The sequence below is a fragment of the Nicotiana sylvestris genome, chromosome 5 (genome assembly GCF_000393655.2).
Source record: "Nicotiana sylvestris chromosome 5, ASM39365v2, whole genome shotgun sequence".
Taxonomy (NCBI): Eukaryota; Viridiplantae; Streptophyta; class Magnoliopsida; order Solanales; family Solanaceae; genus Nicotiana; species Nicotiana sylvestris.
This window is the reverse complement of record NC_091061.1, coordinates 133,367,951-133,440,039: the sequence shown is the minus strand read 5'-3', so window position 1 is coordinate 133,440,039 and position 72,089 is coordinate 133,367,951. Positions and strand designations below refer to the sequence as shown.

General features: G+C 39.6%; 1 protein-coding gene across 1 annotated transcript; it reads right to left on the bottom strand.

Annotated features, from left to right (window-relative positions):
* Nucleotides 1-36,976: 36,976 nt before the first annotated feature.
* On the bottom strand, nt 36,977-41,759 carry LOC138869331 (uncharacterized). The gene is made up of 4 exons (XM_070146942.1): nt 41,144-41,759; nt 40,629-40,716; nt 38,012-38,120; nt 36,977-37,501 (listed from the first exon to the last, which is right to left on the bottom strand). The coding sequence occupies exons 1-4, from the start codon at nt 41,757-41,759 to the stop codon at nt 36,977-36,979; spliced, it is 1,338 nt and encodes a 445-aa protein (XP_070003043.1).
* Nucleotides 41,760-72,089: the final 30,330 nt, after the last annotated feature.

The window sequence follows — 72,089 nt, the reverse complement described above, 5'->3', positions numbered from 1 at the left end:
AATTATTAAGCTTTGTTTCTGGCCCAACGAATTGAACTTCCGCGTTGCTACACCCTTCTCCGCTTTCCAACATATTTACATCATCAAACAATTTCTCGAATCTTTCAATCAACTCCTCCTCAGGATTGACCCGGGATTTAGGAATTGTTGTTATCGGGCGATTTTTAGCACCGGCCTTGACAAAAGACTTTGACAGATATGGGACTGGTTTTGGAAGATCCCATGCCTTATGTTTCAACTTTCTGGCCTTTTTCACATCGGTGATAGTGGGTATAAATCCCAAACCAAATGTTCCCTAGTTCTCGGGGAGAGATACTGGTTGTATAATTCCTTGCAAAGATAAGCCCAGACCTTTGCCGGGTATAAAACCATTCTTTAACATTTCATAAGCTACCATGACTGAAGCAGAGGTTATCTTTGGATTTGGAAGGTACTTCCCTTCTGGAATTTTCTCTACCGACACTGTATCAGACACTTGGTATACCCATGGTCCATGGTCATTTTCTATTTCCTCGACCGGTACAATGGCACTGCTGCGAGCATTTAAACTTTCTTCCCCATGTACAACTATTTCTTGATGATCCCATTCAAACTTGATAGCCTGATGTAGTGTTGACGGGACTGCTTTAGCAGCATGGATCCATGGTCGACCCAACAACAAGTTGTAAGAAACAGTTATGTCCAATACTTGAAATTCCATTGTGAATTCAACTGGCCCTATTGTTAGTTCCAACACTATGTCGCCAAATGAATCTCTACTTCCACCGTCAAACCCCCGTACGCAGATACTATTCTTCTGGATCCTTTCCTCTTTAATTTTTAATTTGCTTAAAGTGGAGAGAGGGCAGATGTTTGCACTTGACCCATTGTCAACCAATACCCGGGTTACTACAGAGTTTTCACATTTCACGGTGAGGTAAAGAGCTCTATTGTGCTCGGTACCTTCCACAGGCAATTCATCATCAGCAAATGTAATTCTGTTTGTCTCAAAGATTCTGTTGGCTATTCTTCCCAAATGATTTACAGAGATTTTTTCAGGAACATGAGCCTCATTCAGGATTTTCATCAAAGCCAGACGGTGCTCCTCTGAATGGATCAGTAATGACAACAATGAAATTTGAGCGGGCGTCTTCTTCAATTGATCCACAACAGAATAATCATGGAGTTTCATTTTTCTTAAAAACTCTTCCGCCTCTTCTTCCGTCACAGCTCTCTTTATTGGTGTTGGATTATTTTTAGTTTTTCTTAACTCTTCGGGTGTAAAACATCTTCCCGAACGAGTCAAGCCTTGCACCTCACACACTTCTTCCTTGACTTCTTTTCCCTTGTACATTACAGTCACCCGTTCATAGTTCCATGGGATGGCTTTGTTGTTGATAACTGGCAGCTGGGTTACAGGTGTGATAATGACCCGATCTGTACGAGCTCCTTCCACGAATACAATGGGTTTGTTAGCAACCCCTGGTACTATCACTTTCTGCCTTTCTTGTTTTGCGGCAACTTTGCTTGATGATCCCTCCTCGACCATCATAGATGGTTCATCACCATTTCTGTTCTGCTTAAGTACCGGCTTCTCCTCTATTGACTGCTTATCTGGCTTGGCTTCATGAGACTTGATCATCATGATAATTTGTGACGACTTCTTTGTCTCCCCATCAGCTTGTATGATTTCTATCATATTGGCCTCTTGATGGGCTGGCATTGGATTTCTATTGATATTGGGAGCTTCGGAGGTTTGAACCTCGATTTTATTAGTATCAATCAGCTATTGTATTGCATTTTTCAAATGCCAGCATTTCTCCGTATCATGACCTGGTGTACCGGAGCAATACTCACAACTAATGGTGTAATCCAGATTCTTTGGAGGAGGATTGGGTAACTTGGATTGTATTGGTCTTAGCATGTCCAGCTGTCTCAGCCTGTGGAACAGACTGGTGTATGTTTCTCCCAATGGAGTGTATGTTTTCTTTTTCTGTTCCCTTTCCCCCCTGAATGCTGGCCTAGGCCTCAAACCTGGTCCGGGATAGGCTCGTGGGTAAGTACTTGGTACGGCAGGAGCACGCCAATTGGTGTGAACAGGTGGCTGATTGTATGCTTGAGCATGGTTAATGGAAAAATGAGGCTCTGAAGGGTGATAGTAGTGTTGGGATGAATCGTGGTGGTAAGTTGATTGGCGAGGTCGTTGTTGATTATAGTAAAGCGGTGAACTTCTGGGTCCTGACCAAATTCCTGAATCAACTACCGCTGCTTCCTCCCTCTTCTTTCTTCCAATTCCTCCTACCCCGCCTTGAATAGCTTGAGTAGTCGCCTTAATCGCTGAATAAGCTCATGATTTTATTTGTCTTGAGGCCTTCTTCCACCATACCTCCCATCTTCACCACTTCGTTGAATGATTTCCCCACCGCTGAAACCAAATGGGCATAGTAAGTCGGTTCCAAGGCTTGGAGGAAGTAGTCTACCATTTCACTCTCCTTCATAGGAGGATCCACTCTTGCTGCCTGTTCTCTCCACCGGAAGCCATACTCTCTGAAATTTTCATTGTGTTTCTTCTCAAATTTTGTCAATGATAGTCGATCTGGGATAATTTCCATATTGTATTGGAAATGGTATGTGAATGCCTGTGCCAGGTCATCCCAGGTGTACCATCTCCCATGGTCCTGGCGTGTATACCACTCCAAAGCTGGTCCGCTTAAACTTTGACTGAAGTAAGCCATCAATAATTCATCCTTTCCCCCAGCTCCTCGCATCTTGCTGCAGAAACCCCTTAAGTGGGCTACTGGGTCGCCGTGCCCGTTGTATAGGTCAAATTTGGGCATCTTGAAGCCGACTGGTAATTGTACATTGGGGAATAAGCACAAATCTTTGTATGCTACACTGACTTGCCCACCTAATCCTCGCATGTCTCTGAATGATTGTTCTAGACTCTTGACCTTCCTGAACATCTCTTCTTGTTCAGCATTTTTGGCTGGTTTGTCAATTTCGGTTGGGAGATCAAAACGAGGAGTAGTTGAATGAATTTCGGAGGCTTTGAGGGTGGGCTCCGGGGGGTAATATTGGTTGTCCTGGGCCTGGAATGTAGGCTCACTAGGAGATTTGTGGAATGTAGCAGGGGGAGGTGCTACGAAAACAGGAGTCATAGGTGGAGGAAAATATGGAACTGGTTTCGGAGGTGGAGACTGCGGTGTCTGAGAGGTGGTGCCTCGGTAGTGCTGGTAAATGGGGAAATTTGGGGATAATTCAGTGGTAATATTATCCTGAGTTTGGGTCATTGATGGAGCAGGGTTATTTGGGTAAGATGGGGGTAACTGTCCTGTAGACCAGGCTTGGTACATCTCAGCCATTTGCTGCTTGAGTTTAAACATCTCTTCTTTCATTTTCCCGACATCCATCTCCTCTAGCTCCATATCTGTGTCAACATCTGGGATAGACATACTTTCGGGTAGTGGTCCTTTTTATCTCGTGTGATAATGATAATATGCCAGTATACTCTTTATAGAAACTAACTGCTTGAATTCTGGCAATGAACAAACTTGTTAGTTTTGAGAGTTTAACACATATATAATCACACGTTGAGATGCAATGCTCCTAGACAGGTAATCCCTTTCTATTATGCATTTGCACGACTGCTTGTGTCGTCCCAGATTTCTTGAAATTTTTATTGTTATTCACTTTTATTTATTATATATATCTTTTATTGTGGTGGTCGAATCTTATAGAGATTGCCTACGTATCATGCCCCCGCATGAATCAGACCTTGCGTAGTTCGGACTAAAGGCAATCATTTTTATTAATTATACAAAGATAAACTTACATTTGAAAACTTTGTAAGAAAATTGCTCGAAACACACACTTAAATCAAAATAAAAGATACAATTCTTAACATCTCACAACGTTCCCCACTTTCCACTTGTGTTGTAAATTAATAGATTATTTGCTCAACGTGGGGCTTGACCCGGATGACCTCCCAGCGTACGATACATCCTTTCCAACTCCATTTCTAGATGACGGGCAAAAGTGGGTGCATGTTCTGTAAATCTTTCATAATCCATTCCTTGACAGTTTACGTAACTTTGAGAAGTGTAGACCGCCAGGTCGTGGATTTTCCACTGAAAATACTTCGACTAAGGTCGATTAAACCTCAATCTTTTTTTAATTTGGGCAGAATCCAAAAGTCTGGTATTTCTAGGGTTCTTGAAGGTTTGATTTGGGACTTAACCATTTCTGGTCAGATTCGAAGGGGACCAAATACGACACAAGGGTGAGGGTAGCCTAGGAGTCATTTGGTGTCAGTTTAGAACAGATCTGAGTTTGTTTTTGTTTGGTCTGAATCTTCAAAAGAAGATTCGAGAAGCTCGGAAATGATTTGAGCCAAACAAACATCAGATCCATAACGAGGCATGCTAGGGGGTACTATGGTGTTAACTAGGGGTTGTTTGGTTTAGATCTAAGCTCGGCTCGAATCTTCAAATGAAGATTCGAGAACCTTCAGGAAGATTCGAGCCAAGTGGCTAGCATATCTGGATAGAGGATGTTCAGGGGGTTCTAGGGTGTTAGTTTGGTCCTTATATAGGGGTGGGGTGGATTGATCTCATCCGTTGGATCAATTAAGATGCACGGTTGAGATCAATCCACTTAACCAAACGTTGTCGTTTGGTCTAAGTTCAGGGTCAACCTGGATCGGGTCAAAGGGTCGGGTTACGGGTTATGGGTAAGGGGGTGAGATCTTAACCGTTGGTTGGATTTGATCCAACGGTCCCTGAGAAGCTACGACCAAACGCTGTCATTTTGGCTCGTCTGGATTGGACCGGACTTGGGGCTGCCTGGATTGGGCTAGGGGGGGGGGTAATTTGGTTTTGGGTCTGGATTTTAATCCAGGTCCGATTTTCACATTCTATTTTATTTTATTTTATTTTATTATTTTTTATTTCAATTTTCTAATTTAAATTCCTAAATTTAATTATAAAACAATTTTAACTTCTAGAAAATATTAATCACTTTATAACAACTGTTCAACATACAGACAAAACATTAATCACACAGTGAAATATTTAAAATAGAACAAAAATGCATATTTTTGTGTTTTTATTTTGAATTAATGCATAATTAAATCCTAGATATGCATGCAACATGTATTTTTTTATTTTTCATTTTATTATGACAACGTAAATATTTACGGACATAAAACAAATATTTAACAAACACCACGCAAATTCACAAATTGCATACTAACAGAAATTTATTTTATTTTTGATTTATTTTTGGAGTAGTTTTCGTAAGGCAAAAATCACGTGCTCACACCTACTTCTATCATTTTAGATAGAGGCCCTCAGTTCAGTTCGCATTTCTGGAGAGCAGTACAGAGTGAGTTGGGCATCCGTGTAGAGATCAGCAGAGTCTTTCATTCTCAAACCGACAGACTGTCGGAGCGGACAGTTCAGATCTTGGAGGATATGCTCAGAGCATGTGTGATTGACTTGGGAGGTCAGTGGGATCGATTCTTTCCATTGGACGAGTTTGCTTATAACAACAACTATTAGTTCAACATCGAGATGGCTCCATTTAAGGCTTTATATGGTCGGCGATGTTGTTCGCCCATCGGATGGTCTGAGCCTGGAGAGGCTAGATTATATGGCACTAATTTAGTGAAGGATGTCTCGGAGAAGGTAAAGTCGATTCAGGTGCGACTTAGCACAGCACAGTCCAGACAGAAGAGTTACGCAGATCAAAAGGCACGTGATTTATCATTTATGGTGGGCGATAGGTTATCATGAAAGTCTCACCGATGAAGGGTATCATGAGGTTCGGGAAGAATGCCAAGTTTATCCCAAGGTTTATTGGCCCATTTGAGGTGTTTAGATGAGTTGGGGAGGTTGCTTATAAGCTTGCTTTGCCTCCCAGTCTATCGGGAGTTCATCCGGTCTTCCATGTGTCTATGCTCCGGAGGTACCATGCCGACAGGTCGCATGTGTTAGATTACAACACGGTTCAGCTAGATGAGAGCTTGGGTTACAAGGAGGAGCCAATTGCCATTGTTGACATGCAGGTTTGCCAGTTGAGGTCTAAGAAGATTTATACGGTAAAGGTCCAGTGGAGGGATCGACCAATTGAGGAAGGAACTTGGAATACCGAGGAGGACATGCGGAGCATATATCCACATTTATTCAGCACTTTAGGTATGATCTAGACCCGTTCGATGACGAATATTTATTTAAGAGGTGGAGAATGTAATGACCCGATTGGTCATTTTGCCTTCTAGATCCCCGCTCTCCTAATTAAGACTTCACATTGTACTTTTACTGTTTTATGAATTTTGGGGATGGTTGGTTTAGGTTTGAAGGGTTCAGGTTGAAATCGGTACACTTAGTTCCTTAATAGTGGCTTATGATGGCCAAGTTTGACTTGAGTCAATATTTTGAGTAAACAATCTCGGAACCAGGATTTGATAGTACTAATAGGTTCGTATGATGATTTTGGATTTGAGCGTGTGTTTGCATCGGGTTTCGGGTGATCCAGGAGCATTTCGGCGCTTAATGTTGAAAGTTGGTTCATTGAAGGTTTTTTAGTTCTTTAAATTTGGCTTGGAGTAGACTTTGGTACTATTGAGGTTTGTTTGGGATTCTAATCCTAGAAATAATTTTGTATGGTAATTTACCACTTTTATGCAAAATTTGGTGTCATTCCGAGTAGTCTAAGTATGATTCGGCGCATTAGGAGCTACGTAAGAAGTTGAACTTCATAATTCGATTCAATTTGATTTTGGGATGCGATTCCTAGTTTTGATTTTATTTTACGTGTACCGAGAGTTTGAGAAGGTCCGTATTATGTTTATGGACTTGTTGGTACATTTGGACAAGGTCCCAGGTGGTTCAGATGATTTTTAGACCGCTCGGAGCTAAGTCCAAAAATCTGATGGTGTGATGTTCTGGTTTCCTTCTTTGTGAACGCGGAAGGATTCTCACGATCGCGAAGAAGGATTTAGGGACTGGTTGATATTTCCCTTCGTGTTCGCGAAGCAGGGGTCACGTTCGCGGAGGCATGGGACCAGTGGCCTTCGCGTTCACTGTTGACTAGTCGCGTTCACGTAGAAAACCTGGGCCTGGGATTGGGCTATTCAGTGCCTTTTGCGTTCGCAGTTGGAGGCACGCATTCGCGAAGAGAAGACAGCCCAAGGCATCGCGTTCGCGAGTGCCTTCTCGCGATCGCGTAGAAGGTTTTTTCTGGGTTCTTGAGTTTTGCCTTCGCGCTCGTGAGGGCTTGTCCGCGATATCGAAGAAGGCAAACCTGGGCAGTGTGCATTTAATTCGGGACTTAGCCTATTTTCCACACACTTTCACTTGGCCTTGGGCGATTTTGAGAGCACTTTTGTGGGGGATTCTCATCATCATCACAAAGTAAGTAAACTCTACCCATTTTTAAGTTAAATAAGCAATTATAGGTAGATTAAGCGTGGGAAATTAGTGAAACTTGTGGGATTTTGTGAAGAACCTAGGGTTTAAATAAAATTAAGATTTGATCATGGATTTGATTATGTAATTGGGTAAAAATCATATATTTGTATTTGTGATGTTATGGGCAATATTTATCTTAAAAAAATTTCAAAATCCGGGCACGTGGGCCTGAGGGTAAATTTTAGGAATTTTCCAAATTAGGCTGGGTAATCACTTTAATGGTTAAATTATGAACTTTTAAACAAATATTAATTAGTTTGTACAACCTTTGACTAGTTTAGGATTGTTCAGCAATGATGTGAGGCTTTTTAGAGTGATTTGTAAACCGAAAAGTGGACTTGGGAATGAGGTAAATCTCTTGCCTAACCTTGTAAGAGGAAATAAACCTCATATGTGTTTAAATTATTATTTTCTACTAATTGTGGGTCTATTGTCACGAACCAATTTCCCCTCTGTTGGGTTTCGTGACGACACCTAGTCTTAAGGACTAGGTAAGCCTAATATTTACAGAACAACAACAATAATAAATAACATCTTAAATTTTTTTTGGAATGGATCCTTTATACAATGAGCATATTCCCAAAACCCGGTAGTACAAGTCATAAGTTCTACAAAATTAGCTACTACTTCTATATAAATTGTTTGGAAAAGAGTGAAAACAGTTGAATACAAGTAAGAAGGTGACTCTGAAGCCTACGAACGCAGCAACAGGTTTACCTTGAGTCTCCTCAGCAATGATCCGCACAACTACTAACGATCGACACCTGGATCTGCACAACAAAAATGTGCAGAAGAGTAGCATGAGTACACCACAGCGATGCCCAGTAAGTATCAAGACTAACCTCGGTGGAGTAGTGACGAAAAACAGTCAAGACACCTACCGGTCTAATAAATTGTACAAATATAAGCATAGAAACAACGGAACATGATGTATACATATAAAGACTACACACTATGGCTAACAATACAACAATCACAGTAAAGGAAGACAAACAACAAGTAACAGCGGAAATACCATAATAATGACATAGAAGAACGAGCGAAATCACAAACCCAAAACCTAAATCACAAATACAGTAAAGGTAAGCAATAACTTAGAACCTACAACATGTTCACATCAAGTCTTAGCCAACAGACTCCATGAAATACCAAACCTCGGACAACTTACAGCTCACGGGTCCCAATACCTGAACCCTAATACTTGGCATCCTGTGCACCCATCACAACTCATGGGCACGCTAATAACTCACTTACTAACTAGAGCTACTCTCACATATATGATAAGTAGATGAGGGTGTACATCTATACTCAGAAATATTAGGAGAACTTCATATCTAATGGGAGTGTTCAACTACGTGTATGCTTGTGCAAATGCTTTAACATAGTTCCTACCAGCTAATAAGCATAAGGAAAAGAACGGACGACACTTGAGATATTTTCTCACAACTTCCACGAGATAAAACTCATACAGGTAAGCGTACCACAACACAATATCAAATAGCAAGAATGCCCTAGGCCATTACAAATCATCACAATCAATCCCTCACACAACCCACCTTGTCTTGCCACGTGTGCAAATAATAACATAATAAGTGCTCGCCTTGTTTCGCTACACGCGCATCATAATGTTCCTACCTTGTCTCGCCACATGCACAACCCACATATAAGCATATAATATATATATATATATATATATATATATATATATACATACATACATACATATCCTTCCTTGTCACGCCGCATGTGCAATATGTCAATAGTAGCAATAGCACGTCAGAAACCTCGTGCACCACCACAACAAGTACCACAACAACAATGACAATATATACAAGAACACGACAAGTAAATCAACTTGAGAACTTTCGATCATAAGGAGATGGTAAAACTTGCTCACAAGGAATAACCACAATAGAGATAAGAACAGCTCAACAAGGGAGAAAATAATGTGAAGCAAAGATCCAACAATATGTAGTTCAACAACAAGGAAGCTAACACGAATCAAATAATTCCAAATAAGGAAATGTCAACTAAATATAGGATACCTAAACTTATTTTAAGGTTGGGAAAATTATGAAGAATATACAAAAATTTCAATTAAGGATGAGCAACAGGAAGATAATCATAACCTCAATTAAGACTAAACAATTACAAGAGAGATAATAATGATTTCCAATAAAGACAAGCAGTTATGAAATATAGCATGACAATATAAGAGGTAAACATATTCAATTAAGCAAAATAAGAGTCAAATAGGCAATAAGAATGAATCATAAAGCAATTAATTCCAATTAAAGCATGTAAAGGTAAAACTTGTAAATGGAAGCTCAATCATATCAAGAACAACTTCATACTCAGTGAATACAAGGACCTAAGAACTCTAAAAGTCCAACTTTCCACAAATAAGTCCGAACACGCACTCGTCACCTCGCGTACACGAACTACAATCAATATAGAAGACTCAAATCCTAAGGGGAAGTCCCCCACACGAGGTTAGGCAAGATACTTACCTTAATCCGGCCAATTCAATACTCAATTTAGCTTTTCCTTTACCAATTCATCAACGCTCGGCTCAATCTAGCCAAAAACTACTTGAATACACCAAACAATGCAAGAGAAAATAATTTCAATTAACAAAACTATGATTCTTATACAATTTGCAAAAAGTCAACAAAAGTCAGTTCTCTGAGCCCGCACCTCGGAACCCGACAAAATTTACAAAAACTAAATACCCATTCTGATACGAGTTCACCCATATGAAAATTATCTAATTCCGACACCATTTGGTCCTTCAAATCACCATTTTACATTTTTGAAAGATTTCACAAATTTTCCCCAAACTTTCCTTTAGATTCTCATGAATTTAATGTTAAATCTAAGATATAATCACAATATATAGTTGAAAATTGATTAGAGACACTTACCCAATGATTTGGTATGAAAATCTTCTCTCAAAATCACCCACTCTCGGAGTTAGGGTTCAAAGAATATGAAAAATGAGCAAAAACTCGAGTTACACAGCTGAAAACAAGCTGCAGATGTTGCATTTATGAATTGCGAACCCTCGCAAAAGCAAAGAAAGCCTTCGCAATTGCGAACAAAGAAGGGCTGGAAAAGGTCGCATTTGCAACAAAAAGTTCGTAATTGCGAACTGGGCATCGCAATTGCGATGGATATGTTCACAATTGCAACCATACCAGAAGTAGTAGTTTTTCCCGACACAAAAATGAGCATAACTTTCTCATACGATGTCCAAATTTGATGATTTTTTTGCTATGACTCCGTAATTATGATACGGATCTAATGGTTCAATAAAACTGAATTTGGAGCTCATTCTCTTAATGTGGTACCCTTTATTCCCAAAGAAACGACGTGGAAACATCAAATAAGAGCGCAATACAATCCGAAACACACCCGAGGCCCCCTGTACCCCGTCTAAACACACAAAAAAGTCACATAACCTAACACAAACTCACTCGAGTCTCAAATCACATTAAACAATGCTGAAACGATGAATTACACCATGAATTGAACTATGAATTTCCAAATCTTCCAACTTCGAAAACTTGTGCCGAAACTGATCAAATCAACCCAGAATGATACCAAATTGTGCAGACAAGTCCAAAATGACATAACAGAGCTGCTCTAACTCTCGGAATCGCATTCCAAGCCCGATATCACAAAAGTCAACTATGGGTCAAACTTCTCCATTTTCTAAATTTCAACTTTTCCAACTTTCACTGAAACACCTCAATTTACCTTACGGACCTCCAAATCCGGACGCATGCCTAAGACCCAAATCAAAATACGGAGCTGTTGAAATCACCCAAAATCCATTCCAGAGCCGTTTACTCAAAATTCCAATTCCAGTCAAATCCTCACCGCTTAAGCTTCCAAAACTAGATTCCTTCTCCTATTTCGACTATGAATCATCCGTTAACTTAATTCAACCATGTACGCAAGTCGATACACATATTATGAAGTTGTTCAAGACCTTACGCTACCGAACGGAGCTTAAATTCTCAGAATGATTGGTCGGGTCGTTACATCTATGTACGCATGAAGTGACGAGAGTCCATGCGTAGCTAAAATTCATGTTATGTCCGGGTAGACACACGCCTTTATTATGCTATTACTTGCACTATTTGGACTCAACATGCTAGTTTAATTGCTTGTATTAATAAGTAAAGACTTGGTTGAAGATCATGTTAATTCGAGCTTCATTACTTAGAGAGTTGGCGAAATATTTAATTATTGATGGAAAGTATATCCTTTCATGGGCTTACTTCGGAGTTGTAAATATGAAATTCGAAATCTAAAAAGTTTTCCTATTCTTGTGGATTGGGCCGAACGCCTCGACAATATATATATATATATATATATATATATATATATATATATATATATATATATATATATATATATATATATATATATATATATATATATATATTTGCAACAAATAATAAAACCACTTTCAACGCGACTCTTTTTATGTGTATATATATATATATATATATATATATATATTATAGATCGAGTCGTAGAACCTCGGCATACCTCGTGCGTGTTATCACTTGGAGTCCGAGACTTGAGGATTTATAATACATGTTAAGCCCTTACTTGTTGAGATTATTATATGATATTTGGGGACATTTAATTGTTATTTGATAAATGATCATTTAATTATTGTCTCTTATTCCATTATTGATGTTGTTTTTCATGCCTATTAATTAATATTGTATATTATGTATATTGCCCACTAATAAGTGTCGAAGTCGACCCCCGGTCACTACTTCTTCGAGTTTAGACTAAATACTTACTGGGTACATGTTGTTTATATACTCACGCTATACTTCTGCACATATTGTGTAGGTTCTGAGGTAGGTGCATTTCGAGTTCATTCGGGCGCGTATTCACAATACTGGAAGGCTTAGTGGTGAGCTGCTTTCCCATGCTCTGTTCTACAGCATCCAGATCCTTCTCTTGTTATATTTTTATCATTCATGTCTATTTTGTTTCAAATAGTAGCTCTTAGGGAGTTTTGTATATTCTACTAGATGCTCGTGCACTTATGACACCGGGGTTTGGTAATTCTAGTAGACATTCATGGGTTTTGATTATTTAATTCACTACCTTACTTCCCCATTTAGTTTATGCTTTACATTACCACTCTCATTTACTATTTGTTTCCGCATTTAAATAAAAATCAAAGACTTTAAAAATATTAAATGAGAAATAAAATGGGTAGTTCACTGTTGGCTTGCCAAGTGGCAACGTGGGGGTCCCATCACAGTCTATAGTGAAAATTGGATCATGACATCAGCTATCTGGTCCTCTTAGGTTGTAGCACTGCTATTCGCATCAGCTATTTGGGCTATCTGGCCATTTTCAACCATAGTAGACATAACACCATCAATTGGCTCCTCATTTGAGAATTTTCTTTCATCCAATGGCACTCTATTTTCAGCTGCATCGACCTTGCTTATTTTCTCATTTGATTTCTTATCTGTGATACTGCCATCATCAAAATCATTCTTAGGATTCTCTTTATCAATGGGTTCAGCCATTTTTTCCTCTGGCCCAGGCGAGGAATCACCACCATTCAGCCTTAGAATGAGCAGCATTCTATGCTTCATCTAATCACCTTATCAACTCTTCTTTCAACCCCTTTGTGGGTAGCTTATGTCTTTTAAGCTCTTCTTTTAGCTCTACGACCTTCAGCTGATCAATTGGTCGATCATCAAGACTGGGATTTGGTGATGACATTCTGTTTCTTTCAGATATTACTTTTATCCAAAAATGCTACTTGATCGAATTTATCCAAAAATGCTACTTGATCGAACCATCAAGAAGTTAATGAGAAGACAAACATGTCCAGATATAAAAGCACCCAAAAAATAAAAATCAAACATAATATTGTAAAAACTGAAACTAACATATAATAAACAACTAGGCTCATTAGACTTCAGCAAGTATGTTACACTGTAACAAGTTAAGCCTAAGGCTCATAGCTGAGAGAAAACAACAGTAGATAATAATGCAAACCTTTACTCTAAAAGGATATAAATAGGTCAACAAGTTTTCGTCCCCCCAGTTCATTGCCCCATAGGACAAATGCAAATGCAGAAAGCAATGAAGCTTATATGTAGATGTGGAACCTAGTTAAAGGAAGCAAGAGTATACTAACAAAAGGACAAAATACAACCATTCTCCACTATGAAACGAAATGCCCTTACGACAAGGATAGCAACCGTAAAGCCTCCTACCTACTTAGAGACATAGATCCACTAAGGATCCTAAATAATACTAGTTGACTGAAAATTCTTTTTAAAACCATTATGGTTTAATAGCTACTAGGATCCAATTTCTAGATCAATTCGACAATGAAATTCCTTAAGAAATGATCCTATCTATGTTGTCTTGACGCGATATAAAAGACCATTATCGAGAGTCACTTTGCCCCTTTACCTCTTCTCTAAAAAGATATGCTAGTTTAAAGTAATTTTTGAAAGCCTCTGCCACTACACTAGAATTTCACTTATGTTAGGAGATTCAACAGTTCATATATAACTAAAAACAAGTCAAGATTACCCTTTTGTGGGGCACAATTTTCTAGTGGAGGGAATTCAATTGAACTCCCTTGCCTTCTTTTAGATCCTCCCCTGCATCTAAGCATCAATCCTAAATTCACTGAGGTTGGCTATTATAAATCCTCCATATTAATTCAGAAGGTCTTATCTAAGTTGTACTGTTTTTTAATAGGCGTCAAGCTACTACAACTCTCCTATCCAAACAATATTATTTCTGCTTATAATAAAAGATGAATGACATAAAAAGTTTTCATAAATATAATATGGTGATAATTACAGGTAAATGCATCAATTACTTATACTAATCCAACATTAACCTTACAAAGAAACATATGTTAAGTCATATACAGGTGCAAGTTTTATAAGTAAGGAAAGCTACAGAAAATTAAATAAACTAACCTTTTAAATTAGGGCTCAAAGACTTGAAACACTTTTTTGAGTATCAAAACCCTAGTTTCACCATAAACACATCAATAGATTAAGAAACAAACCATACTACGAGTAATTGAGAAATAACAAAAGAAGAAATTCTAAAAGCAGAAAATAAAAGAAATACAAAATCAAAACAACTATTAAAAGGAATTTGAAGAAGAAACAAAAAGAAAGAGAAAAGGTGATGTTATTCAATTTTGTGGTCAAAACCGTAAGAATTTAGACTAACAAGAGCAAAAGAAATAGGTTTTGTTGAGAAAAGAAGTGATTTGTTTAGGGATTTTGCTTAAAATGTGCCGCGAAGAAGAACCGAAAGAAAGAATAACATCACGTTGACCCTTTTTCTCTCGATTCGATTGGTATGATGGGGTGGGTACAATTGAGGTTTTGGGGTTTGCTGTTGGGTGGGTGGGCTTTTTCATTAATGGACTTGCAAATCTTGGACAATTAGAGCACTTTCAAATGGGATTGTTACCCAAAATAACCTGCATGATTTATTTATTGTATATACATAATTATATTATACATATATTTACACACACACACACACACACACACACATATATATATATATATATATATATATATATTATACTATCTGCCAAATATTTTTAATTTAATAGATTAGATGAACATCTATTTGGGTTAATTCTTCAAATCCTTTTCTCTTTCCATTGTTGGTTAGAACACTAAGTTGAGAATACTTATGTCACGACCCCAATTTCCCTCCGTAGGATGTAACATACATGCAGAATTTAACTGAGGTAGTGATATAAACTTTCAAATTACTCAACAACTATCATAAAAGAACTCTGCAACTCAACAAAACAAAACTCCCAAAATCCGGTGATACTAAGTCACAAGCTCTACAAGAGTTTATTGAACATCCCTATACAATATTATCTATAAAAAGGGAAAATGAAATAGAACTAGATAGAGGGTGACTCCGAGGCTTGCGGACACCGGCATGTATACCTTGAAGTCTCCAAATCCAAGCTCGACTCGCTGGTGCCTAGACTGGTAAGAGGTACCTAGATCTGCGTAAAAAGATGTGTAGAAGCATAGCATGAGTACACCACAATGGTACCTAGTAAGTGCCAAGCCTAAGCTCGATAAAGTAGTAACGAGGTTAGGTCAAGACCCTACTGAAATAAATAGGAAAAAAATCGAACAAGTATGTGACAGTGTGATAATGATAAATAATGAAAATGAAACAATGAAGAAATATACTAAGAATAACTATATTGAACTAAGGCAATTAAGGCATCACAGAAGGAAACTGTGCCGACCCGGTTAGTTGTCTCATGAGTTACCGCTCCGTTTTCCCTATTTCCACTTCTTTATGCTTTGTTTATCCGTGTTATGTGGTATCGGGTTGGTCGGATCGAATTCGGAATGATTTTGATAAGGTTTGAGACACTTAGTATCTTTTGAGGAAGGTTAAGTTGGAAAAGTCAACCGGATGTCGACTTATATGTTAGAGGGCACGAATGTGAGTTCTGATGGTTCTTTTAGCTTCAGGAGGGGATTTGGGACTTAGGAGTGTGATCAGAATGAGTTTTGGAGGTTCAGAGTAGATTTAGGCTTGAATTGGCGAAATTGAATTTCTGGCGATTTCCGGTTGGTAGGTGAGATTTTGATATAAGAGTCAGAATGGAATTCCGAGAGTTGCAGTAGTTCCGTTGTATCATTTGGGATGTGTGTGCAAAATTTCAGGTCATTCAGACGTAGTTTGGTCGGGTTTTTGATCAAAAGTGGAATTTAGAAGTTTTTGGAAAATTAGGCTTGAATCCGATGTGTTTTGGTCGATTTGATGTGATTTGAGGTGTTTTGAAGATTGGTACAAGTATGAATAAGGTTTTGGGATATCTTTGTGTCTTTGGTTGATGTCCTGGGGGCCTAGGGAGAGTTTCGAAGGGTTGAACAGACCATTTTGAGTTAAAGAAAAGTTGTAGATTTCTGTTCAGCTGTTGCAGGTATTTTACTCTTCGCGTTCGTGAGTGGACCCTCGCGTTCGCGAAGAGTCAATTGAGGAAGGTGAAATTTAAGCCTTCGCATTCGCGAGGAAGTCTACGCATTCGCTAAGGGCTACAAAATTGTGCATCGCGTTCGCATAGAGCAAAGAGGGCAGCTGAGCTTCAGGGAGAATTTGTTCATCGCGTTCGCGATAGGGGAACGCGATCGCGAAGGTCTATCTGATTAAAGCATCGCGTTAGCGATGTGGTTATTGCGATCACGAAATAGGAATTTGGTCAAGGTTATTTTGTGCTTCGCGAACGCGAGGTTTTGACCGCGTTCGCGAAGAAGGATTTTTAGGCCTGGGCAGAAGGTTTAAAAGGTCGTCTTGTCCGCGAATATGGGGTTTATTTCTTCCATTGTTGGTCGTTTTTGGAGCTTTTTGAAGGGGATTGAAGAGGGATTCAAGGGGAATCACTTGGAGGTAAGATTCTTGGACTTAAAACTTGATTCTAATGTGAATTCCACCTAAATAATCATGGAAATTAAGCTTAAAATTGAGGAATTAGGGCTTCAGATTAAGAGACTTTAAATGTGAATTTGAGGGGTCATTTGGACTCCGATTTCAGTGTTCTTGGTATGTATGGACTCGTGGGAGGATAAGAATTTCATTGATGTGATTTTTATCGAGTTTTGAGATGTGGGATCGGGTGTCGGGTTTGGTCAATTTCGGGACTTTTGGTATAATTTGATTATTTTTGTTTGGACTTCGTTCCCTTAGCATATTTTGACGCCGTGATTCTGATTTTGGATAGATTCAACGCGAGTGGAGGCCGATTCGAGGGGAAAAGGCATCGCGAAGTAGTATTTTCACCGGTTGAGGTAAGTAACCTTTATAAATCTGGAACTGAGGGTACAAACCCCAGTATTTGACTTGTTTTGATAAATGCGGTGATGCACATGCTAGGTGATGAGCGTGTGGGCATGCACCGATAGGGATTGTGACTTGGTCCATCCCATAGCAACTATTGAGCTGCGTATTCGATTTGAAACCTTATGATATTCCGTACTTTAGTTAGTTATACTATATTATGGGTTGTATGCCTTGTTTGGGGCCTTGTGCTGACCTGTTGAGATCTTAAGGGCATTTTTACTGTTTTTCCTTACTTTACTTGTTGAAAGCATATCCTCAATCATGTTTAACCTTTTTAAATGTTTAAAACTGGTTTTATCACCCTACTTCTAATTGTGAGGACTGTTTGGGTTAAGTTCCCTAATTTCTATTGTTGTGCCCGAGAGGATGTGAGGTTAATGACTGAGAGAGGTTGAGAACCTAATAGTGAGGATATTATATGTGTATATACTATGGATCGGGCTACACGCCGCAGCGATACTTATATGGATCAGGCTGCACACCGCAGCGATATATATATTGAATCAGGGTGCACGCCACAGGGATATATGTATTGGATCGGGCTGCGCGCTGCAGCAATATGACGCTTAGGCTGTAGGAGGCCCTCCGGAGTCTGTACACGCCCAGTGAGCGTAGTCGACTATAAATTACGGATTGGGCTGCACGCTGCAGCATGTACTATGATTTCTATTATTATGAGATAGTAATGAGCCTGAGTGCTGAGAGTGAGAATTGAGTGACGAGAGTGAGTTACGAGTGGCTGAGAGGCTGCCCGAGAGGCCATGTTCTGAGTGATACCTTGCTCGAGGGGCCCAATTATGATATTTTCACTGATTTCACCCTTCTTTTATAAATAGCCTCTATCGGAAAAATTGCTAAGTATATGATTTCAAGTGTTTAAACTAAAGTTGATAATTTTACGACGAAACTGGTGTTAAACTGTGAAATGGATTTGTTATCCTATTGTTTATTCAGTTATATGACTTTTTAACTGCTCGTCACTTCTTTCAGACCTTATTTACTCTAGTTACTTACTGAGTTGGCGTACTCACGTTACTCCCGGCACCTTGTGTGCAGATCCAGGTGCCTGAGCGGCAGAGTGAGGGTCCTCAGCTGATCCAGAGGTTGCCGGAGATTTCAAGGTAGCTGCATGGCGTCCACAACCCTGTTTTCTCCTTCTTATCTTATTCTTTTCCACATTTTTTCTAGACTTTTGTTGTATCAGACAGTCAGTTATGTAGTAGAGGCTCTAGACTCGTGACACCAGATGTTTGGTGCTATGTAGTTTTCATGTTTATTTGACTTCCGCATATGCAATTGTGTTTTAAATGCTTATTTTGGAAATTTGGTATTTAAACCTGTTTTAGAAAATGGTTTTATAAAAAGGAAATTGTTGTAGTTAATGATTTGGGTTGGCCTGCCTAGTAATGTGATAGGCGCCATTACGACCGGGTATTTGGGGTCGTGACAGAAACAAGAAATAATATGTTAAGGAAATAAAGCAACCAAACACAAGTAGTGTAATAGAAAAGCATCAACAAGAATCACTACCGAAGTACCGCCTTGTAGTCTCATATCACAAAAGCAAATCACAATCTTTTCTTATATCACCGTGGGTGACTTGCATTTAGTTTTGAAAATATGTTTTCCGAAATAGCTACCTACATTTTAGCCAACCTTATCACACCACATAGCAGCAAGTAGTTCCCCTACTAGAAACACGCATATCAAACCCACTTTACCTCACCGCATGCATTTCAACCCCAATCCTTATACCACCACATGCGTATCAATATCACAATGTATCACAAATCGCACCTCAAGTGCCCAATATCACAACTTACCAAAGAAGTTAACAATAATAGTATTTCCACAATAAATAGCCCATGGCTCAACCATATTATGCACAAAGGTCTCAATAATAGAAACCGAAAGTGAATAACTCAACAAGAGCGGTATTTCAATAATTTTACAACTTTGCCTCAATATGAATCACGACCTTTATATCTTAAATACCAAATTCAACATCAAGAATCTTCCACGAAATAACAACTTCAAGTAAAGGAACTCAACGGTTAAACAATGAATAAGAAATGGAGAGAGAGAAATAACTTCAACTAAACATGTAAAGGCAATTAACAAGTAAGAGATAAGGCAGGTATTAACGATGTCAAGTAAAGCATGTGAAGATAGACTAATGATGATGAATACAACTTATTGTGGCAAATCAATTAAAGGCATGAAAGGAATCTACATAGCTAAAATCAGTTAATTTCTACATTTAGACCGTGTACACACTCATCACCTCAAGTACACGACTCCCACATATCACATTAACACAAAACAACATAAATGATAGGGTTAATTCCCCCACACAAAGTTAGGCAAAACACTTACCTCAAAACACACTACTCAATCCACTAGTAAGCCTTTCTCTCGATTATCCAACTCTGAACGGCTAGAATCTAGCCAAAAAAACTTCATACCATAAAAATAAACTATAGAAAACTATTCTGAACAATAAAGTTACAATCTTCAAAGAGAAACAAAAATTAACATAAAAAGTCAACCCAGGCTCGCGTCTTGGAACCCAACCAAAATTAAAAAAATCCTTACACTCATTCGATAACGAGTCCAACCATACACGAATTACTCAAATCCGACTTCAAATTGCCTTTCAAATCCCTAAGATTTAGTCTAAGAAGTTTCATAATTTTTTCCCAAATTTGCCAACTCAAATCACTAATTAAAAGTGACGAAAATAACAATGGGTTCATGTATAATTGCCAAATCTGAGTTAGAATCACTTACCCCAATGATTTTCTTGATGATCCCTTGAAAAACCGCCACAAATCGAGCTCTCTAGGTCCAAAAATAAAAAATGAAATCAAACCCTCAAAGGCCCCTATTTCTGCCTAGCGATTTTGCACCTGCAGGCATAGGGTTGATGTCACCCAAACTCACACCACAAATATAGGTTTTGAGGCGTTAGAAGCAATAATAAAAACCTAACGCAAGTCGGGTCGAATCTACAGGGAGTTAGATTTTGGATTAGGTATACACCTAGTGTGACTGTATGATGTGCCTCAAATTACACTTCCACAGTTTCAATTGTTGTTTCTACTTCTACTTCTAAGCTATTGATTGTAATTGGAGAGTTAATAGACAATATTTTTGGTTTTGGTTGTTTTTCAATTTATGAAAGATGTAGGATTGTAACTTTTGCCTAGATGGATACCTACCGGGTTGAGAGCTTTAGGGCATGTTTGGTTGATCAGGATACAATATAGCAATCACACGCGATTACTCACTCTATACCTCTTGGTAGTTTGAGTGATTTTGCCCAATTTAGATTTCTTAAGTCCAAATGGGTATTTCACAAAATAAGTGATATATGCTCAAATCGGGTCTTACTTTCTCTAGATTTGACCCTTTTATTGGGGCTATCAATTTCTTTAGTTCACCCCAATTTCTTGTTAGCCAAGTTTTCCTGGACTTGGTCTCTCTTTCTCAAGTAGAGACTAAGTCAATTAGGTATGAATCAATATTTGCAACCATCAATTCTCAAATTCAAGCAAGAACTAGTCTAAATATCATATACCCAATCATAAATAAACCCTAAATCAATCACACATTAAGTACCCATACTAGGGTTGGATCACAACCCTAGCTATAGGTTTAACTACTCATGAAAAATGCAGAAATTAAAGAAGAAACTAAGATGGAATTCATAATACTTGATTAAGCTAAGAAAATCTAATGTTTAAAAGCTAATCTAGTACAATGTTACCCAATACAGTAAATAAAAATGGATTAGGTTCTCCCAACTTACAAAACTTCACCTAAAAATGATAAAAAGTTCTATTTATACTAAGCTGAAAATATTTTACAAAATCGCCCATGCGGAGATTGTGCGGCTGCACAATTCTATGTGCAGTCCGTATGTTGAGATTGACCGGTCAATTGAGCTTTTCGCGATCGCATAAAATTGGATTGCGGCCGCACTTCATTTAATTATGCGGACCGCGCACATTTTTGAGTGTGGCTGCACACTTGAATTTGGACTGGAGCTGGCCTTCATTATGCGGACCACACATTTATGAGTGCGGACGTATTTCTTCAATCTTCCAAAAACTTGGCTCTCTGATTCTCCTTTTCTGCGGGCCGCATAATTATGAGTGCGGCTGCACTTGACATCCTGCGGCCACAATAATGGTGCAGTCCGTACTTCTTCATGGCCTAAAAATACAACTCTATGAACTTCATCTTCTGCGGCCACACTAGAATTATGTGGTCCGCATTTTCCATGGGAATTCTGTCAGAGGCTTCCTTATGTTCTGCAACCGCACTCAATATTGTGCGGTCTGTGTTGTTCCTTTTTAGCCTTGTTTTGGTCCTTGTCCAAAATTACTCCTTCTTGAGTTGATTTTTATTTCTTTGGCTCATATTCCAACACTCCTGCAAGAAAGCACATTTCATTAGTTTTAGGAAATACCTTTAAGCAATTTTGAGCTAAAACAAAAGTAAAAGAGTGCAAATAAGTAGTTAAAATCCATACTTATCAACTCCTCCAAACTTAAGCTTTTGATTGTCCTCAAACAATTAAGGCAATTCCCCCCTCCACTAGAAAAATGGCTATTTCAGCAGGCCTATTGTCACGACCCAAACCGATGGGCCGCGACGGGTGCCTAAGTCCTACCTGTCAAACACCCCTAAGCATTTGTCTAAGATATGAACCTAAAAAATATCTGCTAAATTACGAAAATAATATACATGAAGAAAACCTACCAACAATGCATATGTATGTATACATGCAGAATAGAGTGGGCGAGCCGGCAAAGCTGTTATAGATAACTATACATCCAAAATTGAAAGTCGACAAGGTCACATACAACCCAACTAGTCATACTGTCTACAAACCTCTAATAGAAACATAACTGTACAAATACGGGACTGAGCCACGTCAAACCCTATATATACAAACATATCATACCAAAATCAAAAGCAGCTCCGGATCAAGTGGAGCACGCCAACTCTTGCTGATCTAGGATCCTTAGAAGAGGGGCCTTCAGCTTACCTACCTGCACCTGCGGGCATGAAACGTAGGCCCGGTGAAATAGGGCGTCAGTACAAAAAATGTACTGAGTATGTAAGACATGAAAATTAGTACGTAAAAGTCATAGATGAAACATGGAATAAAGAAACACATCTTTAAATCTGAATAACCTTCTAAATTTTGAAACATTTATAATGTCATACACATGCGTATAAATGTCGTGCCATGCATAGGTATGGGTGTACATAATATCATCAAGCCACTGAGGGCATACCATCATATCGTCTTGGCTACTGTGGGCAACATCATCAACATATACCAACTGATTAGGTGGTGGTATGTATATAATGCCGTAACCTTTTCCCATATCCCATATACATATATTGACATATATACGCGTATATAGCACTATCTGGTCATGAGTCAATGCACATGTATAAATGGGTGAAATGCATGAAAAATACGTAATAATCTCAATATTCCTTCCGGATAACCTTTTTGTACTGCGTATTATTCTGAGACCCATGAACAGAAGATAATAATAATTCTCATGGGGAATCAAGAATATAGACACCTATAGTATTTCTATGAATAGAGTAATTTATGGAAATTGTGTGTTTGCTCGTTTCTTCTGTATAACTTGAATTATGCCAAAAGAAAGAAGGGATGACCTTAACATACTTGGAGTAGGGAAAACTCCGTATAATATTCCGTTGGAAACCTTCGTGGATTGAACTTAGAACCCCAAAAATCGGATTAAGCTTCTGCTTTTTGAAATTTTTGATGAAATTTAGCTTTTGATTCTATGAAGCCTTTTGTTTTGGAACGACAATTTGCTTCTGCTTCTAACATTTCTTTGGATCTAAGATTGATATATCAATAATGGTTCATGGGGTGTTCTGATCCAAAATGAGATAAGACTTGTAATAAAGTCTTATCTTGGTTAAGTTTTCTTTTAATCCTTATGTAGACACTTACTCATAAATTGCTATGAGTCATCTTCTTGATTGGTGGCCTTGTGCCACATTTTTGGAAGTGATAAAGGGGTTAATCTTATCCACTTATTTTATTAATTAACTAGGTAATGTCCTGTTACCTGGTAATTTACCAATTACCTGTATAATTAAGAATTATCTCAAATTACTTAAAATTCTATTTATTTTTAATATACTTTATACATTGTACTACCGTGGTCATATGGTACCTTTCATGGTACTAGTCCATAATTATCGGATATTATCGCTCGACCCGTATTTTATCCCAAATTGGTCACCTTCAACGAAACTCGTTTTCTTTAATTCGTGTATCCTTTATCCGTCATGACACTTATTTATCTCTTGTTATAAATAGCATAAATACGTTAACCTCAAGATAATCTCATCCCCGATTCCACATCAGTTAACTGAAAACGAAACTTTAACGCATGAAAACGCGAGATGTAACATCTTTCCCCCCTTTGAAACATTCGTCCTCGAATGTTCAACCCCCCATGATCTATATAACTTTGGCAGGGTCGCCTCTGTAATAACACCACTACCAACTCTCCCCATAAAAGCTTAATAACTCAACGCCACACATGACCATAATTATGAATAACGACAATGGCCTCACATGACCAACGACAATAACCAACACAAGAATTTATACAAGTACCTTATGGTTATGACGTCTCAGTCGGACCCTTCTCTATAGGAGGAAATAAGTAGGGATATCCAGACTTCATGTCTTCCTCGACCTCCCAATTCATTTCTTCCACATTGTTGTTCCTCCAAAGTACTTTCACGAAGGCTACCTCCTTATTTCGTAGCTTGCAGATTTGTCGACCTAGGATGGCAACCGAAATTTCCTCGTATGACAAATCCTCTGTAATCTGTACATCATCCATGGGCACCACTCGGGTAGGATCGCCAATGTACTTTCGTAACATAGATACGTACAGACTCTAATTTCGAAGGCAATTCTAACTTATAAGCTACTTGGCCCACTCTCTGAATGATCATATAAGGCCTAATATACCGTGGGCTAAGTTTGCCTTTCTAGCCCAATCTTATCATACCCTTCATAGGTGACACCTTTAAGAATACCCAGTCATCATCCCGAACTCTAAATCTCGACGTCGCACGTCAGAATATGACATCTGATGACTTTGAGCTGTCAATAGTCGATCCCGGATAAGCTTTACTTTTTCTATGGCTTGCTAAACCAGGTCTAGACCATGTAATCTAGATTCTCCAACATCGAACCACCCTATAGGCGACCGACACTTCCGTCCGTAAAGAGCTTCGTATGTAGCTATCTGAATACTGGAATGGTAACTATTATTATATGCGAACTTAATAAGCGGCAGATCATCCCAGCTACCTTTGAAGTCTATTACACAAGCTCGTAACATATCCTCCAGTGTCTGAATAGTACGCTCAGCCTTTCCGTCTGTCTGGGGATGAAATGCCGTACTAAGACTTACTTGAGTCCCCAATCTTTTTTGGAAGGACCTCCAGAAGTTAGCTGTAAATTGAGCTCCTCTATCCGAGATAATAGATACAGGGACACCATGCAGTCGTACTATCTCCTTAATATAAAACCTTGAGTAATCCTCTAAGGAATATGTAGTTCTATCGGGTAGAAAATGGGCTTACTTTGTAAGCCTATCAAAAATTACCTATATCAATCGAACTTATGCTGGGTATGAGGTAAGCCTACAATGAAATCCATATTGATTACTTCCTATTTCTAAGTCGAAATCTCCATAGCCTGCAATAACCCACCGGGTTTCTGATGCTCAATCTTAACCTGCTGATAGTTAGGACACTGAGCAACAAACTCCGCTACATCTTTTTTCATTCCATCCCACCAATATACTTCCCTGATATCATGATACATCTTTGTTGCTCTTGGATGGATAGAATAACGAGAATAGTGACAGTTAGGACACTAAGCAACAAACTCCGCTACATCCTTTTTCATTCCGTCCCACCAATATATTTCCCTGATATCATGATACATCTTTGTTGCTCCTGGATGGATAGAATAACGAGAATAGTAAGTTTCTGCCATAACCTGCCGACATAGCCCTACAACATTAGGGACACATAATCGTCCTCGATATCTGAGGACCCCATCTTCTATAATTTCCAACGGCATCTTCTTCTTCTGAAGGGTGGTATCCCAATGTGAAATAACAAAGGATCCTCGTACTGGCGTTCTTTTACTTCAGTTACTATAGAGGATGTTGCCGTATCCTGAATAGTAATTCCAATATCACATGAGTCTAGTAACCGAACTCCAAGACTAGCTAGCTGATGAACCTAATGGGCTATTCTCCTCTTTTCTGGCTGTAAATACGACAGGCTACCTATAGATCTACGGCTGAGGGCATCGGCTACTACGTTCGTCTTCCCCAGATGGTATAAAATATCAATGTCATAGTCTTTAAGTAGCTCCAACCATCTTCTTTGACGTAGATTCAATTCCTTTTGCTTGAAGATGTACTGGAGGCTCTTATGATCCGTATAGATATTAACATGAATGCCATACAAGTAGTGCCTCCACATCTTTAGTGCATGAATCACCGCATCTAACTCTAAATTGTGGGTCGAGTAGTTCTTCTCGTGCTTTCTTAGTTGTCTAGAAGCATAAGCCACAACCTTACCATGCTGCAACAGCACACAACCAATCCAACTCCTGAAGCATCACAATAGATCACATAACCATTATTCCCTTCTGGGAGTGTTAGAACCGGTGCTGAAGTTAATCTGTCCTTTAAGGCTTGGAAACTCCATTCGCAAGCGTTAGTCCATTGAAACTTTGCTCCCTTCTGAGTCAACTTTGTTAAAGGTGCCGAAAGGGAATAAAATCCTTCCACAAATCTCCCGTAATAACTTACCAAACTGAGAAAGCTACGAACCTCCGTCGGTGTTATGGGTCTAGGCCCAGTCTTTACTACTTCAATCGTCTGTGTATCCACCCGAATTCCTTCACCCAACATGATATACACAAGGAAAGCTACAGAGTTTAACGAGAATTCACATTTAGAGAATTTTGCATACAACTTCCCTTTTTGTAGAGTTATGAGCATAGTATGCAAATTATCTGCATGTTCAGCCTCTGAATGAGAATATACCAATATATCATCGATAAATACAATTATGAACAGATCTAAAAAGGGCCTAAACACACGATTCATCAAGTCCATGAATACTGCTAGGGCATTGGTCAAACCGAACGACACAACCTGAAACTCAAAGTGCCTATATCTTGTCCTGAATGCTATCTTCGGAATATCTTCATCCTTAACCCTTACCTGATGGTACCCGGACCTCAAGTCTATCTTTGAAAAATACTTGGCACCTTGCAACTAATCAAATAAATCATCAATGCTCGGGAGCAGGTACTTATTCTTGATCGTCACCTTATTCAGCTGCCTATAATCAATACACATTCGTAAGGAACCATTTTTCTTTCTTACAAATAACACAGGTGCTCCGCATGGTGATATGCTAGGTCTGATAAAGCCCTTTTCAAGCAAGTGCTTTAGTTGTTCTTTCAACTCTTTCAACTGTGTGAGGGCCATTATATAGGGAGGAATAGATATTGGGTGAGTATCTAGTAATAGGTCAATAGCAAACTCAATTTCTCGCTCTGGCAGGAGACCCGAAAGCTCATCGGGAAAAACATCGGGAAACTCATTAACCACAGGGATGGACTGAATGGTTGGTGACTCTACTTCCACATCCTGAACCCAAACTAAGTGATAAATACAGCCCTTTCTGATCATCTTCCTTGCCTTAAGACAAGAAATGAATCTTCCTCTCGGCGATGCCGTATTACCTTTCCACTCCAAAACAGGCTCCCCTGGAAATTGAAATCGGACTATCTTTGATCTACAATCAACGTTGGCATGACAAGAAGCCAACCAATCCATACCCATTATAACATCAAATTCTACCATATCTAACTCGATTAAGTCTGCTACGGTAGGTCGACCATGAACTATTATTATACAACCCCTATATACTTGCTTAGCTATTATCGAGTCCCCAACAGGTGTCGACACCTCAAAAGGTTTAACCAATTCAGGTTTTATTTCAAACTTACTAGCAACCAACGAAGTAACATATGATAAGGTGGAACCTGGGTCAATCATTACATATATATCATATAAGGAGACTGATAAAATACCTATAACAACATTAGGCGATGACTCCTGGTCCTGTCGTCCTGCCAATGCATAAATGCATTTCTAAGGACTGCTAGAGCTAGATACTCCGCCTCTACCACGACCCATTGGTGCTTGTGGACCTTGCCCAGGGGAGCGTAATGATGATGATGAACTAGCTACAGTTCCTGCTGGCTGAGCTATGCTTGCATCACCTCTCATCGGACAATACCTCATAACGTGGCCCAGATAACCACAAGTATAACAAACACCTAATCCTATATGGCACTACGCGGTATGCTTCTTACCATATTGAGCATATCATGGCAAGGCCGGCCTCATCTGATTTGCCTCACCCCTATATTGAGAACCTAAGGCCTTAAAATTCTAACCAGAACCTGAACATGAGGAACAATCAAATCTCTTACCGCCAAACTGAGGGGGCACGCTAGCCGATGGCTGGGCTGGATACCTCAGGTACTGCTGCCTCTAACCACCTCGAAACTCACCAGAAGGACCCGAAAAACTCGCTCTCTTATTCTGGGCCCTATTATGCTCACGATCGGCTCTCTATTTCTATTTTTGCTCCTCTACACCCTGAGCGTATGAATGAATACGAGAAATATCCATGTCTGGATGAAGTGAGACCGACATACAATCATTAAGCAAGTGCGGCTCTAATCCCATTACGAACCGGTGAACCCGATCTTCCATCTTAGATACAATAGTGGGAGCATACCTGGCCAACGAATCAAACTGAAGACTGTATTCCCGAACACTCATGTTACCCTGTCGAAGGGTCAAGAACTATAAAATCTGGCCCGTCTAAGCTCCGGTGGCAGATAAATGACAAAAAAGCCTCTGTAAACTCATGCCATATTTCTTGAGGGGCATCCTCACCTCTGGACAATTTCCAAGACTCGTACCAATTAATTGCAACTTCTTGGAGTTTATAGGAAGCTAGCTAAACTGACTCAGTGGTAGTGGCCTTCATTACCCGTAATGTCCTTTGCACTCTATCAATAAATACCTGTGGGTCTAAATTAATGAAGTCACGAACCCTCGCACTAACGGACATATCTACATGACTAATACCTATTTCCTGATGCCGAGCCTGCACGGCTACTAATCGGGTTAATAGCTGAATAACATCTCTCATCTCCTGACCCGGTATATCTAGCTAAGGTGCTGAATGTATAGGGGTGGGCACTGGGGCTGGTGCCCTTCAGAGCTCTTCTGGAAAGGGCGGGGTATGTGAAGTCTAAGATAGAACTTCACCATGAGACTCTCCCCGAGCCCTGGTAACTCGTGGCACTCAACTAGTAGTCTCACCAGCCACGAACTTTCCCTTCTGGGTGGCCGTACTCTTTGGAGGTATCGCTGAAAATATAAAATATTGTTAGGAACATGAATTCTTGTATCGTACGATTTGAGATAAAAAGAGAGAATAACATCCTATATGTCCTATAGCCTCCTGTCTATAAGTGTGGTGCACAACACACCCATAAACAAGACTCTACTAGACATAGTCTGTAGACAACCCTAGGACAGAACTGCTCTGATACCACTTTTGTCACGACCCAAACTGATGGGCTACGACGGGTGCCTGAGTCCTACCTGTCAAACACCCCTAAGCATGCGTCTAAGATATGAACCTGAAAACATTTGCTGAATTACGAAAATAACATACATGAAGGAAACCTGCCAACAAGGCATATGTACGTATACATGCAGAATACAGTGGGCGAGCTAGCAAGGCTGCTATAGACAACTATACATCCAAAATTAAAAGCCGACAAGGCCACATACAACCCAACTAGACATACTATCTACAGGCCTCTAATAGAAATATAACTGTACAAAGACGGGACTGAGCCACGTCATACCCATGTATATATACAAACGTATCGTACCAAAATCAAAAGCAGCTTCGGATGAAGTGGAGCATGCCAACTCTCGCTGATCAGGGATCCTAAGAAAGGGGACCGCCAGTTTGCCTACCTGCACCTGCGAGCATGAAATGCAGGCGCCGTGAAATAGGGCATCCGTACAAAAATGTGCTGAGTATGTAAGGCATGAAAATTAGTACGTAAAAGTCATACATGAAACATGGAATAAAGAAACACATCTTTAAATCTGAATAACATTCTAAATTCTGAAACATTTATAATGTCATGTACATGCGTATAAATGTTGTGCCATGCATAGGTATGGGTGTACATAATATCATCAAGCCACTGAAGGTATATGATCATATCGTCTCGGCTACTGTGGGCAACATCATCAATATATACCAACTGATCAGGTGGTGGTGCGTATATAACGCCGTAACCTTTTCCCATATCCCATATATATATATATTTACATATATACACGTATATAACGCTATCTGGTCATGGGTCAATGCACATGTATAAATGGGTGAAATGCCTGAAAAATATGTAATAATCTCAATATTCCTTCCGGATAACCTTTTTCAACTGCATATTATTCTGAGACCCATGAACAGAAGATAATAATAATTCTCATGGGGAATCAAGAGTATAGACACCCCTAGTATTTCTATGAATAGAGTAATTTATTGAAACTGTGCGTTTGCTCGTTTCTTCTGTATAACTTGAATTATGCCAAAAGAAAGAAGGGATGACCTTAACATACTTGGAGTAGGAAAAAATCCGTATAATATTCCGTTGGAAACCTTCGTGGATTGAACTTAGAACCCCAAAAATCGGATTAAGCTTCTGCTTTTTGAAATTTTGACGAAATTGAGCTTTTAATTCTATGAAGCTTTTTTTTGGAACAACAATTTGCTTCTGCTTCTAACGTTTCTTTGGATCTAAGATTGATATATCAATAATGGTTCATGGGGTATTCTAATCCAAAATGAGATAAGACTTGTAATAAAGTCTTATGTTGGGTAAATTTTCTTTTAATCCTTAGGTAGACACTTACTCATAAATTGTTATGAGTCATCTTCTTGATTGGTGGCCTTGTGCCACATTTTTGGAAGGGAAGAATGGGTTAATCTTATCCACTTATTTTATTAACTAACTAGGTAATGTCTCGTTACTCGGTAATTAACCAATTACCCGTATAATTAAGAATTATCTCAAATTACTTAAAATTTTATTTATTTTCAATATACTTTATACATAGTATTACCGTGGTCATATGGTACCTTGCATGATACTAGTCCATAATTATCAGGTATTATCTCTCGACCCGTCTTTTATCCCAAATCGGCCACCTTCAACGAAACTCATTTTCTTTAATTTATGTATCTTTTATCCTTCATGACACTTATTTATCGCTTGTTATAAATAGCGTAAATACGTTAACCTCAAGATAATCTCATTCCCGAGTCCATGCCGGTTAACTGAAAATGAAACTTTAACGTACGAAAATGCGAGATGTAACACCTATGGTGAATCAATCACACATCAATTGGGACCAACAATCACCCACAACACGTATGAATTTTAAACAATTGAATGATTTAACTTTTTTTAGTAGAATAGTTCTAATGTGACATTAGAGAATCAAGAGTTGACTTATTCATCAAGGAAGCTCGCTCTTTTATGCAGGTCACTTTGGATCCCAAACTCCTTCTCTTCTACTCTCCGTTAGCAATAACTCAGTTAGGAATGTAACACTCAATTCAAGGATTGTGAAAAGTTCGCTCATCTCTCTCAAAGTATGGCTCTAAGTACCATATGCTTGCCCCTCATGTAAATCACCACTAATGTAAGATCACTCAACTTGAAATCATATAGGGCTTTTTCGGGATGTACTAAAAGCTTTTGGATCAAGGTAGGACTTGTTGGAATAGAATGAGTTCATCTTTCCTTAAGCACTCCATTTTCTCTTTTTGGCTCATACTTTGTCGACTCTTTGAGTCAATTTCTTTTTTCTTGGGGGAACTACAGAGACTTAGAGTCACTCTTTCTTGGTAATGATACTCATTTTCTCCTTCTTTGTTTACTCCATGCCTTTCATCTTTGTTTTTCTTTGAATCCCTTTAACTCTTTACTTTATTCACTTTTTTTGGCATTTTTTGTTATTTCTTTCTTTTCTTTGCCTTCCATTTTCTTCATTTCTTTCTCTTCTTTGTACCTTTATATCACTTTCAAACTCTTCGTCTCTCCTTATGTTTTTGCCAATTGTTTCTCAAGAATGCTAAGGAAAGATCGAGTGCCAAAGAAGGTCATTACAAAATGGGCTTAGGCTCAAATGGGTTGGCTAGGATATAGAAGATTTCAAATTTCAAATTGGATCAAGGAGAGCCTACAATCATTTCTCAATCCAATCTACACTTAGAATATTGCCTAGAAAAATATTCGGGGCAAGTTCTAGACTATTAGCACAGGTACTTCGACTTGCAATTCAATACCTCACCTCTCACGCTACTGGATTGTTAAAGAGAACGGATTCGAGGGCCCATAACAATCCTAGTTAAGATTGAGAATTACAAATGGCTCGACTGAACCACTCGATGGCTGCTTAAGCCAACACAAGAGTCAAAAGGTCACAACTAGAGCTATTTTCTGCCAACAACTTGTTTTTAGCCATAAGGTCGTAGGTAAATGTGTTGGTACCAAGTGAAGCATGGTTGAGACCCTTTTATTCATTACTACTATTTTTGCCTAAACATAAAAGAAAATAGACTCAATCCCTTAAGAAGGTTGTCAGTCCATCCATCACAGGGAAGAGCCAACTGGTTCACACAAAATCCACCTTTGGAAAGAACCGTGACATTAAGAAAATCAAAGGCTTATTGTTCACTGAAAAGTAAAAAGAAGTTAACAAATCAAAAAAGAAGTTATTAAAGTAAATAAGAAGTTATACTACTAAGAAAAACAAACTAAAGAAGCCATGAAGTAAACTACGGAAAGTAAGACAAATGAATATACAAACCGATGGAAAATGAATATATACATCAAGTGAAAGGGAGGAATATATACATAACCAATGAGAAAATAAAGATAAAAGAAAAATAGTATTTGAGTTATTACGGGCCAATGTCAATGTCAAATCAATCAAAATAGGCCACCCCTGCGAATAAAAATAAGCATTGTCCCCAATGCTTAACAAAAATAAGAACAAGGAAGGGTAGCGAGTTAAGAGAAATCCCTATGTGGTCTCAGTATGCAAGGCATCTGCAGCACCCTCGGTATCTTCTAATTGTATCTCATCATCACCTGGCTGAGAGACAACATGGTTGGTGAGCATCTGTATCATCTCCTCAACGATGTGGGTAGCAAGGTCCGGCTCCTCAGACTGGCCGGCTACTGTATGTGGTGCCTCGGGTACTACTGATGTTGCTGGTGCTACTGGGGCTGAAGGCGCTGTCTCCATAAGTAAGTGGTAGATCACCGGCATATGCAATCTTGGCAACTTCTTTTCGTAACCTATCCAGTGACTTCTTCGAAGCCTGAGACTTCCGTATTTTCTTTACTTGTTTGCCCAACTCCTCATGACTTCCCCATATAGCACCAGAGTCTCCATAATGGTCTTCTGATTTTCTAGGATATTGGACAGTGTTTCCTCCACTAACAGAGGTACTTGAGGTGCTGCTGGGGCAGAAGACTGTGCTACAATAGCACTAGATATGTCATATAACTTTAAGGTAGCTTCCTGCATACAGTTGTTGAGACTCGCTAATGTTTGGGAGACTCGCGGCGCAGTCTGTGGATAAGTGGATGAGGCTGGCACTAATAATGAAGCTAATGGTCTAGAAGAAGAAGGTGGTAGTATGTTTGTTGTCCCGGTGGAAGGACCGACTGCTGTGGAAGGCATGGCATCTGTGGAAGGCTCAGCAGCTGACTCAGTAACTACTATTGTTGGCTCCTCAGACTGGCTAGAGGAGGTAGTTGCCTTACCCTTGAACTTTGGGTTGTCAGCACCATGCAGGTGGTACTGTGAGAGAGGATTCTTGGCCTTTACCTTTGTATCATATTGCCTTGGATCCAGCTTTGCAACATTGATGTACTCTGTGAGGAAGTTTGGGTAAGGGTATGATCTTTCATCTTTCTGGACAAATAAGGTGATGTTGGTTGACATTATGGCACCTACATTGATCAGGTATCCAGCCATAATAGAAGCCACCAGAACTGCTCAGGGAAGTTGGAGGTTATTCTCATTCAGACACGGGTCAATACGGCTACACACAAAGGTCTGCCACCCTTTAGCTTCAAAATTTAGGGTGGCCTGGACTATGGAAACCCCTGTTGTGAGCCACCGTGGTGGTGGTCCTCGAGCAGCCAAAATCTCGTCTAGCCACGGGTGAGCTGCATCACCCATAGCAGGCTTTTCCAAATATTGGACTGCCTCTACTTCTTCAGATCCCACATACGTGTTCAAAGAGAAGGCGTCGAATCAGACTTTCAGATTTCTCACTTTAGTTATCTTGGTACCCTTCTTTATGTGAGCCACATTGGCATAAAATTCTTTAACCAAATGATCATTTGCATCAATGACACTGTGGGTGAACCATTTCCATCCCTTTTGCTCCCGGAACTGTCTAAGGACATTTGGGTCGTGAATTTCCAAATCCTTAATTAAGAATTGTCGCTCAAGTGCGAGCCATCTCTAGGGACACCACTCTCTAAATTTGTTGAAGGCTGATAAGCTGACGAATCTATCTTCCCACATCTTTTTCTTCTTCGACTTCTCAAGGACGCCCACTCGAGTGTCACCTCATCTACCATCATCAGGAACATCGTCATCATCATCTAAATCAATTGGTGCAGGAGGAGTGTATGTAGAGGAGGGTTTTGAACCCTGGCTACCAACATCCGAACCCTCAAAAGAACTTGCTGAGGTGGAGGATTCGTCACAGAGTTGATATCTCCCTTGAACTTGCTGTGATTGGGCTTACGGATGTACTTGTACAGAGTTTCCCTAGACGAGGCATATTCACTGGTGTCTAAAGATTTTGGGACTCTGTTGGCCGTAGCCTTCTTGTTTATTACTCTCTATATGGCAAGTGGTAGGTTACTCTTGCCTCGACTTGTACTCGAGAGGATTCACCTCTCCCTTTAGAAGCATCACCTCGACCACATGATCTTATCATCGTCTGCAATTCATAGTAATAAGAATCAATTAGAGCTCAAAACAATGCACACAGATGCATGACCGTTGTAGGAATCAGACTACAGAAGAGGCAGTACGGACCGCACAAAAGTTAGTGGGGCTGAAAACTGCCAAATTTAGACTGCACAATTTAACAGTGCGGCTGCACAACCAAACATACATATCGCACAATTTTGAGTGCGGCCGCACAACCCCAGGTTCAAACTACTGGGTTCTCTGATCATTCCATAGTGCGGACCGCACAATTTCAGTGCAGACCACATAATTTTGAGTGTGGTCCCCACAATTCATGCACACTTATGCCTAAAGTTAGAGAACTGCGGACTGCACAAAAGTGAATGTGGCCGCATAATTTGAAATTACGCATCACTTGTTGTGGTTTGAAATTTTCACACAATTGAGACATGGTATTTGCAATTAAACACGATTAATCATCTAGCCAGGCCCCAATGAACATATATGATAATACCCACATGATTTTAAGCACACATGAGTAATCAATAAATATTTTAGGCCTAAAAATAACCCTAACACAAAAGAACAAAAACTAAACTAAAATAAATTGAAAAATCTAAAGATGTAATGAGCATCCCAGTTATGAAGGATGCATGTAAGAATCTACACTGATGAAATGAGGGAAGATCGAGAACTAATGGGATATGCACTGTGTCTGGTTAGGGTTCCAGAGCTTAGAGTGTGTAAAGTATGAATAGTGCATTGAGGTCCTATTTATAGGTTGACCCAGTTGGTCAAAAAAATAAAGTTGAGTGCGGCCAATAATTTTGAGTGCGGTCCGCACTTTTTACCTGAACTTTTGAAGAAGCTCTGCGGTCCGCAAAAAAGTGAGTGCGGCCGTAGAATTTTTGCGGACCACACAATTTTGTGTGCAGCCGCAAATTGTTAAGGAAATTTGATAGGCCAAACTTCAGAAAGCATGCACTTTTGGTCTTCCAGTTGTGCGACTGCACACAAAATTGTGCAGTTCGAATAATTATAGTGTGGTCCACACTTTTGTGACACTTAGCCAATTTTTCTTGCACAATCCCTGCAATGCACATCCATTCCTGCATACGCTTCAAAACTAGTTAGCACAAAACAAAACCTATCTAATGAAGGAGAAAAAGACACACGGGTTGCCTCTCAAGAAGCACCTGATTTAACATTGCGGTAGATTACCGATCATTTGAAATGAAGAACCACCACAATGTGGCCATCATCAACCTTGCCAAGATAATGTTTAACCCGGTGCCTATTGACTCTAAATACCTTATCGTTCTTATTTTTCAAATCTAGAGCACCAAAGGGGGTTATATTCACCACTTCAAATGGGCCACTCCATTTTGACTTCAACTTGCCTGGAAACATCCGTAACCGGGAATTGAACAATAGCACAAGATCACCCTCTTTAAACTCCTTGTTGTGGATGTACTTGTCATGGAGGTACTTCATCTTCTCCTTGTAAAGGGACGAGCTTGTGTAGGCATGATATCAAAATTCATCTAGCTCACTCAATTGTGCCACTCTCAGGTTTGCGGCGACATCCCACTCAAGGTTTAACTTCTTTAAAGCCCACATGGCTTTATGATCAAGTTACACCGGAAGATGACATGCCTCCTGAACACTAACCGGTATGGAGACATCCCGATCGGTGTTTTATAAGCCGTTTTATAAGCCCAAAGAGCATCATCAAGTTTTCTTGACCAATCCGTCCGGTTGGCATTCACTGTCTTTGGTAAAATACTAGGATGGTAGGGGGGTCGATACTTTATGAGTGACACCATACTTTGTGAGTAAGGTATCAAAATCCTTGTTGCAAAAATGTGAACCCCCATCACTAATAATGGCCTTTGGGGTACCAAACCTCGAGTTTCAAGAATGCCACCACACTCCTTGCTTCGTTGTTGGGAAAAGCAATGACCTCGACCCATTTAGATACATAATCCATCACGACTAGAATGTAGGTGTTCCCACAAGAGCTAACAAACGGATCCATGAAATTAATACCCCACACATCGAAAATATCTATCTCCAAAATGGTGGTGAGATGAATTTATTCTTCTTTGATATACCACCGGCTCTTTGGCATTCATCACAACACTTGACAAGCTCACTAGCATCCTTGTAGAGAGTAGGCCAATAGAGTCCACAACTCAACACTTCCACCGCCTTTCTTGCTCCACCATGGTGACCACCATACGGTTAAGAGTACTCAAGAATTCCCATTTGTTCCTCCTCCGGTACACATCTTCGAATCACACCATTGGTATAAATCCGGAAGAGGTATGGCTTATCCCAATAATAGTCAAGGCAATCTCATTTGAGCTTCTTCCTTTAGTTTGCAGAGAACTCATTCGGTACAATGCCACTCACAAGATAGTTTACTAAGTTGGCAAACCATGGCATTCTGGTCATTGAAATGGCTAGCAATTGCTCGTCGGGGAAGGAATCATTAATCTCAAGGCCATCATGTGGCCTCCCCTCCTCCTCCAATCGAGACAAGTGGTCCGCCACTTGATTTTCACTACCCTTGCGGTCTTGAGTCTCTAGATCAAACTCTTGCAATAGAATCACCCACCGCATCAACCTTGCCTTAGAATATTTCTTGCTCATCAGATACCAAAGCACCACATGGTCGGTGTGAACAATTACCTTTGTACCCATTAAATACGGGTGAAACTTCTCCATAGCAAAGACAATAGCAAGTAGCTCCTTTTCGGTTACTGTGTAATTGACTTGGGCATCATTTATGGTCTTGCTAGCATAGTAGACCGGATGGAAGATTTTGTTGATATCCAAAAACAGCTCCAACCGCCACATCACTAGCGTCACACATGATCTCAAAAGGTAAGCTCCAATCTGGTGCGGTGATAATAGGAGTAGTAATCAACTTGAACTTGAGCAATTCAAATGCCTTGATACAGTCTTCGTTGAAATGGAACTTGGCATCCTTCTCCAAAAGTTTACACAAAGGGTTTACCACGTCGGAAAAATCCTTGATGAATCGGCGATAGAACCCTGCATGACCCAAAAATCTCCTCACTCCCTTCACGGATGTAGGGGTGGGAGTTTAGAAATCACCTCTATTTTTGCCTTGTCGACCTCAATACCATGCTTTGAAATTTTGTGGTCGAGTCCTCGACCATGAAGTGACATTTCTTCCAATTCAAAACCAAGTTAGTTTCCTCACATCTTGCCAAGACCCTACCCAAATTGTTCAAGCAATCATCAAAAGAATTCCCAACCATAGAAAAATCATCCATGAAGACCTCAAGAATATCATATCAGTGAAAATAGCCATCATACATCGTTGAAAAGTCACTGGTGCATCACACAACCCAAATGACATCCCCGAGAATGCAAAAGTACCATAGAGGGACAAGTGAAAGTGGTCTTTTCTAGATCTTCTGGAGCAATGAGAATTTGATTGTAGCCAGAATACCCACTGAGAAAACAATAGAAAGCACTTTCGGCCAACCTATCAAGCATTTATCAAGGAAAATGGAAAATGATCTTTTCTTGTAACTTTTTTGAGCTTGCAATAGTCCATACACACCCTCCATCCAGTAACCGTCCTTGTAGGAATTAACTCGTTCTTGTCATTGGTAACCATAATCATGCCCCCTTTCTTTGGGACACATTGCACTGGAGAAGTCCATGAACTATCGGAAATGGGCTAAACAACCCCGACATCCAACCACTTGATTATCTCCTTCTTGATTACCTCTTGTATTGTTTCATTTAGCCTCCTTTGATGTTCAACGGAGGGTTTGTGTTACACCCCCTTTCTTTGGGACACATTGCACAGGAGAAGTCCATGAACTATCGGAAATAGGGTAAACAACCCCGACATCCAACCACTTGATTATCTCCTTCTTGATCACCTCTTGCATTGTTTCATTTAGCCTCCTTTGATGTTCAATGGAGGGTTTGTGTTACACCCCATATTTTCGTATGTGAAAGTACGCCATAAGTAAATTGATGAAAGATCAGAAATGAGATGCTATATTTCGCATTTTTGTACGTTAAAGTTTTGTCGTAAGTTAATTGACGTAAGTTCAGGAATGAGATTATTTTGGATTATAAATATTATGCTATTTCAAACAAGTGATGAGTAAATTCGTGAAGGTGAGAGGGTAAGAAAATCGAAGAAAATAAATTTCATCGAAGTTTGACATTTTGGGATAGAATACGGCCCGAGCTAAAATACTTGGTATTCATGGACTACTGCCATACAAGGAACCTCATGACCATGATAGCAAAGTGTATAAAGTGTGTTAAAAGTGACGAGCATCTTAAGTAATTTGAGATAATTCTTAATTATGTGGGTCATTAGTGAATTATTGGATTTGTAAATAAATTTTTAAGTGATATTTGTTGGATAATTATAGGGGGAGGGGTGACAATCCATATGGAATTTTGGAAAGTTTGCAGCAACTTGACATCTAGACATATGCTTAAGGAGGTGATGTCTTATTTAGAGGATTTTGTGGCTTAATCACCATATAATTGGGCCCCACACCCCCTAAGATTAAAAGGATCCCTCTAAATTATTTAAGGGAGATACATATATCTCTAATGTAAGAAACAAATGTTTTAGCAGACTCACATAGGTGATAGCAACGTGATTTGCTATAAAATCCATACAAGGCTACTCAGTAATGTGAGAATTGCGATTCTAACGGAGCACGGTACAATCTTTCTCAAGAATATCATACGGATTTTTCCTACTTTGATCTGTCGTTACGTGTTTTGTCACAATTCATGTGTGTCAGAGGAATTGTCAAGAAAATCAGCTCAGGTATGTTAAGGCTATCCCTTCTTTCTTTGGCATGATCTATATGACACAAACGAAATGAGCAAATGTATAATTTCCATAAATGACTCTATTCATAGAAATACTAGAGATGCTTATGTTCTTAATTCCCTATGTGTCATATTATTCTATCATCTATTCATGGGTCTCAGAAAATATATAAGTTGAAAAAGTTTATTTCATGATATTAATTAGAGGCATAATGGTCTTATGACACTCTGCAAGCTTTTATTGATGTACTTCTCATGTATTGCATTCATTTACATTGATCCATGACCAGATGATATTATATACATGTATATATGTATATATATATATATATATGTATATGGGATATGGGAAAATGTTACGGCATTATATACGCACCACCACCTGATTAGCTGGTATACGTTGATGATTTGCCCACAGTGGCCGAGATGATATAATGGGATGCCCTCAGAGGCTTAATGATGTTATGAATGCATATACCCATGCATAGTATGACATTTATATGCACGTGCATGACATTATAATATTAAATAATTCACAAAGATATTCAGATATACATATTGAGTCTTTTACTCCATGTTTCTCTCATGTATATTGTTTACTGATTTTTATTCCTTACATATTCGGTATATTATTTGTACTGACGTCCCTTTTGCCTGGGGATGCTGCATTTCATGTCCGCAGGTCCTGATAGACAGGTTGAGAGTCCTTCAAGTAGGCTATCAGCTCAGCGAAAGATCTTAGTGTGCTCCATTTGCTCCGGAGTTGCTTATTTGATTAGTATGATTTAGACATGTATTGATTGGTATGTCAGGGCCCTGTCCCGGCCTTATGACGTTTATGTACTCTTAGAAGCTTGTAGACATATGTCATGTCTATGAAAGATTGTATGGCCTTGTCAGCCTATGTTTAGTGTAGGAGTGATTATTTTGGGCCTTATAGGCATGTACGATATATGTATAAGTCACTATATTAGGTTGGGCCGTTTTATGTCGAGTGATCTATCATGCCTTATTCTTGTTACCTCATACGACCCTTCTGGCCCATTTACCCATGTTTATGTAATGAGAAAGATACATTACATTGGTACTCGGTTGAGTAAGGGCATCAGTTGCCCGTCGCGTCCCATCGGTTTGGGTCGTGACAGTTTGGAACCCTCCTCCAAAATAATCTTGTCCATACAAAAGGTGAAGCTTATGCTGCGGATATCCACCAAGGTCCATCCAATTGCTCTTTTCCTCCTTTATAGAACCTACGATATGGACTCTACCTGCATGTTATTTAAATAAGAAGATAGAATAACCGGTAAAGTAGAAGAAGGGCCAAGGAATTCATACCTGAGATGTGGAGGCAATGGATTTAACTCCAAAGTGGGAGGCTCCTCGATTGAGGGCTTTGTTGGAGGAGCCGTCCAATTTTCAAGATCCAAAGATAGCTTGCGGGGCTCATAAGTGTACGACCCTATTCCTTGCAATGCATTCACATACTCCACATAGCCTTATTTCTCCTCATCATCATTAAGGTTGAGCAAAACGGCTTCCAAATTATCCTCAACATTCATCGTGGCACTAGCATCATCAATAATCATATCGGTTACCAAATCCACGAATGAACAAACTTCATTGCTATTCGGTTGCCTCATAAATTGCATACATGCAAGACCACCTTTTCATCACCCACCCGGAAGGTGATCTCACCGGCTTCCACATCAACAAGAGCCTTCCCCGTAGCTAGGAAAGGTCTTCCCAAAATAATAGGCACCTCATAGTCCACTTCACAATCAACAATCACAAAGTCCGGTAGGATGAACTTGTCAACACTAACCAACACATCGTCAATAATACCCAATGTCCTCTTCATTGTACGATCCACCATTTGCAACCTCATGGTGGGTCTTGGTTGTCCAATCCCTAAAATTTTGAACACCAAGTAGGGCATAAAGTTGATACTCACCCCTAGATCACGCAGAGCTTTGGCAAAATCGACGCTCCCAATAGTGCAAGGGATTGTGAAAGCTCTCGGATCTTCCAATTTCGGAGCCATTGAGTGCACAATATGACTCACTTGATGTTTCATCTTAATGGTCTCACAATTCATTGACCTCTTCTTGGTGACCAAGTCCTTCATAAACTTTGCATAACTCGGCATTTGCTCTAAAGCCTCAACCAATGGTACATTGAGAGACAAACTCTTCATCATGTCAATAAACTTTTTGAATTGGTTCTCGCCATTTTTCTTGGAAAGCCTTTGAGGGTATGGAGGATGAGGCCTTGGCGTTGGTGCCTTAGCCTTTAGCACTACCGGTTCCGGCATGTCAATTACGTGTTTCCTACGCGAGTTCATTTCTCCTTGCGTCTCCTCCACATTTTCATCAATATCAGTTCTACCTTCTTCATTATCTTGAACCACTTTGCTTGGAATTTCATCTTCTTGAACCACAACATATCATCCACAATTCTTCTTTGATTTGAGATGGTTGCATCTCCACCTTTTTCACTTCTCGTAGTCACCATAGTATATCCCGTATTATTCCCACCCTTTGGGTTCACCACCGCATCACTTGGTAGTGCTCCCTTAGGATGAGTGTTCAAAGCTTGCGAGATTTGGCTCAATTGAACTTCCAAATTGCGAATAGAAGTGTTGTGAGAGGCTAGTTAAGCATCAGAGTCGACATTATTCTCCATCATCTGTTTAAACATGTTCTCGATTCGTCCCATCTCATTGTTAGAAGAGCTTGGACCTTGAGAAGGATAGAAAGGTGGATTGCTCAGTTGTTAGAACATCAGGGGCCTTTGAAAACCCGACTCTCGGTTGTTGTTGTTGTTCCACCCTCCTTGGTTGTTGCCTCCCCAATTGCTTTGACTGTTGCCACCCCAATTTCTTTGATTATTTCCTCCCCAATTGCTTTGGTTACCTTGATTATTCCAATTGCCTTGATTATTGTTACCACCACTCCAATTGCCTTGGTGGCCTTAGTTGTTCCAATTTCCTTGATTTCCTTGTGACCGCCATTGTTGTTGATTTTGTCCTTGAGCATTGTTTATTTGTCCTTGATAATTGTTGACATATTTCACTTCTTATTCTTGCTCATTGAACAAATCATTTTGGTCATACCCACTATCATCTTGCATGAATTGTTCCTGACAACTTTGCATTTATAGACCTTTTTGTCGTCTCTTGTTCATCATCATATTCACACTTTCCATTGCATTTACTTGTTTCGGCCCTTGAACTTGTTAAAGCTGAGCTTTAGCCAATTGATTCATTGTAGTTGTCAATTCGGCAATAGCTTGCCCATGATCATGTAGTTCCTTGTGTAGGTGAATGACATTTCACCTTGGGGAACATTGGCTCTACTTTGCCAAGCCGATGAGGTATCCGCCATCTCATCCAAAATTTCACAAGCTTTGGCATAAGGTGTGCTCATCAAGTTCCCACCACCGAGTTGATTTACCACAAATTGATTTGTTGTGTTGAACCCCATGCATAAGGTTTCTTGGATCATGGCCTCGGTCATATCATTATTCGGGCACTCTTTAACCATGGTATGATATCTTTCCAAAATCTCATGCAATGGCTCATTGGGCTCTGGCTAGAACGCAAGAATCTCATCCCAAAGTGTAGCCATATGCCCCGGAGAGAAGAATTTGGCAATGAATTTTTCCGCCAACTCATCCCATGTATGGATGGAATGATTGGGCAATCTCTCTAACCAATCCAATGCCTTTCCCTGTAGAGAAAAGGGAAATAGCCTCAACCGCAGCGCGTCTTCGGAGACATTGGTTTGCTTGCTCCCCCAACAAGTATCGAGAACCCTTTAAGATGCTTGTAAGCATTTTGACTCGAAGCCCCGGTGAAGAATCCCCATTGCTCAAGTAGTGTAAGCATCACATTGGCAATTTGGAAGTTGCCTGCCCTAATGCAGGGCGGGACTATAACACTTGCATAACCCTCGTTCGGCAACACCTAGTGCGTTGTTGCTCTTGGTAGAGGTGGAGGAGTGACGGGAACATTATCATGAGGCGGTCGACCTCACCTATTTGCTTGAAATTCGGGAAGAACATCATCTCCTTGATCATCGTCCACTTCCTCCCCCAATGGCACATTCCCGATGAGCTCGTTGTTGAGATCCATTCTCGTACCTATAATGTTGATACCCAATTTTTCCCTCATATTTTTCAAATACACATATATACCTTCAAAATAGTGCATGAGCATCACGAAGTATTTTTCCATAATTTTCTGTAATTTTAAAGGGTTTTAATCAATTTATTCCTGCATTTTTATATAAATAATTATCAATTGAATCACAAATAATTTATAATAATTATTATTTAATTTCTTATCATTTTATATCAATATTAAGCTTCAAATATTTTATATATTCTTATTACAAATGTATTTCGCATCCTCAAGCTAAAATTGCATATTGTTGCAATAATAGCCCATATATAGGTATAATAATATTATTTATACAGAAAATAACTTTTTATATTTTTATAATATTAAGTAATTATTTTAAATCATTTTCATGCACAAATTATATTTTTTATATTTATTAATCATTTTTATAAATTATTTATTTATTAAATGTTGGGTATTTAAAAACTAGCCCTAAATTCCTCCTATTTTCGGACCTAAAACTACCCAATACACATGCCCAACACCTTTACACCAGCCCAATAGTGCTTGAGCCCAAACTAAACAACCCCTTACTAAAGCCCGATTGGTGCCCATTTTTTACGACCCGCCCCATTTACCTTTTATCCCAGCCGTTGATCTCTCAAGATCAACGACTCCCATTCACCCCACCTCTTTATACCTAACGAGACCCCTAACCCTAATCACTTTACACCCCCCACCGTCCCAGAACACTCTCGTCTCGCCACTCAAAACCCTAGCGCCGTCACTCAAATCTCTCCGATTCCAACCCCAAAAATGGAATCAATCTATGATTCCCTTACTATATTAGTCCCACCTCCCTATTGGTTACCCGTTTTTGGTATTACATAATGGCTTGCCTAGAATGACAAGCAAATCTGGCAAAAATCAAACCAAAGCTGGTTCAAATCTTTAACCTATTGTTTATTCCGTCTGTGTTCATCACTTCTGATCTTTGAAAGTACGAATCTTTTTGTATCTCTCACTTATTCGACTTAACCCTAAGGGTAGGGTTTTATATCTTCTGTAATTGAACCAAATCTGGTTCGATTTTATGTTTATTTTGAATAACTTCCTGTCTATGTTCATTCTTTTAAGATATATGATTCTTTGCCTTTATTTTTTATCGATTTTGTGGTTTACCTAAAATAAAGGTTTCAGATCTTTGATTGAATCAAATCTGGTTCGATTCTAATTTTCTTTTTTAATAATCCGCTGTCTATGTTCATTGTACACAATATGTGATTATTTTGCCCTTGTTTCTCTGTTGATTTTAAGGTTTACCTAAAACTAGGGTTTGAGACTTTTACTCTTTCCTTTCTCGTATGGTACTGATACTTTCCTTATTTCCATTCAATCTACCATGCTTTTATTATTTCTTACTTGATTTTCCTTGAGACTGACTGTTAATTGATGTTTTCCTTATTTTAAATGTTACTCGCCTGATTACACACTATTATGCTCTGTTAACTTACTAAACTCTATACAATTGGTCCTGGGTTTAATTTCTTTCCTTATTTGTGTATGTTTGATTTCTTCCCTTATTTGTTTGCCTAATTGAATGCTATTTAAACCCTTTCCCTCTCCCCTTTAGACAAGACTCGAACTCTATAAACTCTCACTAACATTTAAAGTTTCTAGTTCTACACTCTCTCTGTTCTCTCACTTACTACTGGTCTTGGCCGGCTGAAAGCCAAGGCCAAACATTCTGGACTCTCAACTTCATGGTATTATTCTAGTTTTGCTCGCTTAACTGGTGAATGACTATCCTTTGTCATATTATTTTTATGTATTCCTGATCTGTGTTTATAATCCAGCATGTCTAAAATCCCTCTCTAAGCATGATTCTGCCTGTCTACATTCTTTTCTTTTAATCCTATGGTTAGCACTGTTAATCTAGATTAGTTGTTTTGAATAATATGAATCCTCTTAAGAAAATATGCCTCTTGTATGTTCTGAACCTATTCTGAATTTGAGTACCTTTAGGACAATGTTAGAAGGTTAAGTAGCCAATCAGTCTTAAGCCTTTGAACTTGTATGGTTACCCGGCTTTTTGTTCTATTGTTTATATGTTTTGATAGTTTGTTTTCTAATATGTCTGAAATTCATGTTAGTGTTCTGATTGTTTGGCTGTCCTAAATGCTAACATTGAATACCTAGCTTAACTAGACTGTTAACCAGACTTCAACTCATTTGAATTGTGTGTTTGAGCATGAACCTTCCTTGTTTTCTGGGTGCAAATTCTATATACAAGTTACATGTCTTAAACTTTATTTTCTTTTGAAATCAAAACTTTTTAAATATGTCTCTCTTTATATGTTGTTGCTCTTTTAAAAACTTCCATTCTTAGTCCCCTAGGTTCTAACCTCAACCACCCCAGTGTGAGCACTGCTTAAGGTCCATGTGAGACTCTTGTGAACTTTGACGCACTAGGAACTGGTTCCTAATCTCTTTTAAAATATTTCTGAGTGTGTGATTTTGGTGTGAGCATTGCGCTGGGTCCCTGAGGCCATTGGGAACTTTGACACATTGGAAACTTGGTTCTACATGTGTTATGGGTGAGACATTCGTATTTGGATATGTTGTACCTATGAATTGAGCCTTGAAGTTGATTAGTTTGAAAGCCTGGTTCCCAGGTTTATTTGGGCCTAATGAAGTCTCCCTATAGTGTATCCTATTACTATTATGTAGTTCTTTTGATATTCTGGTCTGTAATAACCTTATAATAAATAGATTCTGGGGTATTTAGTAAAATTGGGGGGGGGGATTTCTTATTTCCTTTTGTTCGGGGTAGAAATCCTGCCTATAGGGGTTCATCTATGCTATTAATTCTGCTCATTCGTCAAAATTGTTAAGTTTTGCAATGTGTTTTAGAAATCCTACATATAGATATTCATCTATGCTATTAATTCTACTCATTCGTTAAAACTGTTAAGTTCTGCAATGTGTTTTACAAATCCTGCCTATAAGACTTTCGTTGATGATGTTGATTCTGAGTTCTATATTTGCATATTAGCAAGCCTGCATATAGGATTGTATTTGCATATGAGAAATCCTGCCTATAGGTTGTATTAATTTGTCTAATAAATATGTATTAGCAATCATGCCTACAGGACCTCAATGTTTGACTTAATTATTTTTCTGGTAATATGTACAACTTCTGCCTGTATTACTGCTCAATAGATATCATGCATGTAGGACTAAAAACTAAAATCAATTTCAAACTTAGAGATCATGCCTATAGGATTTAAATCAATCCGGTAATAGATACCACGCCTATAAGATTAAAATTAGTTTCAAACCTAGAGATCATGCCTATAGGATTTAAGTCAGTTCGATATTAGAAATCATGCCTATAGGATTCTATTAATTAATTCTAAATATATAATCGCCACTGTCATTACTTAAACAATTTTCCTATTAGACTTAATAACAATTCTGGATCTATAAGTGTGATTTATTACGGTTTGAAGTGCCTAGATGATATTCATTAAAACCAGTAGGCAAACAGTATGTCCTAACACTCGCCTCAATGAAATTGTTTCTGTACATCTATATTCTCACATAGATATCCTGCCTGTAGGATTTTAAGATCGATAAAGATTGTCAATTAATTGCGTGCATTTGCTGTTTATGTGCGGAGGTTAACATGAGCCTATATTTGCTTGGTATTTGCATGTCCTAACATGTTTTGTTTGTCGCCTAGTCTTTTACATTTTGAGAAACCTATGATTAGTCTAGAACTATCCCAAATAGAGGTCCTAATACCTCCATGGCCATAGGTAAAGGACGGGTAGTGCACGCATAAGAATCAAACTAGAATCAATTAAAGTGCTTTAGGTAACAACTTAAAGATAGTAATTGGGTAGCAGGAAATAATAGTCTGTGCCCGCTGAATAATATGAGTAACACCCCGACTCGAGAGAGTTACGAAGTATTATTTATGTTGCACGGGGTGATCCTTTAGGCTAAAAAATTTAGGACCCCCCTCCCTATTAAATATTCCTCTCGCTTCTTTAGTTGACTAATTCATAAGTTAAGTTCAGTTGGGACCCACCGTTGTGGACCTCGAGGGGTGCCTAACACCTTCCCCTCAAGGTAATTTCGAGCCCTACCCGATCTCTGGTGATGCAAACTAGTATGATATGAGTTATCTACTCTAGGTGCCCTAACACACCTTAATCTGTTAGGTGGAAACTCTAACCAATTCCTTTTCTCCTACTCTCCCAAAAGGAGTCATCAAATGTCGAAACCCAATTTCGCGAGAAAAAGGGGGCGCGATAGCATGGCGACTCTGCTGGGGATATCCTTAGGCTCTTACAATTATGAACTTGATCTGCATGAATTAGTCTTTCCCGACAAGCATATGTTTGTTATTTTGCTCTTATTTGCCACATGCACATCCATTTCCCTATTTCCCCTTTATATGAACTCACATGCAATTCTTCGTGTGTTTCCCTTTATTTCCTAATCATGTCCCCGACTTTCAATTTTGCTGTATCATGTCTCTCCCCAATCCTTTTCCCCTTTATTTGATTTATTACAATTCCTTCATTTCACAAACTAACTTCTTCCCTATTTTTTCTTTCTTTTATGTCTTTACGTTTATTCAATACTGCATTTATTTTCAAAACATGACAATGTGTTATTTTTCTTTTTTACATAATGCATGCTCAAAATCATATTCCACTCGTGCGTACTAATACCATAGAGGCACTTGATGAGTGTTCGCGCTCTTTATAAAATCATCCTTTAAATTGGTGAGGCTTATTTGCGGTAAAACTATTCGATCAGCGGTGCAGGCGACGATTTCGTGCCTTTCCCTCTCAAATTGTTCGCTTGAGGGTATCAGTCTAGACTTCTATAGAAACCTTACTCTGATAATGACTGTACATGCATCATGATCAAACCTAGCCGGGGTTTAATATGTTGTCTGCATAGTAACCCTCTAATAAAAACCTTGTCCAAAGTCCATTGGGATTTCCATAATCCCAACGGGCGCAACCACGATATGTGCATTATTTGGAGAGATAAATGCCGACATGCTAATCATTAATGTGTAAGTAGTCAAATCCGGAAGGGGCAAGGGTTTAACTCTGTTTATTTAGTAGAAAATGAGGCACGAAGTCCCCAGGTTCGACATGGTCCGAAGTATACCACCACTATTGTTGGATTGGTGGGAAAACCTTTCGCCAAGCGACAAAAATCATGTGAAAACAGTTCTTGGAAACTTAGCCTCCTTATTAGACATCCAGCCAAACAACATGTTGATGAGGCTGCTACTATGTTTTGGGACGGAGAAAGGGCTGTATTTCATTTTGGTAATATAGAAATGACTCCTCTTTTGGAGGAAATAGGAGGATTCACTGGATTACCATGGGACAATCCTAGTTTACTAGTACCAGAAAACCGCACTATCAGGGGGTTTCTGAAGATGATGGGCCTGAGAAAGAATGATGACTTGGAGTGCGTGAAGAAGTCATATATACCCTTCGACTTCCTCTATGAGCGATATGGACATATCGAATCTTACCGTATCTTTCATGATGAATTCTCCATCACCTCCCTGGGTTGGACTCATCATAGGGTTTTTGTATTCATCGTCTGCTTCCTGGGTATGATAGTGTTTCCAAGCCAAGGGGACAGAATTCACACCAGGTTGGCTATGGTAACCAAAGCTTTAATGGAGGGTATTGAGGGACAAACATACACTATTGTTCCGATGATTATCACAGAAATATACCAGGATCTGGATCGTTGCAAGAAAGGGTTCAAACATTTTGAGGGTTGTAGCTTACTGTTGCAGATTTGGTTGTTAGAACATCTTCAGAGGGGCCAATACTGCCAAGAGTTTCCATGGAGACCATGGAATGATCACATAGCTTTTCACCATCCGAAAAGAATGAGCTTTATCCTAGACAGGTTTGCACAGCTAGAGAATGCTACAGAATAGGCATAGTTTTTTTTAGCAATTTGACCGAGGACAAGGTTCACTGGATGTTCGAGTGGTTCCCCACTAACGAATTCATCATCGGATCCAAGGATGTTCCGCATTTGGTGCTGATTGGGTTAAGGGGAATACATCCATATGTTCCTATCAGGGTTATGAGACAAGCTGGTAGAAAATAAGTCATACCACGAGTCTCCAAAATGAGTCATTACAGAGCCGATTTTCAGGATGATGCCATTCCATACAAATGTGAGGCCCAACACATGTGGCACTTGAAGATTATCATGGAAAAAGCTACAATCGAGCCAGATCGATATCACGCAGGTCATGTGTACTTCTACCCATTATGGTTAGAAGATAACATAGCAGGAATAGTCGAGTTAGGGGTTCGTCTAGGAAACAGGGTCATAGATGAAGATACTGAAGCACAAGTGAAGTATGAGAGGCTACGCAAAAGAGTCCTTGAATCCAAAGCCAGACATTTGAAAAAACACAAGTTCGACATGGAGTCAATTAACGAGTGGAGGGAAATGGCTACAAGATCAACAAAAAGGCTGGAATATTTGGAGCAGGGTCTAATGGAACTGGAAAGGAAGATGAGGAAAAGGGTCGTAGACTGTCAGAATGCAGAGGGAAATGAGGGAGGATACCTAGCGAGGCGTACTTGCTGTTGGACATACACGACCTGGGGAATCTGATCGACGGAGCCAAAAAAATATGGGGAAGGTCCCTCTAGGACCAAGTAGATTAGGTTTATCTGTTTTGAGTCATTTTGGAATTCGAATGTAATAAGGCAAATGCCATTAGTACCTCATTTATTTATTGTCGCTTTTAAGTTCATCTTATTTATTACATTAATGAAATGAAGCATTTATCGGCATTAAATCTCTCCAAATTTACCTGTCTCTAGGCCTACCTCGGGCACAACAAGGTTTCCCAAATTAGGATGCGAATTTACAATCCTGCAAACGTGTTTAAGTACTGCAAATGCTTTTCAGAATCCTTACTAGCTTGTTTACTTTTTCGCATTTTTTTCTTTATTTTGATTATTCCCATCCCCCTAAGGTTGGTTCGCACATACTGGCATCGTCAGCATATCACACTAGATCTAGAGGCCCTCCACCTCCTCCTTCTCCGAGTAATTCAAAAAGCAAAGGAAAAGCTAAGATGGATGATATGAGTGGTATCTAGAAAGAAAATGTTGCACACGTGGAAAATATTGAAACTTCAGACGGTCGGAGTACTCCGGCCTAGAATGATTTGGTCTTACGGTTAGAACAGAAAATACTAGAATTGCAAGGGGAACTTGAGCAAGTCCGGAACTTGGAAAACCTCTCCCTCACCCTAAACGTCCTAGATCTTAACCAGCAAAATGGTCAAAACCTGGCACCTTCTCAAAAAACACCAAACCAACATCCGCAAAATCCTCCCGCACCCCATCAATACGCAACACCTCCCCAAAATCCTAATCCGCCACCAGTACCTACACCTCCTCAGCACCAGTACCTCCCAACTCTATACCCACAAACCACTTACCATACTCCTCAGAATACCCCACAACCTATCCCTGATCCGCAATATTCCACTAATGATCACCACTACACTCAAACCCCCAGCACCCACCAAAACAATCCCATATACATGAAAACCTTACCCCACTCTACTCTGCCAATCTCATACACTCCAGAATCCGTCGAGAAAGACCTACTCATTAAGAATATGGCAGAGAGCTCAAGAATCTCACAAGCCGGGTCCAGGGTGTTGAAGGAGGCAAAGGAATTGAGGGTTTAAATTATGAAGACCTATGCATTCAACCAGATGTAGAATTACCAGAGGGTTATAAACCTCCCAAGTTCGAGATGTTCGATAGAACAGGTGACCCAAAGGTACATTTGAGGACGTATTGTGACAAACTCGTGGGAGTTGGGAAAGATGAAAGAATTCGCATAAAGTTATTCATGAGGAGTCTCACTAGAGACGCCCGCCCTATCTTGGTATATCAGTCAAAATCCTAAGAAGTGGGTTAATTGGGTAAGCATGGCATCAGACTTCATGGATCGATTCAGGTTTAATACAGGGAATGCACTGGATGTCTTCTACATACAGAACCTCAAGAAGAAACCAACAGAAACTTTCCGTGAGTATGCTACCCGATGGAGGTCAGAAGCTACAAAGGTTAGGCTTGCATTTGAAGAAAAGAAGATGGACAAATTCTTTGTCAGGGCCCAGGATCCACAATACTATGAAAGGTTAATGGTCATCGAAAATCACAAATTTTCCGACATCATCAAACTCAGGGAAATGATTGAAGAAGGGATCAAGAGCGGGATGGTCACTAATTTTGAGGCATTGCAGGCTACGAACAAAGCATTACAGTTAGGGGGATATCAAAGAAGAAAAAAGTAGGGGCAGTGATGGTAGCCCCAAGTTTGAAATCCCCACTACTGCCTACCACACTTATAACACCCAGCCAACCCATTACCATTCACCTCCAACCCATCAAAACTATCAAAAACCCAGACCCAATTTCTATTGCAAGCCACCCATACAATACACCCCTATTGCCGAGCCCATCGACCAGCTATATGAAAGACTGAAGGCTACCGGATATGTCACCCCTATTCCCACTGTCGCCATGTAAAACTCCTCATAATGGGTCAACCCGAACAAAACATATGCGTACCATTCCGACATGAATGGGCATACTATTGATGAATGTCGCACTCTGAAAGACAAGATTTAAACCCAGATTGATACCAAAGTCATACAAGCAAAGGAACCCGTACCAAATGTCCGCAACAATTCCCTCCCAGATTATAGGGGTGAATGAGTAAATGTGATAGAAACTAATGAAAAATGGAATCCTAAAGGGTCAATTGGGCTTATTCGGGAAGGTGACGAACCTAAACCTGTAGTCACACTCACTTTTATTGTGGTATAGATACAACCACTAGTCGAAGTTGAAGTGGCCACATCAGATCTGTTTGAAATCGAAGTGACAACACCCGCGACTACACCTACTCCATTTGAAGTAGAACTAGACACACCCTTCACTGTGATGGTAGCATCCATACCACCTTTCAATTGCAACGCCATACCTTGGGAATATGTTGCCGAAGCTAGGAGAAAAGGAAAGGCAAAAATGGAAGAGTTTGGTGCTGCACAGGGGATGACCAGAACTGGAAGGATCTATACACCCAAAAAATTGGGATGAACAAGCAAGAAAGCTGCTGCCAAACAACCCATCATTGAAACTGGTCCAGATGATCTCTGGAGGAAAGTACATGCAAGAGAATACTCTGTCATTGATCATTTGAACAAGACTCCCTCCCAGATATCCATCCTGTCGCTGCTACAAAATTCTGAGGCGCATAGGAATGCTCCGATGAAGGTGTTGAATGAAGCGTACGTGCCCAACGACATCACCAGTGGAGAGATGGCCAACACGGTAGGGCAAGTACTGGAAAGCCACAAGATCACCTTCCACGAAGATGAACTACCACCTGAAGGACTAAGTCACAATAGGGCACTACACATCACATAACAGTTTGAGGACAAATTCATCTCTAGAGTCCTAATAGATGGGGGTTCAAGCCTGAACATTTGTCCATTGACTACTCTGAAATGTTGGGTAAAAATTTCCATGAGATACGAGTAGGGAGTATGAATGTGAAGGCATTTGACGGATCTCAAAGATCCACAATTGGGGAAATTAACCTTTGTTTGTAGATGGGCCCAACTTGGTTTGATGTTGAGTTTTAGGTATTGGACATAACTGCCATGTACAATCTTTTACTGGGATGACCTTGGATACATACCGCTGGAGCTATGGCTTATACGCTACACCATGCCGTGAAGTTCGAATGGAACTATTAGGAGGTAATCATTCACGGAGACGGAAGTAATCCCATTTACACTAGTCAAACTGTCCCGGTCGTCGAGAATAGAAGAAAGCTGGGTGGAGAAACTTATTACTGTATCAAATGTGTCAATACAATTGAGAAGGATAAATGATGGAGCAGCAAAATAGAAAGCATACTGGCATGGTCAGGGTATGAACCCGGCAAAGGGCATGGGTAGAAACTCCAGGGCATTACCAAACCAATACAGTTGAAACATCATGGTACAACTTTCGGGCCTGGATATCCGTATACATGGCAGGAGTACAATGATTGGTCGCTGCTATGGCATGGTCCCTATTACCCTCTTGAGCAGCCGGTGCCATATCTGAGTCAGACCTTTCATCAGGCCGATACAATATGGGGATCTGAAGAAGAGGAACCTTTGGATGGGCTAAGGAACATGTTTCTAGAAGATGAAGACATGGATGGCAATGTGATAGTTGAGGAGGAGGAGGAAGAAGGTCTTACCAACGGTGGAGAGGGGAGCATTTCTCAAGAACAGGACCGCCACACCATCAAGGGCCAGACGAGTTCCGGGGTAGAATGGCTACTAATATTATTTGAAAAACAAGTCTTTTTGAGCATTTAGTTTTTAAAATATCTTCCTTTCAGTATTTTGTTTTCGAAAACATTATTATGAAGTCATTCAAATGATATTTTGTTTAACATTTCAGCATTTATCAAATAATTTAATGTTTTATTATCGTTATCTTTCATATCTTTCTTCTACAACATTACTATTTCTTACCTTGATGAACCAATGACTGTGACATGTAATGAGACAACACAACATAAGGATTGTGACTCGGATAAAAAGATGAGATACTTGAGGAAGTTATCAAAGAAGTTGAGAATTTTGAGAACAAACCTAACTCCAACCTGGACGAAATCTAGGCAATCAATTTGGGAGATTATGAAACCATCAAAGAAACTTGCATAAGTTCACCTGTCACCGTCAGAGAAGAAAGAATACACTTGTTTCTTGAAAGAATATGAGGATATTTTTGTATGGTCATATGATGACATGACTGACCTGAGCACATCTATAGTGGCTCATAAGTTGCCTACCAATCCAATGTGTCCGCCGATAAAGCAAAAACTCAGAAAGTTCAAACCAAACATGAGCCTAAAAATCAAGGAGGAAGTCACTAAGAAGATCAAAGCCAAAGTCCTCAGGGTAGTTGAGTACCCAACCTGGTTAGTCAACATCGTACTAGTTCCAAAGAAAGATGGGAAAGTCAGGGTGTCTGTTGACTATCGGGATTTAAACAGAGCAAGTCCCAAGGACGATTTCCCACTGCTAAATATACACATTCTGATCGACAGTTGGGCCAAACATGAAGTCCAATCCTTTGTAGATTGCTTCGCGGGTTATCATCGGATTTGGATGGACGAAGAAGATGCAGAGAAAATCGCTTTCATTACACCATGGGGAGTGTACTGCTATAAAATGATGTCATTCGGTATGAAGAATGCTGGGGCCACCTATATGAGAGCCATGATGACCATCTTCCATGATATGATACACAACGAAATAGAGGTATATGTTGATGACTGTCGCGCCCCCTTTTTCTCGCGAAATCGAGTTTCGACATTTCTGGGACAACTCCTTTTTTAGAGGGTAGGAAATTGGAATTGAAAGAGTCGCCACCTAATGGTTTAAGGTGCGTTAGGGCATCTAGAGCAGATAACTCATGTTGTACCAATTTACATCACCAGAGATCGGGTAAGGGCTCGAAATTATCTTGAGGGGAAAGTGTTAAGCACCCCTCAAGGTCCATAATGGTGGGTCTCGGCCGAACTTAACTTATGAATTAGTCTAATAAAGAAGCGAGAGGAATATTTGATAGGGATGGGGGTCCTAAATTTTTTAGCCTAAAGGATCACCCCTACAACATAAATAATACTTCGTAACTCCCTCGAGTTGGGGTGTTACCCATATCATTCAGCGAGCACAGACTATCATCTCGTGCTACCCGATTACTATTTTTAAGTTGTTACTTAAAGCGCTCTACTTGATTCTAATTCGATCCCTATGCGTGCACTACCCGTCCCTTACCTATGGCCCTGGAGGTTTTAGGACCTCTATTTAGGATAGTTCTACACTAAACCTAGGTTGCTCCAAAATGTAAAAGACTAAGCGACAAACAAAATAATTTCATTAAGGTGAGTTTCTAATCCTGTTGTTTGCCTACTAATGTTATTCAGCATGGTCTGGGCAGTTCAGCCAGTAATACATTACAATTATAAATCCAGAATTATTAAATATTACAAGTGTATTGCCTAAGTGATTGCCAAGGGCGCTTGTATTCAGAATCAATTGATAGAATCCTATAGGCATGATTTCTACGAGTTTGATGATTACAGACCTATAGACGTGATTTCTAGGTGTAACACTGACTTTAACTGACAAAGATTGGTTATATTCCCTTTTAATCATATAGGCATGCTCTGTAACTGCAGTACTTACTTAATTCCTATAGGAATGATTTCTAGGTTTGAGACTGTTTTTAGTCTTATAGGCATGGTATCTACCACTGAATTGATTTAAATCCGATAGGCATGATTTCTAGACTGATTTTTTCATCCTATAGGCATGATTTCTACGAGCTATGTATGGCAGAAATTATGCAGATTGCCAGAAAATCAAATCAAACATCGAGGTCCTATAGGCATGATCACTAACATATGCTTGTTGGAAAGATTAATACAACCTATAGGCAGGATTTCTAATGCAATTAATTGCCTACCGGTAGGATCTCTAATGCAATTTAATTTCCTATAGGCAGGATTTCTAATATGCAAACACAGGATTAACACCATCAATGAAAATCCTATAGGAAGGATTTTTAAGCACGGTATGGAACTCATATAGTTTTTACCAAATGACCAGAATGAACAACATAATTCAATCCTATAGGCAGCAATATTTCTACCCAGTTTAGCTAAAGGAAATAAGAAAACCCCCAGCTTTACTAAATATCTCCAAATCTGTAATTACAAAGTTATTACAGACAAGAATAGCAAATAAATTACATAATAGTAATGAGACACTATAGAGAGCGTTCATTAGGCCCAAATAAACCTAGGAACCAGGCCTTCCAACCATAACACTTTTGAGGCACATCATAGTAATTCATCCATAGCATATTAGAACCAAGTTTCAAGTGTGTCAAAGTTCCTAAGGGCCTCAGGGACCTAGAGCAATGCTCACACTAGAATTATACATTCAGAAGATAGCTCATAAGAGATTGGAAAACCAGTCTCCAATGTGCCAGAGTTCACAGGAGTTTCATGTGGACCTTGAGCAGTGCTCACACTCGAGTGGTTGAGAACCTAAGGGACTAAGAGTGAGGGTTTTAAAATCAGTACATAAAAGAGGTAGGGGCAGGTTTTAAAACTGTTTGGATATTAGAAGAAACAAGGTGTAGAACACAGAGTTGCAGGCAGAACTGTACCAAACAAGGTTATGCTCAAACACATAGTTCAAGTAAGTTAAAAGTCTGGTTAAGCTAAATATTCATGCTAGGACAATCATTGTTTAATCACAGAAGCAATTAGGCAAAACATTTAAGTTGGCCAAACACATACGAAAATCTGTAGAGTTAGGATTAATGAACCAATTTCATGCTAAAAGTATTATAGGGATACTAAGTTCAGAACAAGTGTAGGATTAACAAATAGTGCATGAAATAGATTTAGACACTAGGCAAACATATAAGAGGATTCATATTATTCAGACTAGTTGATCTTAAACTAACAGTGTCACTCATAGGACAGATGAGATCATAGAATCACATAAAACGACAGAATTATACTTGGAATTGAAACATGCTAGTCGAGCAAACATAGAGAATGAAATCACAAAGGATTAGGGCATACTAGGTAAGTAAGAAAGCAAGTAAATATGCCACAACAGTTAAGTTCCAGAATAACTTCGCCTTGGCTTTCAGCCGGCCAAAATCAGAGACAATAAGCACATATTCAGACTAAGTGAGCTTAAGTTTTAGTGAGAGTATGAGAGTTCGAGTCTGTCCTATTGGGAAGAGAGGAAAGGGTTTAAATAGTGGTCAATTAGGCAGACAAATAAGGGAATAAATCAAACGTACACAAATAAGGAATAAAAATAATTCTAGGATCAATTTGAAGTCTAGTTTAATCAATTAGCAGGACATAGCAGCGTGTAATCAAGCAAGTACCACTTAGACTATTGTAGGAATTATACAGAATCAATCAACAGTAAAATGCTGGATCAACTAAGGTAAGGAAATAATGAGAACATGGTAAATCGAGCAAAATAAGGAAACATCAGTACCATACAAGAAAGGAAAGATTAAAATCTCAGTAGAAGATTTCAAAACCTTAATTTTTGGGTAAACAATAAAATCAGCAAAGTAAAATAAGGTAGACAAGAGAATATTCAAAGGCAAAGCGCAATATCACATAATGAACCTAGACAGGATTTTAAAAAGATAACAGAATCAACTAAGACCTGAAATCACTAATTTTAAGTAAACACAAATTGATAGAGTAATAAAGGCAAATGATCGTTTGTTTTAATAAAAGAACATAGAAAGAGAGTTATTAAAGAAAACATAAGATTTGAACCAAATCTTTTTCGATTAAAAAAAGGTTAAAACCCGAGTTTAGGTAAGTAAAGATTTGACGGAAAATAGGCAGATTTATGAGTAACAAAGTGAATATAGACGAAAATAACATTAAAACAAACTAAAGTTGAACCAGATCTGGTTCGAATCAAAGATCCGAAAACCCTAACTTTAGCTTAGGTACGAATCAACAAAAGATACGAAAATATTCGTACTCACATAGGAAAGCTGATGAACATAGATGGAAACGACATTAAGTTGGAGATTTGAACTAGCCTTGGTTCAATCTCCATAAAATCTACTATCCATTTGAGGCAGGCAAGTTAAGTAACACCAAAAATGAGTAGCCGGTAAAGAAAGGGGGCCAAATAAGGTAGGGAATCACCAAATGATTACATTTCTGGGTAAGAATCAAGGGGGAAACAGGAGTGTTGCGCTAGGGTTTCAGAAGAGAAAGGGCATGGAGACGAGAGCATTTGAGGGCGGCGGGTAGGTGGAAAATGGGTTAGGGTTGGAGGGGTTGGTATAAATAAAAGGGTTTAGGGTGTTGAGAGTCGTTGATCTTCTGAGATCAACGGCTTGGATTTTAAAGAGGAATTGGGTCGGGTTTTTAAAAGGGTATGGGTATGGGTTAATATGTAGTGGGATGATATATTGGGTTGGGATAATGGGTAGTGTATATGTCCGAAATTAATTAAGAAAAGGGCTAGATTTTAAATACCCAATTAAATCAGTAAATAATTTACAAAAACTAATTAATAGGTAAAAAAAATATAACTTATGCATGAAATTGATTTAAAATAATTACTTGACATTATAAAAATATAAAAAGTTATTTTTATGCAAATAATGTAATTATGCATATATATATGGGCTATTATTGCAAAATATGCAATTTTAGCCAAAGGATGCAAAAAATAAATAAATATAAAAATATTTAATGCTTAATATGGATATAAATGATAAAAGTTAGATAATAAATTATTATAAAATTATTTGTGATGCACTTAATAATTATTTATATAAAAATGCAGAAATAAATTGATTAGAAGCCTTTAAAAATTATAGAAAATTATGAAAAAAATACTTGGTGATGCTCATGCACTATTTTGAAGGTATATATGCATATTTGAAATATGAGAGGGAAAAATTGGGTATCAACAGCTGCCCCTCTTTACTCGTGAAGGATGAAAGAGTTGTCGGATAAAGAAATGATGGTCGATTTTGACCGAATGGGGTTTCTTGAAAAATATAGGCCACACCCCGGTCTCTAAGTTGCCTAAATATCCCTAGTTTTATAGGAATCAGGCCGTGTGTAGTTCTGGACCCAACTGTGAATGAAACCGATGGAATTGTTATAGAAATAGTCGTATGTTTTGGAAAAGGGTTCTTTTTGGGAAGGATAGTATCAGATGTGTTTATGCGGAGTTATGAATGTGAATCTAAAATGTAACGGATGTATCACAAGGCAGATATCTGAAGGTCATGGAATAAAGGCGAGTAATTGATGAGAGTCAGTTACGTTTGAAATAACGGTAGGGTGTAAATGGTATGAGCGGAAACCGGAACGAAGGTTGCTCCCGTTTGAAGAACGGTTACGTCTTGGATTACCTGCAAAACTTAAAACACGATGCATGCAAGTATACAGATTATTGCAATAATTTAAACATGATACAAATTCCCTTTGGACCATGAAGGTTGTCTTTGGACAGTGAGGATGACGTCCCTAGACCATGACGTCCTGGTCCATGAATCATGAGATAAAGGATTTGCAGGACATGAAATGATGTTCTTGGGCCATGAGAATGGTGCTTCCGAACCATGACGCCTTTGAATAATAATGTGCGATATTAAGAGATCCTTAGGCCATGACATAGTGTCTTTAGGCTATGAGGATGATGCCTTTGGACAGAGACATGGTGATGTATATGAGCAAAACAAGACAAAGCTTAGTCTTGTATAGGATTAGGACAGGGCTTAGTCCCGAAAAGGTAAGATAGTGCTTGGTTTCAAATAGGGTAACATCCGGTCATTGGACAAAGAAGGGCAAAGCTTAGCTTTATGCAATTGAGGAGGCAAGGCTTAGCCTCATGCAAATATAAGAGACAATGCTTAGTCTCATGCGATGGGAAGGTAGAGCTTAGCCTTATGCAATTGAGGAGGAATGGCTTAGCCTCGTGCAAAGAGAAGGCAATGCTTAGCCTTATGCAAATAAAGAGGAATGATTTAGCCTCATGCAAGATTTGAGACAGGGCTTAGTCTCATGCAATGGAAGGTAATGCTTAGCCTTATGCAAATAGGGAGGCATGGCTTAGCCTCATGCAAGATTTGAGACAGGGCTTAGTCTCGTATAAAGAGAAGGCAATGCTTAGCCTTATGCGAATAGGGAGGCAGGGCTTAGCCTCACGCAAGATTTGAGACAGGGCTTAGTCTCATGCAAAGAGAAGGCAATGCTTAGCCTTATGCAGATAGGGAGGCAGGGCTTAGCTTCATGCAAAAGGAGAAGACAATGCTTAGTCTCATGCAATGGGTAAATCGCAAATAGGAGCAGAATATTTCTTATCTGAAGACATATTTGAGCTTGGCGGTCTAGTTGTTATGAATGTAATGATTTTAAGGCGCACGTACTTGTGGTTATTCCTTGTTCCTACATTCAAAGAAAAATCACGAGTTTTTTTAGGGGGGGGGGAGGTTGGTTCGTGCCTTTGTCTACTTGTTTTGCTTTGCTTTGCTCTAGAGATCTTGTTAGAGTTGCCCTAGTAAAGTTTTCGAAAAATATGCACTTACTTGATGAAATGGAATCATTTTAGAAAACATAGTGGTATATAATATCGGGCAAATTAGATGAACTAGTAATTGTGACACTTTAGAGACATTGCGGCTTTCTTTATGTTAGAATTTTGGGGGTCCTCCTCAAAATTCTGCCCCAGTTTAGTAAGTGATCCTTCGACTGTTCTGCATGTAATGAAGTTTGTTGGATCTATTCCGGAATTTTGAGAATCCTTCTCAAAATTCTACCCCAGTTACTTTACCGATTTTTTGACTGTCTTACACATGATTACATCGGCTGGACTTGCTCTGGAATTTTGAGGGTCCTCCTCAAAACTCTGCCCCAGTTTTTGGTTCTGGGAATATGAAGGTTTTATTAAGATGTGACCAAACCCATAGGGCTGCCTACGTATCACCTCTTAATCGGGAATCAGGTCAAGCATAGTTCAGTTACATCAGATGAAGAAATGTAAACAATCTAAACATAGTATCTCTTGACTGCATCTGAATTGATAGGTTTTGGCCAAACTTCTTCGTCCATCTTTACAAGTATGAGTGCTCCTCCTGTTAGTATCCCATGAACCATGTAGGGCCCTTGCCAATTGGGTGAAAACTTTCCTTTGGCTTCATCTTGATATGGAAGATTCGCTTTAGCACCAGCTGCCCCAGTGTGAATCTTGGTCTGATCCTTTTGTTGAATGCTTTGGACATTCTGTTCTGATAAAGCTGACCATGACACACTACATTTATCCTTTTTCCATCTATGAGGGATAGTTGCTCATAGTGGCTCCTTATTCATTCTGTATCACTAAGTTCAGCTTCTTGTATGATTCTCAAAGAAGGAAATTTCGACCTCGGCGAGAATGATAGCTTCAGTACCGTAAACCAGCATGTAGGGAGTTGGCAAATGGTAATTTCTCATTCCATTGCTTGTGGTTGTCTACCATTTTCCTTAGAATTTTCTTGATGTTTTTGTTGGTGGCTTCCTCTTTGATTTTCAAACTCATAGCTACCTTGAACTTTCTGAGTTTCTGCTTCACCGGCGGACACAATGGATTAGTAGGCAACTTATGAGCCACTATGGATGTGCTCAGACCGGTCATGTCATCATATGACCATGCAAAAATATCCTCATATTATTTCATGAAATGAGTGTATTCTTTCTTCTCTGACGGTGACAGATGAATACTTATGCAAGTTTCTTTGATGGTTTCAGAATCTCACAAATTGATTGCCTCGATTTTGTCCAGGTTGGACTTAGGTTTGTTCTCAAAATTCTCAACTTCTCTGATAACTTTCTCAGGTATCTCATCCTCTTCTTATTCGAGTCACTATCCTTATGTTGCCTTATCTCATTACATGTCATAGTCATTAGTTCATCAAGGTAAGAAATAGTACTGCTGTAGAAGAAAGATATGAAAGATAACAATAATAAAACATCAAATTATATGATAAATCCTGAAAGGTTAAGCAAAATATCGTCTGAATGACTTCGAAACAATGTTTTCCAAAACAAAATACTGAAAGGAAGATATTTTTAAAACTTAAATGCTCAAAAAGACTTATTTTTCAAATAACATTAGTAGCCATGCTACCCCGGGACTCGTCTGGCCCTTGATGGTGTGGCGGTCCAATTCTTGAGAAATGCTCCCCTCTCCACTGTCTGAATGGTAAGGCCTTCTTCCTCCTCCTCCTTAACTATCGCATTGCAATCCATATCCTCGTCTTCTAGAAACAGGCTCCTTAGCCCAGCTAAAGCTTCCTCTTCTATAGATCCCCATATTGTGTCGGCCTGGTGAAAGGTCTGACTCAGATGCGACACTGGCTTCTCGAGAGGGTAGTAGGGACCACGCCTTGGGGGAGACCAATCATCATATTCTTGCCATGTATACTGATATCCGAGCCTAAAAGTTGTGCCATGACGTTTCAACTGTATTGGTCTAGTAATGCCCTAGAGTTTCTTCCCAAGCCCTTTGCTGGGCTCATACCTTGACTATGCCAGTATGCTTTCTATTTTGCTGCTCCACCATTTATCTTTCTCAATTGCATTGACATGCTCGAGGCGGAGATACGTTTCTCCACCCAGCTTCTTTGTATTCTCGACAACCGGGACAATTTGACTGGTGTAAATGGGATTACTTCCATCTCCGTGAATGATTACCTCCTGATGGTTCCATTCGAACTTCACGGCCTAGTGTAGCATAGAAGCCACAACTCTAGCAGCATGTATCCAAGGTCATCCCAGTAAAAGATTGTACGTAGCAGATATGTCTAATACCTGAAACTCAACATCAAACCAAGTCGGGCCCATCTGCAAACAAAGGTTAATTTCCCCAATTGTGGCCCTTTGAGACCCATCAAACGCCTTCACATTCATACTCCCTGCTCGTATCTCATGGAAATCTTTACCCAACCTTTTCAGAGTAGTCAATGGACAAATGTTGAGGCCTGTACCCCTATCTATTAAAACTTTGGCAATGAATTTGTCCTCAAACTGTATTGTGATGTGCAGTGCCCTGTTGTGACTTAATCCTTCAGGTGGTAGTTCATCTTCATGAAAGGTGATCTTGTGGCTTTCTAGTACTTGCCCTACCATGTTGGGCATCTCTCTACTGGTGATATTGTTGATCGGCTCCAACCCTGTACCACAATATAATGGCAAGAGTGGTCGATGCAGCTTTTACCTGAGGGGTCGAAATCGATTTCCACAGAGAGCTAATATTGGTTTGGAGTTGTGTTTCTATCTAATCTAGCTAGATGCGTTGTTCTTAATTGCACTTCCAATCATGCTTTATTTTGGTTACTATTCTACTTTTAACACTAATGAAGAATGAAAATAAGCTAAGTATGATAATTTTGTAAAGGTTTTCTCAATTTGTAAAAAGGCACTAGGGAAGTGACTTACACTCAGGTGAGTATCTAACGGGGTCTAAAACTTAGGGCAAACTTGTTATAATTGGGATCATGATACAACCATTGCACATAATTACTCACTATATATCTCTCGGTAGTTTGAGTGACTTTGCCCTAATTGGCTTTCTCAAGCCCAATTGGCTCAAGTCGGGTATTACGATCTCTAGGTTTAACCCTTTAATTGGGGCTATCAATCTCTTGAATGCACCCCAATTCCTTGTTAGCCTGAATTTCCTAGACTTAGTCTCTCTTTCTCAAGAAGAGCCTAAGTAAAAAAAGGCACAAATCAGTGTTTACAACCACCAATTCAACAATTAAAGCATGAATCAAGCTAAATATCATTAACCCATAAACAATTAAGCCCTAAAATAGAATACCCATCCCATACTAGGGTTGGGCCACAACCCTAGCTAATGGGTTTAGCTACTCATAATCAAGGAAGAAATCAAAGATGGAGTTGAAATATAAGCCATAAAAAGTAATTACAAGAGTAAAATCTAAGAGTAGTTGCTGAAGATGTTCTAAAATTGCTCTAAAAAGCAAAAAGTGGCTGTTCACGTGCTCTACAAAATAACAGATATCCTAAAAATCTGAAAAAGAACTATTTATACACACTTAAATTTTTCAGACAAAATTGCCCCTATGGAGATTCTGCTGACAGCGGAAAACAGGTCTCCTCAGCGCTATGACTTCCGCGGCCGCGCAAAAGCAAGCGCGGACCGCGGTTATTCTCTTCTGAGATGGATCTGAACTTGAGTCCGTTGGGAGTGGAAAATCACCCGCCTCAGCGCTCCTTCAACCGCGACCGCGAAATATGATCGCGGACCGTGCCTTTCAATTTGAGCTCCAAACTATAGTTCTCTGATTCATAATTTGGTTGAGGGCGAGAATTGGACCGCGACCACGTCAGATGAAATCGCTGCCGCACAATTTCACCGTGGGCAGCAGTGTCAATTAAGCTTAAAAACTGACTCTCTAAACCTTACTACCGCTGAGAGAATAGTTAAGACTGCCTCAACAGTGGACCCTCCACATCCGCTGCTATTTCTTTGTTGTCAGCACCTTTGACTCAGCTTTGAACTTCTGCAGGTTTCACTCCTTTATGAGCTGTTTATGACTTTCTTGTCTCTTTTTGACCAAACATTGCAAACAAGCACAATAAGTTAGCTTTCGGGAATACTTGTACGCACTTTTAATACAAAACCTAAACAAAAAAAGGAGCATAAAATCGACTAGAATCCCTAGTTATCGTCTCCCCCAAACTTAAGCTTTTGCTTGTCCTCAAGCAAACAAAGTAATTCCCACCTCTTCAAGATTGAAAATTTCAGCTGTCCTAAAGTAACCTCATCAAGCATCAATTGGGACTAACAATTACCCTCAACTCAAATGCATTATTAACAATACACAACCTTTTTAGCACCATGGCTTTAGTGCGACACAAAGGCATCATGAGTTGTCCCAACTTATCAAGGAAACTCTTTCTACTACATTGGTCATTATGGAAACCAAACTCATACTCCTTGACTCTCCATATGCAAACCTCACTTTTAGATTGTAGCACTCAGAACGAGGATTTTGGAAAACACACTCATCTCTCTCAAAGGAAGGTCACAAGTCCGGGTCAAAGTACCATAAGCTTTCCCCTTATGTGAGTCACCACTATGTAAGCTTACTCAACTCAAGATCATAAAGGAATTTTGAGGGAATGTAATGAAGGCTTTTGGTTCAAGGTAGGATATATTGGTCTATGAAGGTTTAGTCTTTCCTTAAGCACTTCATTTTCTTCATTTTGGCTCATATTTTCTTGACTCTTTGAGTCATTTTTCCTTAGTGGCTAGAGAGACACTCTCACGCTTTCTTGTTCATGTCAATCCTTTTTCTCCTTTCTAGTCTTTTCAAGCCTTTCATCTTTGCTTTTATTGAATTCCTTCATTTCTTCTACATTGTTCACTTTCTTTTTGACTTTTTGTCTTTTCTTTCTCTTTTTTTTCTTTTGCCTTCCCTTTTCTTACTTTTGTACATTTTATCACTTTTGCATTGCTCGTCTCTTCCTCCAAACTTATACTTTTGCCAATTTGTGCTAAGGAAATATCGGGTGCCAAGAGAGGATCATTTTAGAACAAATAAAGGCTTGTATCATGGTTTTTTAAAGAACAAGGGCTATGGCTCGACGGGGTTGACTAGGGATACCATTTTTGGTGGGCTATGGATGTTTTCAAGTCTCAATTTGGATCAAAGAGATCCTATAATCACTTCTTAAGTCGAGCTAAACTTAGGATTTCTCCTAGACAAACATTCAGGGCAAGTTCTAGACTTATTAGCACAGGACTTGGACTTGCAAATCAAAACCTCACCTCACAGGCTATTCGATTGATAAAGAGATAGAGTCGAGGGCCCACAACAACCTTAGCTAAGATTTGAGCAACACAAATGGTCCCTAAAAAAACCACTCGATGATTGTTTAGTCAACACAAGAGTCTCAATGTCACAACTATCACCATCCTTTACACATCAATTTGTTTTTAACCATAAGGTCAAAGGCAAATATGTTAGGCCTAAGTGAAGCTTTGCCTGCCACACTATTGTTCACTAGCTACTATTTACACAAAAAAGAAAAGAAAACAGACTCAAATCGTTAAGAAGGTTGTCATGCCATCTATCATCGGGAAGGGCCACCCAGTTCACACAAACTCCACCTTTGGAAAGAACCGTGGCATTAAGAAAACCAAAGGCTTATTGATTACGAAAACTTGTAAAAAAAATAAGAAGCCACGAACTGAAAAAGAAGCTACTAAATGTAATAAGAAACTATGCTATTAAGGAAAATTGCAAAAGAAGTTATGAAGTAAAATACGGAAAGTAAACTGAATATGTACAATAGGGGATTGAGACGAGTATACAATAGAGGGAATGAATATATACATGGAAAAGTAACTTTATATACATATCGAAATTAAAAAATAACGAAAAGTGACAAATAAATGTTAAAGTTATTTACATACCAAAAGTGCAAAATAACAATAAAGAAAAAAATCAGTATCATAATTACAATCCAATTATCAAATCTTCAAAATAGGACCACCCCCAAATAAAAACTAGCATTGCCCTCAATGCTAATAGCAAAAATAAGATAAAAAAGGGATTAGAGAGTAAAGAAAACTCCCTATGGGTCCTTTGTCTGCATGGGGTCCTGTGGCTGGGCCCCTGGATCACCTCTCTCGGGGTCCTGTGGCTGGCCTGAGGTACCTCCCTCAGGGTCCTCCAGCTCAATCTCCAAGTCATCAGCCTGGGGAATCAATCTCCTCATCCTAGGCTTTCCATCAGCCTCCTGCTCCAGTACCTGCTTTGCCTAAGTTGTTGGGATTAGGTCCGCTAATAATAGCTCCAATGGTATGTCGCTAGCTGATTTCATCTTTTCCACCTCTCCTATCAACAGTTTCGCTGACTCCTTCGAGGCCCGAGTCTTTTCCAGCTTCTTCGTCTGCTTGCTCAGCTCCTTAATTGATTTTCCTTGAACTGCCAAAGCATCCATGATGAGCTTTTGGTTGTCCATGAGCTTCTTCTAGTTATCTAGAAGCTCTTTGAGAAATTCCTCCACTAAAGCTGGCATCTGGAGATGTGTGGGAACTGACTAGGCTGCCACTAAGCTAGATAGTACAGATAGCTTTGATGTTGTTGCCTGCATCCAATTATTGATGCTGGAGAGAGTCTGGTTCAACCTATGTGCAGTCAAAGGGTATGCTAACGAGGGGGGAACTAAGAAAGGCAATGAAGTAGACGGTTGGGAAGGAGGATGTGGTGTGGCAGTGAGAGGCTCAGAATCAGTGACTACCATTGCTGGCTCTTCAGACTGGCCAGCAGAAGTAGCAGTTTTGCCCTTAGATTTGGGGTTTCCTGGACCCTGAAGGCTGTACCATGAGAAGGGCCTCTTGGGTTTCACCTTGGTATCGAAATCCCTTTTCTCAACCTCCTGATCCTCCAAGTACATGGTGAGGATGTTCGGAAAGGGGTAGGATCTATCATCCTTGTTGACCACTCTAGTGATCACCGTGGACATGATATTCCTGACATTGATCGGGTACCCCGCCATGATAGCCGCCACTATAATTGCCCAGGAAACCAGCATGTCACTGTCATGAGTAGTGGGGTCTAATCTGCTGCACACAAATGTCTTCCAACCCTTTGCCTCGAAGTTCAGGGTGTTCCTATAGATAGGGACCCCCGTTGCCAACCTAGCTGGAGTAGTATCCGGGAGAGCAAGTATTGATTCCAACCACGGGCGGGCTACCTCATCTATGGCCACCTTCTCTAAGTAAAACGACTCATCTTCATCATTGAAACAAATATAGTCGTTCAGAGTCTTTCCATCAAACTTGATCTTCAGGTTTCACACCTTAGTCACAAATGTGCCCTTTTTGATGTGGGCGACATTGGTATAAAATTCCTTGACTAGGTGCTCATTAGATCCGACAGCCCACTTGTGAAATGTTCCCACCCCACTCTGACATCAAATTGCTGCTTCATGTTGGGGTATGGGGTAGAAGATCCCTCTCTATAAATTGATGCTCATGTATGAGTGACCTGTGAGGCCACAATTCCCGAAATTTATGGTAGGCCTGCTCACTGAAAAATCTTTGCTGCCACACCATTGGGTTTCTTGTCCTTCCTAAACCTCCAGTCTGGGTATCACCCCCTCTCCTGTTATCTAGTGCCTCAGCATCTACATCTATGGGGTCCTGTCCAGGTGAAAAAGCTGTAGGAGAGGCTGATGTTGAGGACTCACTACTCTCCGCTGAGCCATCAGACGACTCAGAAGAAATAGGAGAAGTAGGAGAGGCTGGGGGTGTAGGCACATCTGTCAATCGGAATCTCCTTGGGAAGTCTAGTACATGTGTGGGCACAGAATCACCCTTTGAGGCCTCCCAGGAGGGAACATAATCACTTCCATCGGAGTGGGATGCAACTTTGTCTGCAGCTCTGATGTCCCTCCGCATTTTCCCAATGGATTGCCTAACTGCGAGGGGTAACTTGATTTGTCCTAATCCCCTACCCCGGGAGGACTCTGCTTTCCCTTTTTGTCTCTCACCTTCACCTCATGATTTAACCATTGTCTGCAGACCCAATCAATGAAATATGTTTGTATTGGTGCTAGAAGAAGCAATAAAGAAAAGCAGATGAACAATTGACAGTGTTGTAAAGACTTGCAGACCCATTGACAGCGGATAAAAAAGAGCAGTTACGGAATGAATACCGCTAAGAGCGGAAAAAGGGGCACGACCGTGGAGGCATGGGGATCAGACTACCCATCATCTGATTCTGTAGACCCGCTGACCGCTGAAAGTTGGGCGCGGCTGCGGGAGTTGCACCACTGTCCGTAGAAAAACAACCGCGGTCGCGGACCCATTTGTTGTACTTGTCTGAACATAAGTTCCACTAACCGCGAAAAATATAGTGCGGCCACGTAAAGCTGGCCATTGTCAACAGAATTTGCCACCACTGACCGCGGTATTCAAAACTTCCCAAACTCAGATTTTGCACATGGACGCTGATCGTGAAAATGCATCCGCGGCCGCAAAATTAAAAAACGAACTGAGCAACCTAGGGTTTCAATTTTTCTTGCCATTAGCGGATATCATGTACACTATTAACCCCAACTAGGTATTACTTAATAGACCCTAACTATTTAAGCATAATTTAAGTAACACTAATGAACCCTAATTAAAACTTAAAAGAAAAGAAGAAGAAGAAGTAAAAACTAACAAATAAAAGAAAAACAAGTACAAATTGAAGAACAATTATGAAGTGAAATTACCAGTTGTGTAATGAGTGTTGAGAATGGACTTTAATTTTTGCGTTTGTGCGGATTAGAGCTCAAATAAACAGTAAAAATCAAGCTTGAGAATTCAAAGATCGAAAAGGGTAAAAGGTATCAGGACCTTCTATTTATAAAAAGTACCTTGGGACCCATAGGGCTCACTTGGAGAGACCAGGGAATTTCAACACGGTCTGCACGTTTGACTTACAGAAGAGCTGATGGTTTAAGAATTTCACTGAGAGCAAAAATGGGACGCGACCGCGGAACTGTACCGCTGACCGCAAAAAATCCTTCGCGAACGCGGATGAAACTTCAAAGAAGTCTCATTTTAGACTTTTCAAGTCTCCGTCCACGACCAAATTATGCCTCCGCAAACTGGCCTCCACTGACCGTGAAAAATAGAGCGCTGTCAGCAATTCAACTATAGACTTTGCCAAATTTTTCAAACTTTGTCCTACACTGCATCAAATATTCCTACACACATCTCATAACCTGTTAGTCCAAAACAAATCCTACACTAAGAAGAAAATCAAAAAGAAGAAAAACACATAGGTTGCCTTCCAAGAAGCGCCAGATTTAACGTCGCGACATGACGCAGGTTACCATCAATCATTTGAGATGGATCATTGCCACCACGTGGTTGTCATCAAACTTGCCAAGATAGTGCTTCACTCTGGGCCCATTAACTCTGAAAATTTCACCATTTTTGTTTTTCAAATCAAGAGCACCAAACGTTACAAGCACCACCTCAAAAGGACCACTCCATTTTGACTTGAGCTTTCCCGGAAACAGTCATAACCGGGAGTTGAATAAGAGAACCAAGTCACTTTCCTTGAATTCCGTGCTACGTGCATACTTGTCATGTAAGTACTTTATCTTGTTCTTATACAAGGACGAGCTGGAATAGGCATAAACCGGAACTCATCAAGCTCATTGAGTTGCTCTAACCGGAGATTTGCTGCAACATCCCATTCAAGATTTAACTTTTTCAAAGCCCACATGGCCTTGTACTCTAACTCAACTGGTAGATGGCAAGCTTTCCCAAATACCAACCGCTATGGAGACATACCAATCGGAGTCTTGTAAGCAGTCATGTAAGCCCACAAAGCATCATCCTGTTTCTTTGACCAGTCAGTCCTATTTGCATTAACAGTCTTTGACAATATGCTCTTTATATCCCTGTTAGAGACCTCAACTTGCCCACTAGACTGAGGATGGTAAGGGGTGGAAACCTTGTGATTTACACCATACTTTGCAAGCAAAGTGTCAAATGCTTTATTGCAGAAATGAGAACCCCCATCATTGATGATTGCTCTAGGAGTGCCAAACCGAGTAAAGATATTCTTCTTGAGAAAAGACACCACACTTCAGGCCTCGTTGTTGGGTAAAGCCACAACCTCAACCCATTTGTAAACATAATCAATGACCACCAGAATGTATGTGTTGCCGCATGAACTCACAAAAGATCCCATGAAGTCAATGCCCCAGACGTCAAATATGTCAACCTCAAGAATAGTGGTGAGAGGCATTTCATCCTTCTTTGAAATTTCACCAGCTCTTTGACACTCATCACATCTTTTCACAAGCTCACCCGCATCCTTGTACAATGTAGGCTAATAAAAACCACTACTAAGCACCTTTGAAGCTGTCCTCGCCCCACCATGATGACCACCGTAGGGAGAGGAATGACAAACATCAAAAATACTCATTTTCTCCTCTTCCGGAATACATCTCGGGATCACACCATCATTACAACTTTTGAACAAATAAGGCTTATCCCAGTAGTAGTCCAAGCTATCCCATTTAAACTTCTTCCGTTGGTTAGAACAGAGCTCACACAGAACAATGCCGATCACAAGAAAGTTGGCAACATCCGCAAACCAAGGCATGCTATTCACAGATACGGAGAGGAGTTGCTCATCGGGGAACGAATTATTAATTTCGAGGCCATCACAGGGCCTCCCCTCCTCCTCCAAGCGGGACAAGTGGTCTGCCACTTGGTTTTCACACCCTTTTTGATAAACAATCTCAAGGTCAAACTTTTGAAGCAAGAGAACCCATCTCATCAACTGAGCCTTAGAATCCTTATTTGTCATCAAGTAGCGGAGTGCTGCATGGTCAGTATGAACTATCACCTTGGCACCCATGAGATAAGGCCTAAACTTCTGTCACTGTGTAATTTATCTGAGCATCATTCATTATTTTGCTTGCATAATACACCGGGTGAAACATCTTGTTTACTCTTTGACCCAAGACCGCTCCTACTGCAACATCACTTGCATCACATATGAGCTTAAAAGGTAAGCTCCAATTGGGTGCGGTAATAATGGAAGAGGCTGTCAATTTGTACTTGAAAAGTTCAAAAGCTTTCATTCATTCATCATTAAACAAGAACTTTGCATCCTTTTCCAATAATTTTCACAAAGGATTCACTACCTTAGAAAAATCTTTGATGAATCTTCGCTAAAACCTCGCATGCCCAAGAAAACTCATAACCCCCTTGACTGAAGTAGGAGGATGAAACTT

What these genes read in the sequence shown, in the direction of transcription:
- LOC138869331 (XM_070146942.1), bottom strand. Translation starts at nt 41,759, where the DNA reads ATGCCGGAACCGGTAGTGCTAAAGGCTAAGGCACCAACGCCAAGGCCT. An exon ending in CAGCATAAGCTTCACCTTTT is followed by an intron (nt 38,121 to 40,628) that starts GTATGGACAAGA and finishes AATGCTTGATAG; the next exon opens with GTTGGCCGAAAGTGCTTTCT. An exon ending in CTTTCACTTGTCCCTCTATG is followed by an intron (nt 37,502 to 38,011) that starts GTACTTTTGCAT and finishes TCACCGCACCAG; the next exon opens with ATTGGAGCTTACCTTTTGAG.